General features: G+C 41.9%; 1 protein-coding gene across 2 annotated transcripts; it reads left to right on the top strand.

The window, feature by feature from the left end:
- The first annotated feature begins 23,021 nt into the window (after positions 1-23,021).
- On the top strand, positions 23,022-53,804 carry LOC147638628 (uncharacterized). Of its 2 annotated transcripts, none has more exons than XM_086798552.1 (6): positions 23,022-23,177; positions 23,246-23,374; positions 52,783-52,835; positions 52,930-53,121; positions 53,232-53,327; positions 53,457-53,804. In XM_086798552.1, the coding sequence occupies exons 1-6, from the start codon at positions 23,109-23,111 to the stop codon at positions 53,596-53,598; spliced, it is 681 nt and encodes a 226-aa protein (XP_086654678.1). In that variant the 5' UTR covers positions 23,022-23,108; the 3' UTR covers positions 53,599-53,804. The 2 variants fall into 2 exon arrangements, with proteins under 2 accessions (XP_086654678.1, XP_086654677.1); XM_086798551.1 differs by having other exon boundaries at positions 23,041-23,177; positions 23,243-23,374.
- The last annotated feature ends 18,285 nt before the right edge of the window (positions 53,805-72,089 follow it).

The following is a 72,089-nucleotide window of genomic DNA, read 5'->3' as shown; positions in this document are numbered from 1 at the left end:
TCTTCATAAGAGAGACTTGTCCATCAGAGGGGAGCATACTTTGTGAAAGAAAATGATGGCTTGGAAGATTTTGCCAATGTACTCCTTCAAAGCTACATCCTACACTCTTCCTCTTCCACCCCTTGTTCCACCAGCTCTTGATGCAAACTAATCGACATAGACAATTTCCTGAAGAAAATATTTGCATGCAAAAATAAAATATCAAAAATTATTCCAAAATACAATTGCATGAAAAAAATATTATCTGTGCGGGGCCTCAGGGGCCTGGGGACCCCACACATGTAATCTGGGATGCATGGGGGCCCTCCATACATGCCAACGGAAGGCTGGCTAGGATGCAGATTCCTCGCCAACCTTCGGTTGGCATGCCTGGAGGGCCTCGATGCATCCCAGATTACATGTGTGGGTCCCCTAGGCCCCTGAGGCCCTACACCAAAATTTTCAAGAAGATTTTTTTAAAAATCTTCTCATCCTCATCATTCTGTTTCCCGTCCGGTGCATCTAGGTCTGCCCCAGGGATCGCTCTATCACCATGTACAGGGTCCGAGAGGTCAATGCGTGGTTGAGGTCCAAAGAGCTCCTCCTGCAGCCTCTCAAATTCTACATCTGAGATATCATACTCAGGAGAAGCTTCTGCAGCACTTCTTTGGCTGTGGATGATTGCAGAGACATCATCCATGCTCGTGCCATCGTATCGGCCAATCTCAGTTACTTGTGAAGGGACATCCACAGTGTCCAAGTCAATGAGGTCTTCATTAACATCCCGGACAAGGTGGCAGTAGAGCTCTTCCTCCCTCAAATCCAAGACATCAAGGACATCCTACATGAGCAAGTACTCAACACCATCTATAGTGATGGCACTCAATGTTTCTACAGTAGTTTACATCATGAACAGGACTCCAACTGCAGCCATACATGATGTAACTCCCAGAGGAGAGGTTTACTGGCAGAAAACCTGATTTGTCTCATCTAAAAGTCTTTGGATGCATTGCATATGTGCATGTGCCAGATGAGCTGAGAACTAAGCTGGATCTAAAAGCTGAAAAATGTGTGTTTATTGGATATTCCCTTGAGAGCAAAAGGGATACAGATGTTATAACCCTGCTACACGTGAGTTGAGGATAAGTAGGGATGTTGTTTTTGATGAGATGAGCAGCTGATATGCTATTGAAAAAGAAGCTGTTGGGGGCTGATGTGAGTGGAAATGTGGTTTCACAGAATGCAAGTCAGCAATCACAGTCTTTGAGTGGACCAGGAGAGTCCTCATCTAGTGGTTCAATTGATAGACCATGGAGTGGCAGGCTGCGTCATAATACCAGTCCTGCAAATGTGATTAGTACATCACATAAAGGCAAAGAGAAAGTGGTTGAGCCCCTTAGTATGCCTGACATTTCTACAGGGCATTCTCATGTTGATGGAGAGTCTAGTGGCTCAAAGATGAGCCTTGATGAGGAGCTTGGGATACCAGCTATGAGAACACCTGGTGTAAAGAAGGCTATGGAAGCCATGAATGCAAAGCTGCAAAGATCTGGGAGAGTGAAGAATCCTGTGCAGAGGTTTACCTATGATGGTTATGTGGCACATCACTATGCATACATGGCAAAAGTTGTACAGGTTGTAGAGCCCACATACATTGATGAGGCTGTTGGAAATGTGTGTTGGGAGAAAGCTATGGATGAGGAGATAGATGCACTATATGGAAATGAGACTTGGGATTTAGTGCAATTTCCTGAAGGCAAGAAAGCCATTGGATGCAAGTGGGTGCACAAAGTAAAACATAACAGTGATGGAAGCATAAGCAGGTACAAGGCTAGATTGGTAGCCAAAGGATATGCGCAGACATATGGCATTGATTATGAGAAAACTTTTAGCCCAGTTGCCAAGATGGCAACAGTGAGAATTGTGATAGCAGTGGCTGCATCAAAGCAATGGTCTTTACATCAGATGGATGTAAAGAATGCATTCTTGCATGGGGATTTGCAGGAAGAGGTGTATAGCATTCTCAGTAGGATGGGCTGCCTCTTAGTGGATAGTCGACAAGTCCAAAGACAAGCTACGTGCCTCCTCTTCTTGCTTGTCTAGGACTGTCTCCTCTGGCTCCTTCTCTTCATAGGTGAGCAGAGGCACCATTGGCTTCTCATCATTCTCCTTTTCAAAATAAGAGCATAATATATAAATAGCAAAGGCAATATCGTGCTCAATGAGATCAATTGGGTTTGCCTCCTTAAAAGTGAGGGGCATAGAGGTAGATCGCAAGGGGGGGGAACATGTGCAAGTGCTCTTTGCACAACCTTTCTATGGTTGTCACCACTCTTCATGGAGAAGAGGAACTCTAGGGGTATCCACCGAGCAATGGAGTCAGGGATAAAAAATGTGATATCATCACATCCCGTGCAAAAAAAATACAAGCACTAAGCTATCGGGCTCTAGAGTCCTAAATATATTCTCGAGCTCAGCACTATAACAAAATCTAGGGTTAATCTAGTCCCACATCTGGCCGTAATGTGTTTCACTCATCCACTATATGCAAACGCATCATGATGATGAGAAGCCATGGTGAAGGCGTAAAGGGAGCAACAAGCAAGGTGGATAGAAAGTGAGAGATAGAGAATGCAATAGAAGTGAATGAAAATAACCCCTACTTATACTTATAAATATAAATTTATATATTAGTTCATTAAAACTTTAATAAAGTAATATATATTTTATTAAAATTTTAATGGAGTAATATTTATTTCATTAAAACTCCAAGAGCTCCAACACATCCTGCATGAGGAGGTACTCCACCCCTTCAATGGTGATGGCACTCAATGAAGCTAGTGGTGGGTCATGACTAGGTTTCGTGAGGCTGGATGGATGTAATTTATGTTGAAATATACAAGCGAATAGGGTGTGTGTGGGAACAAGCTCTTGGATAGAGGCTGTAAAAGAGAAGATGTAATTGTGAAAGAACCTGTGAAAAGGTGAGAAGAATCTACTGGGAGAGAATAAAGGGTAGCATGAGAGAATTTAGGAGTGTGGAGTTATTCTGGGAGATATTCAGGGAAAAGAGAAGAGGTGGAGAGAATCAGGCAAAAGGTGGAGATATTCTGGGAGTGAATCATGGAGAAATCAATGGGATTTGATGCTTGATGTAAACTCTATAAATTGAGGCATAGCCCTAATGAAAATTTGCTGGTTTTTGAGTATCCATGCCTACATTAATCTATTTGCTAATTATTCACTAATTACGTCTTAATCACTTGCTAATCACTTTGTTAATGATGTTGATTCTAGTGTATGATCCACCATAGCTCATCATTTTGCTCAAATTTCAACATGGTATCAGAGCCATGCCTAGAATCAATTAGGTTTATGAGCCCATTAGTTAATTAATGAGGATTAGTAGATAATTAGCAAAAAATCAAATTTTTAGTGAGTTTTCCACTTCCCCCTTCACCCCCAGCCAGTGGAGGATCTCTAGCACCTTGCACACATAGAACTAGGGCATGAGCTTCTAGAGTATGGTAGCTAACATCCTTGGCTTCATGCTCAGCAAGACAGCGCAGCAAACCGCATAGAAACGAAGGAGAAATCGACGATGAAGTCAGCGCGTTTTTTTTTAGTAAACTGCAGATTTCTCCTTGCTCAAATCAAATTGCTTCAATTCCTCCTAGCCCAAGGGGTAATCAAGCATGTTCTACAAGCTGGTGAAGACAGAAATCAATTTCATCAAGTCTACAGTGAGATCCAAGCTCTTCATCAAATCAACAGGTGACTTTGGTAAAACAGAGATTAAGCTTTCAATATTTGGTCAAATCTTGTGTTTCTTGGCTTAATCCTCTACTAGACTCATTGCTATTGATGCCTTTGAAAGCATTTGAGCTCATTTGAAGTGGAAGGCACCAGATCTGGACTCCCCGCATAATCTATTTTTTGCACACAAAATAGAGCATTAATTTGCTAATCAGTGATGATTAATCAGTGCTAATCACTGTATTTTGGTGCAATTGAGGGTTCAAATTAACCATTAGGTATCTGATACAGATCCCTATAACTTCAGATTGCAAATCGGAGTTGGTTTGATACTCCAACCATCCCGTACAAATTGGTTACCCTTGATTTAATGTAATTTCTGGAAAAAGTGTACTGATAAATTTGTGAAAATCATCATTTTGCATTTAACCTTTGGTTAATGCCTGTAAATCTCACTCAAATTCAAGATTATTCACAGCCAGAGTTGCATTTGGAATGTGCATGAGAATGAATGCTATACGCATTATGTATTGGGCACATTGCATCAGTGTAAAAATGGGAACAGACACTACCCTTGTCCGGAATAAGGCAAGAGGTAAGACCTCCCGCATAAATTTGGGTTTGCATTGCATAATGATACAAGATAAACATAAAAAGCCCAAAAGAACTATCAGCAAAACATTGAAACATGTTGCTCACATGGAGCAAAATGACCTGACGGACGAGCTCATGGCCCCAGCCATGGAAGAAGAAGAATATCTCTTCCCAAGGAGAGGATCCACACCAAGAAGATCTGAAGGAAGACATGGACACGAGAAGAGAAGCTGCCACAAGAAGAGAAGTTGCCCCAAGAAGACTGAAAGAAGAGACGGACGCGTGGAGAGAAGCTGCCACAACAAGAAGACTGAAGACAAGAGAAGATGTGAGGCTCCAAAGAGTGAGGAGCCATGTGAAAATCTCAGAGAGAGAGAGAGAGAGAGAGAGAGAGAGAGACCCCACAACCCAATGTAACCTGCCCCAATAAAGTAAAACCACCTCTGAGCCACCGATGATGTAGGCCACGTGGTAGATGTATGTGTGAGCACTTTAGTCAAGGTCGCGGACACATATAGTAGCCTTGGACACATAGAGAGAGAGAGAGTGTCAAGGACTATGGAGTTTAGGGACTTGAGGCACTGGTTGTGGACTGTCAAGTAAGAAAGAAACTTGATACAGGGTCCAGGTGTGCTGAGATAACTTGAGGGGAGGAGTAGACACTGGTCGCGGACTATCAAGTAAGGGGAGGCAAACTTGGTATAGGGTCTAGGTGTACTAGGAGTATTCACTTGAGGGGAGGTGTTGAAATATACAAGTGAATAGGGTGTATGTGGGAACAAGCTCTTGGATAGAGGCTGTAAAAGAGAAGATGTAATTGTGAAAGAACCTGTGAAAAGGTGAGAAGAATCTACTGGGAGAGAATAAAGGGTAGCATGAGAGAATTTAGGAGTGTGGAGTTATTCTGGGAGATATTCAGGGAAAAGAGAAGAGGTGGAGAGAATCAGGCAAAAGGTGGAGATATTCTGGGAGTGAATCATGGAGAAATTAATGGGATTTGATGCTTGATGTAAACTCTATAAATTGAGGCATAGCCCTAATGAGAATTTGCTGGTTTTTGAGTATCCATTCCTACATTAATCTATTTTCACTAATTACGTCTTAATCACTTACTAATCACTTTGTTAATGATGTTGATTCTAGTGTATGATCCACCATAGCTCATCATTTTGCTCAAATTTCAATAATTTATACTTATGTTTATTATTATACTTAAAATATCTATAAACTTATATTTATTTTAATACCTTATGTTTATACTTTAGTAAATAAAGGGCACTTCAATAAAATATAATAAATCATAAATCATACTTCTATTTCTTGTTACATATTATTATTATATTATATTATTTACAAAGTTACTTATATTATTATTTACACTTAAATATATACTTAAAGTTATATTCGAAACACAGTAGACTTAAAAAAACCACTACAGGTTATGAAAATGAAATAAAATTAAATTTACAACACTTTTAGAGAAACATTTTTTAATATTCACTTGGAAGAATAAGAATTACATGGACTCTACAATTTCAAGGATGTGTGGAGCAACACACTGCTTGCATGTTTTGCAATGTTCACTTCGACTCCCAACCTTTCTACCATCCAACTTGAAATAAAATTTACAAGGGGATCATTTTGACATGAGTTGGATTTCCTGCCTCAGAAAACTAAGGGGCCAATGACTTTCTACATTAACGCTAAAAGGGTCATGATCCTCCCAAAGAATATTCACATCAATGAGTGTTGAATGCGTGCCATCTTGCATGTCTTGGTCCAAGCTGAGCCACTCCCCTCGTAGAAGTCGCCACCTCCTATACTTGAAGCAAATGCACAAAGTTTGTCTTGCAACAATGAAGTACCTATCATAAAAAACAAACAACCAACATAAAAATATAAAAACATAAAAACAACAATCAACAATCAACAACAAACATAAAAACATAAAGACAACAACAACAATCAACGATCGGTGTCTTGCAATGAAGTACTTTTTATGAATAAAAACTATAAGCAATCAACAACACTATATTCTAAAGGTAACATCTGACACAGTGATTCTACACTCAATGATATCATCATGGTGAGTTCTCTTGAGATGCCATGACTCACCTAGTAACTAAGTCATCCAATCCTCAGATGGACACTTGCATTGAAAGTAATCTTAGTTTTCTTTACTACTTCACAAGATCCAAACAAATGTGCAAACAAACTAACTGAAACAAACCAACTTAGATGCACATCTCTAGAGCCTGTGGAGGGTTTTATGGCAGCATGAACATCAGTTTTTATCTTTACCCTACATGCTTCTGACATGTGTAAGCTAGGATTATACCATTCCTAGCTAGACAACGGTGGTAGTGAAATGTACTCCAAACTATGTCTCTCCACAATATATGTGGAATCATAAAAGTAAACATTATAAGATTCCAATTCGCTTGCACTCTTGTTGTCATAGATCAAGGCACCTATCTTTGCGTGTAAAACATTTAGATTTCCACTTGAGCACTCTACATTTTGCCATTCATGCATAGTTGGTGGATATAAAGCTACAAGCAACAAACATGCTTGTATTAAACATGCTTGTATTAAAACATACTTGGACTTAAAGCACAGAGATATAAACTTACTGTTAAGCTTATGTCTTACACTAAAGTTGTCATGATGCACTCGAATCTCTTTGTGCATATAAACATGCTGAATGAAAGCCTCTATTATTATACCATTGGTGCATCTACTGAACTCTATGATTCTACCTTTCCATTGTTTGTTGGGGTCTGTTACATCTTTGAGCTTGACCTTGAAATGCCCCACACTAAAACCCAATTTAACTTATTGTATTGATCAGGGATCCAATTACCTTCATCATCTCTCCTATTAAACACCTCCACTGTGTGAATATTACTAATATTCCTCCTCCTTGAAGACATCTACAATAAAAAACAAAGCACCAAATTAACAAAGTTAGACTGCATGATTAATAAATATCTATGTTAATATTGTAAGCAACAAATAAACATTATAACAACAAGAAATAAACAGCAACCTATTACTTTGATTCACACAACCTTGTTGCTTACAACCTATGAAAATGAACATAAACACATCAAGACAAAACATAAACAAACCCTAAACCTATGATTATTACTCACAAGTACTTTATGTCACTTAAAATCAAGATAGTTATCTGTGGTGCAGAGAAGATTATAAGCAACAAATAAAGATTAAAACAACACGAAATAAACAGCAACTTACTGCTTTGATTTGCACAATCTTGTTGGTGACAACCTTGCTCCTATGAAAATAAACAACACATTAAGACAAAACATAAACAAACCTATCTTACATCAAGACAAAACATAGACAAACCCTAAACATATGATCATTACATAAGAATTTGATGCCACTTTAGATCAAGATAGCTATTTGTGGCGCAAAGAAGAGAAAGTTCATGTGAGAAAACATACATAACTCATAGAGGTTTTGTCTAAATGAGATAAAATTTTATGAGGAGAGAGCCATGGTGGAGAACAACATACTTGTAAAATTTCATGAAGAAAGAACTAGAGTTGTAGAAGATATGGCAAAATTAAATTCTGCTAAAAAAAGGGGGGAAATGAAAAGGTAGTGAAATGCAAAAGGAGGGAAAGTAAAAAGTTAAACATAAAAAAAGGAAAAAAATAAAATTCGATTTTCAAACTTCCATGTACATCTAACATGATATGGAATCTGACATTTCTCTATTTTTTAAAGATATGGGCTCTATTATTTTATTGAATTAAGAGATTTGGGCAAAGATATGACAAAAAGATCCATGTTACATGGATCTAGAATCCCAGCTCTCTCATTGGTCAGGCCAATCTTTTTTTATTCACTCCTTAAGGGGCAAAATGGATAGTCCATATTTTTCCTAATGTTTAGTGCTTCCTCCATTGCTTTGACCCATTGTCCATGTAGATGTGGAGAAGCTAGCAACACCCCATACCTCAATGCCATAGAGTAGAACTAGCATGTAGATGTGGAGATCCTAGCACCTCCCCTTACCTCCCGATACCTCAAGATGCCATAGAGAACAATAAGCATGCCCAAAGTGATGTGGAGATGATGCACCACCCCATACCTCAGCACCTCCATGCCATAGAGAAGCAATACCATGCCCAAAGTACAAAAAATACACTTGTTAAGAGATTTGAAACCCATTAAAGTATAATAAAATGCATAGTATACTCTTGTAGCTCCTTCAACAGATGTGAAACCCATTAAAGTATAATAAAAATATTTCCCCCAATAACCTTCACCATTCTAAGCACCTGCTTTAAGAGATGTAAGACCTAGTAAAGTATAATAAAATATTTTTCCCAATAACCTTCACCATTCCAAGCCTTAGTGGTAACTTTAATCCTTATCCCTAAGCAATGATTAAGAACAAGTAATGCAAAGACATGATTTGTTAAAGAAAAAATACGATCATGAATATCCTTTGGCCTTGTAAAAAATGTAACTACTACTCTCTTAGTTTTCTAAGACTAATTAACTCCCAAGATTAAGAAATCATTTTTAATTAATAGTATCATACCATTTTTTTTAAATACATTTAGGCTTTTCATAAGAAATCTTTATGGGAAAAAATATGAAAACTTTCAAATAAATATATGATTTTTTCAAATGAATATAGTTAAAGATTCACACAAAATTTGTAAATGGTGAATACTGGTATGCTTTATTAAAAGGTATATCAATGGCATGAATGGAAATTAATGACACAAAGTTTAGATACGCATAGTATACAAGCTTGCAAAAGTGGTGAAGGTAGATGTGTGAACACTATGAATGGAAATTAATGACACAAAGGCTAGAAACACATAGTATACAAGCATGCACAAGTAGTAAAGACACACGAGTGAATACTATCAATGAGGGTTTGCACTATTACACAATGTGTAGTCTCCCAAGGGTACTATTTTCTTAGGTGTGTGCCACCTATGGTTGGATTTAACTTGATTAAACCTAGCATACTATGAAACTAATATAATACTAACCGATACATAGAAAATCTCCTCTTATTCATAGAAAATTAAGGGGAATCTCCTTATTGACAAAGGAGGAGGGGTGTTGCCTATGAAATGGACTACAAAGGGAGGTAGGGTAGGAGAATGAAATGGGGGGGCTAAGGTTCATATGTAAATAGAGATATATGTAGTGGAATGAATAGGGTGTATCAAAAGTCCTATAAGTGAAAATGGGTTGTAAAAGAAAAGGATTTTGATTTTGATTTTAGACATGGTATACAATGTAAGATATATATTTAAAGCTATTTATTCTACATGAATATAATATGCACATACAACTTTAATTAGATCCGACATAACATAATATATGGGTGTGTTATGAATCAAGAGAGCACATTGGAAATTTCAGACAATTACGGGGAAAGGAAGAGTGGTAGCTTAAACCTTTTATATTGATACAAGACATGTGTTTACATGTAGTTGATTAAAACATTATTACGTTCATGTGTTATGAATGATCAAATCATGTAGGTCCTTTCAAACCATTATGGGGAAACAAATCAAAGTGGTGTGTTAAACCTTTCATATTGATACAAGACACATGTTTTCTTGTAGTTGTTAATAACATTATTGACAACCTTTATTTCATTCCACCCACATGAAATGGGTGTTCGATGATGGACATCTTTGGAGTCACCATATTCCTAGGGTTAATGCTTTTAAGATTTCAGGTTCTTAATGCAAGTATTTAAATAAAAAAAGATGCTTATATTATTATAGTTTAGAATGTTAATAATTTAAACTTAAAAGAAAACCATGCCTCATATCCCCTTATCTTGCCCACTAGTATGATTTGCAACTTTACATGTGTATAGAGCTCTGAGAGAGAGAGAGAGAGAGAGAGCGAGAGAGAGAATCTTACCTTATGTTGAGGCTGAATACGGCCTATGAGACCCATACAAATGCATGGTGTGTAAATACATCAATGGAGAGCTACATAAAGTTTCTCTAGGTGGAGGTTTATCCCTACAATACAATCTCAACAATGCAATATATATGAAGAGAGCTAGGGAGAATGTACCTCTAGGTGGTGAAGTATCTCTACACTCCATATATAAAGGAGAGTTAGGAAAAAGTACCTCTAGGTCATGGAGTATCTACAAAGGAGACTTAGGGAGAGAGTAACTCTAGGTGTTGGAGTGTCTCTATAATGAAAAGCTAGCAAAAGCGATGATTTTCCCCTTTTGTGAGAGGAAGGTGTGAATGTTACATTCTTGCTCAAGTAGGTGAGGAAAAGTTTTACGAATGGTAGCATAGGTTGGGCATTCTAAGAGAGCATGTTGCTTTTCCCCTTCTATGAGAGGATGGCATGAATGTTGTGTTCTTCCCTAAATAAGTAAGGGAAATGTGTGCAGATGGTAGCATATTTTGGGAATTCTAAGAAACCATGTCACTAAGTGTCCCATCATACATCAACAAAACAATGTGTGCAAGTTCATTGGATTTCATGTCCCCTAGTCTACTGTCTAGTCTCACAATAAAAGTAGCGAGAGCTAAGTAGTTGAGAGGCAACAATGCTATGGATAGCAAACTATGGTACTAGATCTCACACATAGGGATTTGGGTAATCTCACATGGTAATCTCTCTCAAATAAGAAAGTAAGCTTGGATCAATTGTCAACATGCATCGGGTATACCTAGATTCACCTTCTGTTTCAAATTTAATAAGGTATTGTTTGCTCGAGGGGACAGATGGACTAGTAGATTCATCACTGGAGAAAGTGCAAGGCATCCCATCGAGAAAACATCGTTCCATACCCAAATTAGTAGGAGAAGTGGGTTGGGGGTTTTTTGTTTTCACATTATTGTTGTTTTTGTAAGGAATCTCTCTTAAACCCTTTTTACATGTTTCCATATAGATGTGGAGATGCTAATGCCACCCCTTACCTCCCCATACCATCCATGTAGATGTGGAGATGCTACTACCACCCCTTACCTCCCCATACCTCGATGCCATAGAGTAGAACTAGCATGTAGATGTGGAATTGCTAGCACCACCCCTTAACTCCCCATATTGTTCATGTATCTATCTGGAGATGCTAGCAACACCCCATACCTCGATGCCATAGAGTAGAAGTAGCATGTAGATGTGGAGATGCTAGCACCACCCCTTACCTCCCCCTACCTTGATGCCATAGAGAAGAATTAGCATGCCCAAAGTGATGTGAAGATGCTACACTACCCCATACCTTAGCACCTCCATGCCATAGAGCAGCACTATCATGCCCAAAGTATGAAAAATACACTTTTTAAGAGATGTGAAACACATTACAGTATAATAAAATACATGTATACTCTAGTACCTGTTTCAAGAGATGTGAAACCTATTAAAGAATAATAAAATATTTCCCCCCAATAACCTTCACCATTCCAAGCCTTAGTGGTAACTCTAATCCTTTTTCCTAAGCTATGATTAAAAACAAGTAATTCTAAGATATGATTTTTTAAAGAAAAAATACAATCATGTATATCCTTTGGCCAGGTTGTAAAGAATTTATCTACTACTTCTCTCTTAGTTCTCTAAGACTAACTAACTCTAAAGATTAGGGAATCACATTTAATTAATATTATCATATCATTTTATAAAATACATTTAGGCTTTTCGTGTTATTGGGAAGTGTTGAAATGTAGCTAAAATAGAATCAATTATGTTGGTGAATGGTGATTGTCAAATCTTCAAAGATTACACTAGCAGAGCGAGTTGTGGTATTCCTCTTGTTACCCAAAGGTTATCTTTGATGCCACGCAGAGATTATCACACATACCCACACAAATTCATGTGTGCACATGCATATACACACATGAATGCATGTGCACACACACACACACATGCGTGCATGCGCACACACACGCACATGGTGGCATGCACACACAGACACACACACACACCACACACACGCATGCCAAACACACACACACCACACACAGAGACAAGAGTAAAAAGTTTTTATGGGAAAAAATATCAACACTTACAAATGAATATATAATATTTTCAAATGAATATATAATATTTTCAAATGAATATAGTTAAAGATTCACACAGTATTTGTAAATGGTGAATTCTAAAAGATGTATTCACCTCGTCTGACTTGTATGCTTTATTAAAAGGCATATCAATGGCATGAATTGAAATTAATGAATATATAATATTTTCAAATGAATATAGTTAAATATTCACATAGTATTTGTAAATGGTGAATTCTAAAAGATGTATTCACCTCGTCTCACTTGTATGCTTTATTAAAAGGTATATCAATGGCATGAATGGAAATTAATGACACAAAGTTTAGGTACGCATAGTATACAAGCTTGCAAAAGTAGTGAAGGTAGATGAGTGAACATTGTGAATGGAAATTGATGACACAAAGTCTAGATACACATAGTATACAAGTTTGCAGAAGTAGTAAAGCTACATGAGTGAATACTATAAATGAGGGATTACACTCTTACACTATGTATAGTCTCCCAAGGGTAGTATTTTCTTAGTTGTGTGCCAGCTATGGATGGATTTAACTTGATTGAACCTAGCATACTATGAAACTAATATAATACTAGGTTATACATAGAAAACATCCCATAATTAAGTGGAATATCCTTATTGACAAAGGAGGAGGGGTATTTCCTGTGAATTGGACCACAAAGGGAGGTAGGGTAGGAGAATGAAATGGGGGGCTAAGGTTGATATGTAAATAGAGATATGTACAGTGGAATGAATAGGATGTATCAAAAGTAATATCAGTTAAAATGGGTTATAAAGGGAAAGGATTTGGATTTGGATTTTAGACATTGTATACAATGTAAGGTATATATTTAAAGCTATTAGTCCTACATAAATATAATATTTACATTTAACTTTAATTAGATCATACATAATATAATATATGGGTGTGTTATGAATGAACAGTGTGCAGGTAGGAAATTTTAAACAATTATGGGGAAGTGAAGAGTGGTGTCTTAGACCTTTCGTATTGATACAAGACACGTATTTGCATGTAGTTATTAAAAGCATTATTATGTTCATGTGCTATGAATGAACAAAGCAGGTAGGTCATTTCAATTATCGGGAAAGGAATTAGAGCGGTGTCTTAGATGTTTCATATTGATACAAGACACATGTTTGCTTGTAGTTGCTAATAACATTGTTAACAACCTTTATTTCATGCCACCCACACGAAATGGATGTTCATGATGGTGAGCTTTGGAGTCCACATATTCCTAGGGTTAATGCTTTTAGGATTTCAAGTTCTAAATGCATATATTTAAATAAACAAAGATGCTAATATTATTATAGCTTAGAATGTTAATAATTTAAAGTCAAAAGAAAACCATGCCTCATATTCCATACTATCGTATTCCTAAGGGGTGCACAGAGCAAAGCATCTATATTTTCAGTACATCAGTGTCAAGCTCATAAAACATTGTGATACTTGCTAATAAGTTTGTAATTAGGGTGCACTATGGTTTTTACTACATATGGGCAGCCATATATGTTAATGTGAGTACTACACTACAATGTGTGTGTGTGTGTGTGTGTGTGTGTGTGTGTGTGTGTGAGAGAGAGAGAGAGAGAGAGAGAGAGAGAGAGAGAGAGAAGAGAGAGAGAGAGAGAGAGAGAGAGAGAGTGAGTGAGTGAGTGAGGGGGGGAAGACTAGAGAACATCTTACCTTGTGTTGAGGATGGATACGGCCTATGAGACCCATACAAAAGCATTGTGTCCATTGAAAGGAGAGTTGAGTATACACAGACTTTAGGTGGTGTAGTATGTGTGCAATGCAATCTCTACAATGTATATACAAGGGAGAGTTAGGGAGAAAGTAGCTCTAGGAGGTGGAGTTGTAAGAATATGGCACAACGGAAATAGATAAAGCTAGAGAAAGTACACTAGACAATGCAATAGAGAGAATGGAGAGAATTTTAAAATTTTGATTATACCAAACAAGAGATAGGTACAATATGATGGTGTTGTCCACCTGTGTGCTCTATTGTGTAGAGCTTAGATGGCGATCTAGATAGACTCTAGATGGAGCGCGTAATGAGAATATAGGGAATATGTTCTCACAAGCATTGGATGCCTTTGCTTGTGCCAACTATGTCCATTTATAGTGCTACAAGGTAGTGCGGTGGACGTGTCCAAAACGTGGGCGACTACGCTGCATTGATGTGGTTCACCGCCCGCATATTCAAAATGCGTCCCAACCGACCACCACCCACTAATGTTGAAATTAGTTTTCGAGGAATATTCCCAAACCCCAGCTAACGCTTGTACCCCTCATCATCTCCTAACCATCAACGGTCACAACTATGACTCCTTCCAGCATCTAAGTTGGGTTTCCCACTAAACATATATGCACCAATGGCTTCTCCTCATAATGAGGGCCGTACAAATGTGCACCATACATCAATGTGAGATACATGCTAAGAGGCAAGCATTGAACATATACAAACAAGAGTATCTTCACACTCCATATACAAGGGAGAGTGGTACACTATGGGACATAAGGCACACCTAGAGACATATATATCATACAAGTAGATATAATTATGAAGGACTAGTTGACATGGATCATTCATTAGCTTCAAATAAGCCCAGCATATATAGGGTACACCAAGGTATACTATGTATGAATAGGTGACATTCATCATTTTAGAAAACTATAGGAAAATTAAGAGTGGTGTTCAAGAACATTGTATCGCTTCTACAAGTCACATTGTTCCCGAACTTAATTGCATCACCAGTCCCAATGTGAGTACATTGGTAGCGGGCCAACAATGTGGGGGGACATGATGACCCTTGGATTCTCATTTTCTATAGTAACTATTGTGGCATTTTCCTAGCATGGAACTTCCATAAGGCAAGCTTTCTTTGCACCTCTTTATACCTCACAATGTAGCTCATCTCTCTCCTTTCTCTAAATCTACTTAACCTCTTTCCTTTATGCAAGCCTTTGCTAGGATTCAGCTTTACTTTTCTAAGTATCTTACTTTATTTTCTTAGTAAGATGTGCATTTTATTCACTAAGTCTCTAGTTGACACATAGCTCATTTTATGCATCGCACTTTGCTTAAAGTTATTACACATCTATTTCATTTTCAAGATGTTTCGACCATTCTCCTTGTTTCTTCAAGAGGAGAAAGTTTTGTATGCTTTCTATGTTACTGCTTTTTATGTGAATGACCAAGAGCTTGCAGCACATGGTGGAACCTTCCTCTTACAAAATGAAGGTTTGTAAGTCTTGTTTTTTCTAGGGGATCACAAGGATATATGTTCCATTTTGTACTTAAGAATTCACATCTTATTTGTTTTTGGGGAAAATTTTCATTTGTAACGTAGCAACTATAACATTTTTGTAAGAATAAAGTGGTTTATTTGGTGTGTAATTAGAGTACCCATTGGCTTGTAAGCTTGAGTGCATTATCTTCAAAGATCATTACATGTATACATTCATAGAATAGAATCAAATCTTGCACACATGTTCTTGTGGCAGCCACGTGGAGTGTGCAATGCACTGAGCACTCCACGTGGCAACCATGTGTAATGCCTAAGTGAGGGCATTACACGTGGCTACCACGCGTGGCATGTGTCGCATGTGTGGAACATGGAACACACCATGCAGACCATGTATAATGCCGCACTCAGGCATCGTGAAAGTGGCTACGTTGTGTGGCATGTGCCATGTGAACGACACACGCCACATGACATGGCCTATGTGCCAACCACACAATGCGTGGCCTGTGGCATGAAGACCACATGGCCTACATAGGATAGGCCACGTTTGTGGCCTGCGGAGGACCCACAAAAGCCTTTATCAGCCCTCCGCCCAAGCAACCCCTCCCCTCCCTATCCTCTATCAAATCCCTCTGCCCAAGCTCCCCCTCCCCTCCCTATCCTCCATCAAAGCCTCACGCCCCACCTCTCCTCTATCAAAGCCTTGCGCCCCACCTCACCTCCATCAATGCACCCCCCCTATTCTTCATCAATGTGCAGGCAGCCCACCTCTCTTCCATCAACACGCCCTTCCTTTTTCTTGCTACGCATCATGGCCATGCCATCATTAGAGGACCTAACCATGGAGTGTATCATCTTGCAAGGATACATGATGCTTGATGAGATGTACAAGAAGGACTCAAACAATCCGGACTTGTACCAAGCTAGAGAGATTTTAGGGAGCTTATTATGGGAATTAAAACAAATAATCAAAGCAAAGGAGAACGACCTTGCAACGATAGATATGTTCGAGCTCAGAATATCAGGCGCAATTGCCAATGGGAGGACATACATAGTCATCAACGATGAGACTGAGCAAATAATTAGAAATTCAGCCCAATCAATGGGAGGACATACATAGTCATCAACGATGAGACTGAGCAAATAATTAGAAATTCGGCCTAATCAATGGTTGCACATCGCAAAGCCTAATGAGTGTGTTTCCTAAGTATTGAACGTAGTAATAATGTGGTGCTACTTCATAATGCCAACTTCTTCGATGTAGTAGTAATGTTGGCACTACTTCATAATGCCAACTTCTTTAATGTATTTGTTGAGGTTTTTTATAACCTAATGATGATTATGTTTTTCGATGTTTATCTTGTAAACCATGATGAGGGAGAGAGAGGAGAGAGATGAGGGAGAGAGAGATAGAGGAGTGATGGAGAGAGAAGAGGAGAGAGAATGTAGGGATGCTAATTTTCATAATATATATATATATATATAATATATATTTATATTACAAGACTATTTTTTAGAATTATTTTTTTTCAAAAGGTTTGTGTAAAAGAGTTATTAAAATATCGATAAGTAAATTGTGATATTTGAACAATTTGATTTTTAGGTTTCAAAGGTCATCACTACAGCCCGGTAAGGGCCTTCAAAGGAGAGCTTTGGTTTAGATGCACTTCTAAAGCTGAAGTGAGAGTGCACTTTGTGACTTCTTCCATGGAAGCAAGTTCTCGGGTCAAGGGTGCTATGTTTTCAAGATGTCCACCATTGGACCTGCTTCAAGGTTGGATTTGGTGAATTGAATGCAATGAACTGGCTCTGGCGACCTACGACATGCATGGATATAGTTCAACCACACCCGACGAACATCAAATTGGGTGACCATGGCTGTCATGTGTATGATCCAAGGTAGCATATTACCGATGTAGAGTATTTAGGTAGTTGGAGATAGCTAATTGTGTAACCTCTTAAATGACTATAGTTTTCACGCACGCATGTAGGATCTTCTGTGCGATTGCAACATGTGAAATGAAGGAGAAGGAGAAGGAGGCCCAATGTTTGTTATGGGAAGGCATTAATGAAGTGATGGCCGACCATGGTTGTGAGAGGGCAGATTTCTTTGGTTTCATGGGCAGATGAGGCTCAGGCTAACTAGAATTCAGTTCGGCATATGTTCAATGGTGGAAAAAATAACTTCCTAACAGACAGGGAGGAGAGTTCTTGCCCATTTCATTGGGCATGGTTGCCCACATAACAAAGTATGTGTGTGTTACGTCTCAAGGAGAGCACAAAGCAATGTGCAAGAAGTGGCGCATGGCACTTACCAGTGAAGCTACAACAGTGGAGGCTCGATTGATATGTCGATGGTGGTGCAATGGTGATGTAATGGATAGAAATTTGTCAATAATGGACTCTTAGTTGAGCTGGTGGGAGGTGCGCATAGCACATTGGGGTTCAGTCATGAGACAATAATAGATAGAAGTAATAATGGTCAAAATACCCCAAGAATAAACCTGGCAGAAAGCAAGCATGGAGGTTGGCTCTAGCAGGGGAAGGATATAGACGCAAGATTTCTCTTTACGATGCATGTACTATCGATATGGCAAATGAATTTTTTCAAATCACAAAGGAAGTCACTTACTCTCAAGGCAAGCACATAGGGAGAGGTTCTGGTGCTCTACAAACCCAGCCCAAGTTGTCCAAATAATTAATGATATAGTTGAAGGAACACCCATGTATAAGGCGCCTACCCCTCTCACCAGTGACAAAGAAAGTGCACATTACAAGAGACCCTCTGTTGTGGTCATTGATATTGATGAATGAGGCCACGCATCGACCAGAGTACAACACACATGTAAGAGACCACAAGTATGTTGGGAGGCCATGGAAGATCAATTTCAAAGAGCATGATACAAGCAGTACTCTAGAAAGAACAATAGAAGTTATAGAGGGCAATGCCATTGAGCACAAGGTGAATGAAACAATGTGGGAAATCCGAAGGACATGCATTGGTAGCAGCAAGGTCACATGCACCGCGGAACGCCTTGTGGGGGTAAGAGGTATGGACAACACATAGTCGAATCTTCTAAGGGTGTAACTGCACCTTCCTTTGAAGGCTATCACAAGCACCCTAATGGTCGCATTAGACAATGGATGTGGTTCTACCTTGACCACATGCTTCATTGCTATATTGCAGACACCAACATAGACCCAAAGCCCAATCCACCACCCAAGATATGGTCAATTTCTATAGGAACCAAGCTCACAGACGAGGAGGTATATTCATTATGGGAATGTGGATACCAGGTGGAGAGCAAGAATGCAGAAGGTGTTATGCCCACCCCATTGCGTAGTAGTGGGGCTTCAAGGTTCTTTACAACTACAACTTCAAAAGATTTGCCATATGGGTCCACTACTAACATAGAGGCTAGTGGCTTAAGCATGCGAAATGGCATAAGAGTCAAGTATCACATGTTGATATTATAGGAAGTGGGGCTTCAAGGTTCTTTACAACTACAACTTCAAAAGATTTGCCATATGGGTCCACTACTAACATAGAGGCTAGTGGCTTAAGCATGCGAAATGGCATAAGAGTCAAGTATCACACGTTGATATTATAGGAAGCGACCAAAAAAAAAAAGGTTGCTTTGAAAATGAAAGCTATAGTGGTAGAAGAAGTGTAGAGAGTGGAGCACAAGTATAAAGTTTTCAAGATCGAATCGCACGAGGATCATGCACACGTGGGAAAATATGATGTGCATGTGAAAGATGAACCATGTTGTCCATGTCCAGATTTTGTATATAGAGAACCCAAGAAGAAGTTGTATCTTACATGCGAGCACTTGTACTTCATTTATTTATGTGTGGTGCTAGGCATGAGCCAAGCGAGAATATGTTCATCCACCAACCTATCCTATCCGACCTTGAGCTTTATAATGCCTTGTCTCGTAGGAGAACGTACCCTAATTTTGACAATTGAATGCATGGATAATCTGTTGACCTTTAGTATTTTGGGACCTATGTAACCTTTATGGAAGTAACCTCATTGTAGAGGGTTCAATTGTGCAATGTCTATCTCCCCCCCGCCCTCCCTCCCTCTTCCCCCTCTCGCTATGGGTTGTGCATTTTCAAGAATGTCCAGTATTGTAATGATGTTGTCATGTATTGATAAATGGTATTCACGTTACGAGCATTCGTGGGTTTAAAACCCTGCAAGAGGAGACAAGAAAGAGGATGAATATGCTCCAATACATACTCGCTCTATCCCAAACAATTTCAAAAGATGCCTTTATTATCATGATGTATAAATTCAAGAAAAGATGCCTATATTATTAACATTAAAAAAGACAAATATTGTTTTTTATTTTGTTTATTGAAAAAGAAGAGTGCACCTCTCCCACTCCTATAAATATAGAGGTAAGCTCCAAAGCACTTTGTTATACACCAATGCTGCCAAGCCTTGTTAGTAGAGCACACCACCCTAAACCGTCCTTCGTTTTGTCCTCATCAAATATTAGCATTGAAGTTGTTGTAGCGTATATCCAAAGGGAGGCCACCAATGCGGAGGTCAAGCAAAAGACCATAGATGGTGCACAAACGTGGAAAGGTCTCACATATGTTCCACTTCCTGGAAATGATGATGCTATTTCTCAAGTTAAGGACAAAGTGTGGGCTTAATTGCGATATGGTGAGCCCATGGTTTTATTGAGAATCGTCTGAGTGTGCCTTGCTAGAGGAAGTGCAGAAGGGTATGAACATCGTTCTCTTACTTTGTGCCTGCACCTCGGAGAACAAGCGAGGCCCATAGTAGTAAAGATGATGGATTTCACATTTTTGTATTTGGAAGTTGTACGTGAATGAACTTGGTTTTATTTTCAATTTGAGCCAATAATCTCAATGTGGAGGATGTGATGATGACATGTTTTTCTGTGTTCACTCCCTCTGTCTCACTATCGCCCTCTCCCTCTCAAATTATATTGTCATGTTCCTCTCTCTCTCTCTCTCTCTCTCTCTCAACCCTCACTCTTTCCCTTCACACACTCTCTCTATAATCCATACCTAAATATGTCCTTTTCTCCCTCTTCTATCTCTCAAGCTCTATCTTTATGTGTTCTCACACACACCCCCTTTCTACTTCTCACTATCTTTCTATCCTTTAGAGAGACAAATACTCAAACCCTCTCATGACTAACTCTGTGCCTCATTGCCTCTCTTTCTCTCTCTCTCTCTCTCTCTCTCTCTCTCTCTCTCTCATAGACACACACTAATATCGCTATCTCTCTACTCTCTTGCCCATCCTCTCACTCATTGGCACTCCCTCTTCTCTCTTCCTCTCTCTCTCTCTCTCTCTCTCTCTCTCTCTCTCTCTCTCTCTCATGCATAAACACATTCACTTACTTCTACCTTTCTGTCATGCATAAAAACATTCTCTTACTTCTATATTTCTCTCTCTCAATGTGCATAAACACATTCTCTTACTTCTCTCTCTCTCTCTCTCTCTCTCTCTCTCTCTCTCTCTCTAGCTTGGCTCTCCCTCTCGATATACACTTGTATGGTTTTGATAGTAAATTGCACACCAAACCATATCTCTTCATGGAAACAAGTGTGGGCATCTAGCTTGAGGAATTAGCTGGCCTTGAGGTTACCCTTGGCACTAGCCGCTTAGCCATTGTTAGTCTAATCGATTGAGTAGATTTTCTGCCAACTTGTCCATGCTCATGTCCTTGCCTAATATTCTAGCTAATGTTAGCTGGGTACCCTTGGATCATGCGTCCCCTATGTCTCAGTTTGGATGGATGACTTCTTAGGCACCCTTATCTATTAAGGCTTTAGATGATGCATCCCCTATCTCTTGGTTCGGGTGGACAACTTCTACATCCCTATCTTAGAGATTGTCAACTAGGTCTATTGCATCATGGTAATGCTTATAAAAGACATAATGTCTAAACTTGTAGACTTATAGTGTCTAGACCTGTCCGAGATGGTCATGAAGCCTCTTGCTCTTGAGATATATCATAAATCAATCAATGAGCGATAAATCATCTAGCCTTTTGTGGGGGTTGCATCTTATATGGAGATATTTGGTTCTAGCTCTTGTTTAATGTTCCATATCTGTGCAATGGGGCTCTATGTGGAATCCATTGGGTGAGAATCCCACAATGAAAGTGTGTCTCAAGACCTCATAGTTGGCTTTTTCAAGTGGGTTTAGACGTCTAAACCATTGGCCTTTTCAAGTGGGTTTAGACACCTAAACCACTAGCATGATTTTCCTTTAAGGCAAAGTCTTGAACAGATCTTGGTGGGATTATGAATCCTTCCCATGGCCTCGTGAACTTTATTGAACTTCTCTGCATATTGAATGGATCTCTAACTCCATCAAATTTGATCGTCATCCTTGAGATGTGGATTGGCTTTGTTTTATGCAATTCTAAGTCTACATATTCACGTGGTGATGGAATGTAAGGGCACAAATCCCTCTATTTTAGGTTTGGAATTTCTTTACCCATGGGGTTGGGCTATATGGTTTCCAATGGCACTTCTCCTAGGCCGGCCTGACTTTGAGGGTGCATGCTTGGTAGTGTGATTGAGGACATATGTTGTGATTGTGGATCCCTTGGGCTTGAGGTAGTCCCAGTCATTGGCTCTTTAACCTTTTCCATGTTCCCTATTCCTCATTCGAATGGAGTGGAACTGGAACTTGGTTTTGTGGTGAAGAAGCTTTTATAATGAGCTCGAATAGAAGGTGGGACTCTTGCTTGCAATGTATGTGCTTACTGTTGGGTGTTTTGTAGCCCTAAGGATACAATAAAAGAGACATACCCCGATTGTTGTAACTATGGTTGTGAGGTTGCTTGGTCATGGCGAGCTTGGGACAAACTCAGCCAAATGTTTGAAACATTATGGAGTCCGAAATGGTTTGACCATTTCGTGAGGGAGAGTTAGGAGCTACATAAGGTGTGGTAGTTGGCTATTTAATGATATAAAGCATGTGATAGAGGTGTCTATAACCTTCATACATGTGGTATACCCCTACTATAACCTTCACACATGTGGTATACCCCTACTATAACCATGCTTATAAAATTGGTTGAACTATAATCTAATAAGTATTTGATAAATCTATACTACTATGCCAAAATATTGTAGAGCCCCGACTAGAGGGGAGAAGAAGTTAAGCAAAGGTCCAAGGTTCAATCATCCTATGCTGCTGCATGCGTGTGACTTTTAAATGGGTGGAGGAAGGGCCATGTCCTGTGGGGTGCGTAAAATCCTAAAAAACAAAATCTTTACTGCTATAGATCTATTGATAAAGGTCAAGTGTGAGATACTATACTATAATGGAATATTAAACCATCTATTTTTTTTGGTCTAAAATGAAATAGCCCTACAAAGTGCCCCATCCGTCCGCCCGTGATGTTTTAACCCAAGGAAGGGCCAATAATCCTCATGTGAACATCAAAACCCCAGCCCTGTAGAGTTTCGAGAAGACAATGAAGAAGAGGGCTACAGAGGAAGACCTAGCAGAAGCTGGCGGAGGAGAAGACGGGCAGTTTCAACCTGTAAGTTTTTTCTCATTGATGTAGAATTCTGAGCAAGCGGGAACCCACCATTGTATGGCAAAAAGCAGGACAAGAAGGCGGCGAAGAAACGGAAAAAGGGAGGCCTAGTTCGCAGCATCAAGCCGCAATCTGAGAAGGATGTTGATGATGCTGCAAACTCGGATGAAGACCTCCCCGAGGTCTTCACAATGACAGAGGTTGGCTCATGCTTCTTTTCTCTGATAAGTTTAAGATTAAAGCTGGATGCTAGATAGTTTACATTTAGATTAAAGTCTTTAAATCATCTGGTTCCAACGGTACGAGCCAGTTATTGAAAAAGCGTCCCCACGCTTGTGACTCCTTTTCCCGCGTGTAGGTAGATTGAAGTTAAGTTTTGAGATTTCAATTAAGATAGTTCAGATCAAAGCGCCCTTGTTCTATTTAGGTTTAAAGGTTAGTGTTAACTTTAATCCGCTTGAAAGACTGTTATAGCCATGATCTCTTTAAGAGTAATATTTCTCACTTTTTGTTGGGTATAGGAGCAATTTTTTGCATGAATGACCCTCATGATGGGCTGATTAAGGCAATGATTGGTCACAAAAGAACAGCAATGACAGCTCATCACCATGCTGTGTGGGCTTCTATCTGAGTGTTGATGTTTTGTAACTTCTAGACAGCTTCTATTGATTGTATATTGTGTATGATTGTGCTTATGCAAATCTTCTGTTGTACTCCTTTCTCTGTTAGCACTTTCATAGCACCAGCAGGTCTACTTTTGGTATCAGAGCTTAGGATTCTTGCAAATAGTGTCAAACTTGTTGTTACTGACCTAAAGCTTATGATATGGGGACAATCCCTGCATAAAAAAAACCAAGCAAAGTGACCGTGTCCATATGCGTTGCCTTGTCCTGCAACTCTCTAAACTTGTGCCAGTTGATATTGTGCTTATTCTTTCTATCTTAAGCGGTGCATTTACCCTATCAACTACTTATTTGCTACTTCCTTTATTGCTAGGCTTCATTATGGCTGAGTTTGCCTTGCATCTCCGGAGGTTTGACAGAAACTCAGTACGAAGGGCTTTGTGTGAATATATGCTCTTATGTGTGTGTGTGGTACACCCACTAGTGGGGATGTCGTAGTATCTAGTCCATACTATGCATAATAGAGTTGATAGTTATATAGTCTTGTGGGTTGAATACCACGAGTATATAACATGCACGTTCCTAAAAGGTGAATTTGGGCATGTTCCTGGATTCATCTAGGTATATAAATAGGTGTCAAGAGACATGGTCTTCATATCCAGCTCTATAAATGTGGATACCACGTCTTACTCATCCTCCGCCTGGAGGAACTCATCCCTGAAGATCTACTCGAAACTAGCCCAAGCAGTAGGCTTTTGCAGAAGCTCTCTCCACCATGACAAGGCTTTCCTACAGGAGGCCCTATACCATCTGAATCTTCCGAGCGTCTTGGAGAGGATGGAATTTGAAATGAACATTCCACCTATTCAGCCATGTATCAACCGCTTCTTGGGTTCTCTCCTTCCTCTCCCTTGAAAAGACCTCTGGGGTGACGAACATAGCTGTTGAAATATGCCCTGCAAGTGCGGTAGTACTCGCCACCGCCTTTTGCAGAATAGTGATATGCTGATGCACTACATTGTACATTAATGTCATGTGATTAGCCAAAAGGAAGATTGATATGTGCTGATTCTGAAAACAAGGGAAAAAACTACTAAAACTGTAGATAAAATCTAAGACGATCGCGTAAACCACTTACCTGAGCCTTCTCGAGCTCCGTGTACAAGAAGAGAGGTGCGAATTCTACTCCTCTCTGTTTTGTCCCATGCCAAGATCACTGTTTGATGGTTTAGTAGGTACGATGTGCTCTATTATATAGGCTGCCCCTAGCTTATTGGGTTATTATTTGGTAATTAGTTGCAATGGGTCTGTGCCTGGACTAGAGTTTCTACTTCTGTTGTGGACATGGCAGATTGTAGATAGTCTTACCAAGGGCTCGTGTGGGTAGGCATTGGTGGTATGGGACGCTAGTGCCGACTAGCATGTATTTGCGGAGTGGAACCTTAGCCCCTGGCTCGGGAGTTGATCGAAGTATTGATCCTACGGTTGGGTGGTGAGCTTGCCTGTACCCCTTTTATTTGGTTTTCTCTGATCTTGCATTGGATTGTCTTAAGGAGATCTTGGTTAGACAGGCATGGGAGGCCTCACGATAATAGTCCACATGTTAAATTGTTTCAAGACCACCATGGGCAATCATCCCGGCAAGTTATGAAGTGGTGCCTAAGGTGGTCTTCCCACCACAAGAGGGCAACACCACCTGTCAATGCGGAACGCACTAGATGGAGCTGAAAAATATCGGAACCACCTATTGATGCCAACAAGGCAACCATCTTGACTTCTCTGTCCAATCTTCTGTTGAACCTGGAGCGGATCTCGTCTAGTACATGTGTACTTGTATCCAAAGTGAAAAATCTCTTTTACAAAGTTTTATCACTTCATTGTCGGAATTGTCATGTCCTTGTTGAAGAGCATGAGCCTCGGTAGAATCCAAATCTGAACACTAGGCGCTGAGGGTGCCGAGTCCATAGTGGTTGCATACTTTAGGAATGGTGTGGTACGATACGGTATGCGTACGAGATACCAAGTTCTACACCCACTATTGGGCGTTGATGACGTTAGTGGGGATGTCATAGTATCTAGTCCATAGTATGCATGATGGAGTTGATGGTTTATTGTCTTGTGGATGACTACCATGAGGTTATAAATTGCACTTTCTTATAAGGTGAATTTGGGCATGTTCCTGGATTCATCTCGTCCAAGTTGCAGCCAGTTGATATTGTGTTAATTCTTTCTATCTTTAGTGGTGCATATGCCCTATCAACTACCTTTTTGTTTTAATAATTCTTTCTATTTGTTTTGATCCTTGGTGCTGGATGTCGTAGTATCTAGTCCATACTATGCATGATGGAGTTGATGGTTTATTGTCTTGTGGATGACTACCATGAGGTTATAAATTGCACTTTCTTATAAGGTGAATTTGGACGTGTTCGTGGAATCTGGATTCATCTAAGTATATCTTTATGGACATGCAATTTTCACATTGTGAAGTTTTCGTCCAAGTTGCAGCTAGTTGATATTGTGTTAATTCGTTCTATCTTTAGTGGTGCAGATGCCCTATCAACTACCTTTTTGTTGTAATAATTCTTTCTATTTGTTTTGATCCTTGGTGCTAGACTTCATTATGTCTAAGTCTGCAGTGTATCTCCGGAGCGCTGACAGAAACTCAGTACATAGACCTTTGTATGAATGTATGCTGTGTGTGTGTGCCTTGGGGGGGGGTGTGGTAGCATATATTGAAATTTGATACCAAGTTCACACCCGCTATTGGGCATATCTTTATGCTGTGTTAGCGGACATGCAAATTTCACATTGTGAAGTTTTCGTCCAAGTTGCAGCCAGTTGATATTGTGTTAATTTTTTCTATCTTTAGTGGTGCATATGCCCTATCAACTACCTTTTTGTTGTAATAACTCTTTCTATTTGTTTTGATCCTTGGTGCTAGGCTTCATTATGGCTGAGTCTGTCGTGTATCTCCTGAGCTCTGACAGAAACTCAGTACACAGACCTTTGTATAAATGTATGTTTTGTGCGTGCATGGGTTTGTGTGTGTGTGTGTGTGGTAGCATATGTCATCACTTCTCTGGCAGACGTCTGAAATGATGTCATGATTGAATACATGTGGAAGGGCTCCATGGAAGGATTGGTATCCTGGTGTGAGTTCCTGGCATGATTTATGAACTCATGGAAGGGTGGTAACCCTGGTGAGTGACTCTGGACTCATGGAAGGGTAGTTACCTTGGTGAGTACTTTTTGGTCCTTTGTGGACGGCGCCTGTGAACGGGCTAGTTGGATGTACAAGATGTAAGTTGGGAGATGTCATCCACTATGTTTGTGCACCAGCATATGTATGTGAGTTGCACATGCATGGATGACTTGTTTTTGATGCTTGGACATTGCTTGGTATTTTGCCTGTGAATGTCCACGGGCACCGAGGACGCCTGGACAACCTGTGGATACGCGCCTGCACACTTGTTTGGGACTCATATGGTTTCCTTATGTGTTTTGCAGGTGGTAAGTGTGCACACTTAACCCAATTTATTCATTATTTCATGTTACTAAGGTTTATTGGGTGCAAGGTTCACATTCACTTAAAGTGTGGGCGGACACACTTATAATTTTATAAGTGAGTTCACATCAGGGTGGACTATTTTTAATGAACCAAGGTCAAATATGAGAGATGGGCACCCGGGCACTCCCAAAAAGCTCCACGAGTTGCTATTCTGGGGTTGGGAGGGCCAAAGTGGGCAAGCCGTGACTTGTAGAGCACTCAGTTGCAAATCGTGGGCTGTTAGGAGCTGTGTGGACAGGAAAAACGGCAAGTTTACTCATATGCATGAGCTACAGGTGGAATACATGCGAAGTACAAGGGTCCCAAGGCTGGCTGGCTGCTATTTCTCTCTCTACAGGGCAGGTCGACTTCATCTACAGAGGCTGCAGGCTGATCGATTTGGCTCCAAGAGCTTGTACATGGCTGTTGGGACTGTTTTTGGGCTTCTTTGCTGAGAATAGGGCTTGGATGGAGTGAGTAGAGCCTCTACAGGAGCTGGCCGACTGTTATAAGGGCCATTATTGGCTGTTTTTTTTTTAACAGGTTTACAGGAGGTTTCTCGGACGAAACGTGAGGAAACATGTCCCTTACGCATGTGGGTATGCATCTCATAGAGACAGCTAGTGATTGGTGGATGGCCAAGCTTTTGGATGCAAGTGCTGCCCACATATGGGATGACTTTAAAATTCAGTTTTATGCTCAATTCTTGCCTCCAAACTTTGCCAAGAATGTACGCAAAGAGTGGGATTGGTTGAAGCAGGATGAAGGGGAGACAGTGCAGACATATATAGCTAAGTACTGGAAGGTATTGCTGAAAGTTACTCCCTTTATGTCTCTTTCTAATGGGGAGAAGAAACAGAAGTTTGAATCAGGTTTGCACCCCATCATTCAAGAGAGCTTACAGGTGTTCCCAAATCAGACTCTTCACAAACTCGGCACTCATAGCTGAAAATTTGCATATGAAGGGGGTTAAAAACAAGTCAAATTCAGATTCATTTAAGGGCAAAAGACGGGCTGGGCTGGTTATGACCAGAAAAAGGGTGGACAGCAAAAAGATGCCTCAGATACAAAGGGAAACTCGTCTAAGTAGCCGGGGGTAAACGCAATGATTTTGGGCTGTCAAAACAGCATAGGCTTGATTATGTACGTGATGGGAAATGTTTTGGTTGCGGTAGTAAGGATCACATATATCCTAAATGCCCGCAGAACCCCAAGAATGCAGATTCTAATGCAGAAAAGCCTCATGTGAATGTTGTGCCCGATGTGCAGGGTAACAAGGGGCAACCCCCAGATCATAGAACAATATGTAAAGCATGGGGACAGTTGAGGGATCAGCCCGCACTCTTTTTGTTTGATGATGCATCCATAGATAATTTCATTTCGGTACAGATGGCTGCTGCCATAGGCTTGGATGTATCAGATTTTGGGATTCAAATGAATGCAGATGTTGCCTTTGAGGGTAAAGGAGTTGATGTAACGCCGATCATTGGCAAACTCCGAATTCATATACAGGGATATCTTGATCATGAGAGTTTCTTGGTTGCTCCTCTCATAGGATGTGATGTTTTGTTGGGGATGCCTTGGCATGCTCATATGGAGGCCAAGAAAGACTATAAGTCCAAGAAAATCAGCTTTGTTCATAGAGGTAGAGAGCTTGTTATAGAAGCTGGTACTCCAGGTAGTACCATACCTATTGTAAGTTATGTTCAGGTTTCCAAAATAATGAAGAAGTCAGCTTGTTCTTACTTGTTTTTTGTATGAGAACAATCTGAACATGAGAATGTAAATGTAGATCATCTAACTCGAGAGCGCATAGAATTTTTGCATGGTTATGGTGATTGTTTCAGGGATGCATTACTAGGAGAGTTGCCACCTGAGTGTCCCGAGGATCATCGTATTGATGTGATACCTGGGAGTACGCCCCTGAATAGACCTCCTTACAGGGTGAGTGCAAGTCAGCAAGAAGAGATTATGTCGCAGGTTGATGACTTGCTTGAGAAAGGGTTGATACGCCCTAGTTCATCTCCTTATTGCTCACCTGTGTTGCTGGTGCAAAAGAAAGACGGGACGTACATGATGTGTGTGGATTATTGTGCCCTTAACAAGGTGACGATAAAGAACAGGTTTCCGATACCACGTATCGATGATATTTTGGATAGGTTGGAGGGTGCAGCATGTTTTAGCCGCATCGATCTTAAGAGTGGATATCATTAGATATGGGTGGCTCCTCAGGATATTCACAAAATCGCTTTTCGTATGTAGTTTGGGCTTTATGAGTTCTTGGTGGTCCCGTTTGGACTTACCAATGCTCCTGCCACATTTAATTGTATGATGGATTGTATCTTCAGAGCACACAGAAAGTTCTCAGGTACTTTCTTTGATGACATCATTGTCTTCTGTAAAGATGAAGAGCAGCATAAGGAGCATTTGGCCATAGTGTTTGAAGAGCTTCGTCGCTATAAGCTCTACATTAATGGCAAGAAGAGTGAATTTTTCTTGGCTGAAATTCATTACCTTGGTCATATTGTATCCAAGGATGGGGTACGTATGGATCCCGCCAAGTTGTAGGCTATAAAAGATTGGCCAGAATTGAAGAATGTACATGAGATCAGGAGCTTTCTGGGATTATGCTCATATTATCGCCAGTTTATTAAGCTCTTCGTCGAGATTGCTTCGCCTTTGCATGATTTAACAAAGAAGAAAGCTACTTTTCACGGAGGTGACAAGTAAAGGAATGCCTTTCTTAAGTTAAAGGAAGCAATCATGACTGGACTGGTGTTGATCATTCCAGATTCGCATAAACCTTTCTCGGTGGAATGTGATGCATGTGGGAGTTGTATTGGTGAAGTGTTGAACCAGGAAGGCCATGCAGTGGCCTTCCTGGTTGAATGTGGGAGTTGTATTGGTGCAGTGTTGAACCAGGAAGGCCATGCAGTGGCATGTGAGAGCCGTCGGTCGCAACATGCCGAACTCTACTTGCAGGTTTATGAGAAAGAGTTATTGGCAGTGATTCATGCTCTCACGATGTGGAAGCATTATTTTTGGGAGCTGAATTTACAGTTAAGACTGATCATCAAAGTTTACGCTATTTTCTTACACAGATTAAGCTATCTGAGAAACATATGAGATGGTCAAACTTCTATCTATGTTTCATTTTCAGATTTTACATACTCCTGGTAAGAAGAATGTAGTGGCCGATGCGCACTATCCCGAAGGCCTCAAGTAAGTGCTATTATAGTAGCCTATCATCAGGATTTATCAGATATGCGAAATTCTTATCATACAGATGATGATTTTCAGCATATATGGACTAGTTTTCAGTAGGATATAGCAGCCCCGAATTACTCCATACGTGATGGGCATTTGATGTTTCATAGTCGCTTATGTGTACATAAGGATTTGAGGCAGAAAGTGATGGATGAATGCTGTCACCATTTGGCCACCCAATTGGTCCACCCGTACTTTCTTATCATGTATGTACATTGGATTGGTGTCCATGGCAGTTGTTTATGCCGGGGATTGATGCCACTCATGTGATATTGTAGACTTGGCTTTCCGTTGGGACTTGTGCCTCCGTGTACATGCCTGGAAATGCTTGGTGGATTGGTGTTCCATTGGGTCTGGTACCTCGTGTACTTGCGTGGAGCACGTCTATTTTAGTATAGTCTCATGAACGGGGATTGTCCATACCAATGCTGAATTGCATAGCATCTTTATGTGCTTGCTTGCAATTGAAATTGCATGCTGTATTCATGCTTGCTTGACCAATGTGTAGTTCCGGGTAAGGGGACGCTGCCCGTGAACTGTGCGTGTGAAACTGTCTGCTAAACATGGCTGTGTGGCATGTGAACAGGTGGTAAGTATTACCCAATCTAGGCTCAAATAGCCCTTAGGACTTAGCCAATATTTATAAGTGAGTGCGTTCCCACTTCATTAAAGTTTGGGTGCCCAAAAGTCACTTATAAATTATGACCGCTTCCAAGTTCACACTCACTGAAGTCCCGAGGCGGACAAGACTCAATGTCGAGGACCTGATCCTCCCCTTTTACTCATAAATGGGCATCTCCCCATGTCCCTTCACTTGATTGGACCCCAATTCACTTACTTATTAAGAGAAAATTCGTGTTTTCTCTTCATGAAGATTTTTGGAGGCTGAAAACTCTGTTTTTCCACCATTTCTCTCCATTTCCAAGCTCTCCACAACCATACCCAGGGGGAGGGCCAAAGTGGGCAAGCCTTGACTTGTAGAGCACTCAATTGGAAATCGTGGGCTGTTAGGAGCTGTGTGGACAGGAAAACCGGCAAGTTTACTCATATGCATGAGCTACAGGTGGAATACATGCGAAGTACAAGGGTCCCAGGGCTGGCTGGCTGCTATTTCTCTCTCTACAGGGTAGGTCGACTTCATCTACAAGGGCTGCAGGCTGATCGATTTGGCTCCAGGAGCTTGTACATGGCTGTTGGGATTGTTTTTGGGCTTCTCTGCTGAGAATAGGGCTTGGATGAAGTGAGCAGAGCCTCTACAGGAGCTGGCTTATTGGCTTTTTTTTAAAAAACAGGTTTGTAGGAGGTTTCTCGCGATGAAACTTGAGCAAACATATCCGTAGACAAGTACCAGGCGTGGGGATGTGATATGGTGGAACCTGTGGGTGGCCAGTGAGCCAAAACCATGGCTGGTTACTATTTTGCAGGTCTGGGACATCACTTTGTTAGAGGGTTGGTGACCGCTCTATCAAAGTACAGGAGTGGTTGGCAATCACTCTACCCTGGTTGGTAACCGAGGGTGTTCTACAGGAGCGGTTGGTGATTGCAACCTTGGTTGGTGACCGAGGGTGTTGCAACAGGAGTGGTTGGTGACCGAGGAGATGCAGGTAATGTGTTTACCTATGTTTCCACAGTTGGATAAATCTGGTGTCGGCTGGATGAGTGTGTACTCTTCGGGCACCCGCATCTTGTACATATAATTTATCTTTGGTAATAAAGATACCTCGAGGGGGGGGGGGGGTGGGGGGGCTGGCCCAACTTTAGTCCCTAGTGCTGTGTCATGTGCAAGTTGGTTTATGTTTGCAGGATGTATATGTTCATGTAATGTTTCACAATGATGGTAATTATGTATATGCCAGGAATGGTTGATGTATGTATGCTGTTTTGGTAGTGAATTGGTTCCGTATACACGTGCCCGTGTGTGACAGCATGTATTGATACCAAGTTCTACACCCACTATGGGCATTGATGACGTTAGTGGGGATGTTGTAGTATCTAGTCCATACTATGCATGATGGAGTTGATGGTTTATTGTCTTATGGATGACTACCACGAGGTTATAAATTGCACTTTCGTATAAGGTGAATTTGGGCATGTTCTTGGATTCATCTAGGTATATCTTTATGCATGTATTAGCGGACATGCAAATTTCACATTGTGAAGTTTTTGACCAAGTTGCAGCCAGTTGATATTGTGTTAATTCTTTCTATCTTTAGTGGTGCATATGTCCTATCAACTACCTTTTTATTGTAATAATTCTTTCTATTTGTTTCGATCCTTGGTGCTAGGCTTCATTATGACTGAGTCTGCCATGTATCTCCAGAGCTCTGACAGAAACTCAGTACACAGACCTTTGTATGAGTGTATGCTGTGTGTGTGTATGCTGTGTGTGTGTGGTAGCATATATTGATACCAAGTTCTACACCCACTATTGGGCATAGATGACGTTAGTGGGGATGTCGTAGTATCTAGTCCATACTATGCATGATGGAGTTGATGGTTTATTGTTGTGGATGACTACGATAAGGTTATAAATTGCACTTTCTTATAAGGTAAATTTGGACATGTTCCTGGATTCATCTAGGTATATATATCCAAGGCATAGAATTTGTGTGAGGTTTCATGGTTGTCTTGTTATAGAAGCTCTTAGGCATTCGGTGGTTTCACAAATTTCACCCCAACATTGAATGGGAATGACACTCTTTTCGAATTTTCCGGAACGTGTCCAAGCCCCCTGTCATCATCAAGTGTGAACCAAGTCCTAACTTTCCTCTCATCAGCCACATGCATGCTAAACGAGAACTGAGGAAAGGCACATAGAGCACGGTGATTTATTTTTAGACCGCCCAGACTGTCACCAATGCTTCAGAGAAGTACCATGCCCTACATGACCGATTCCATAAGATTTTCCTTGGGGACAATCGCCCTCCCAAGCTCCACCTGTCTAGACCGGAGGATCACAAAATTGTTCTCCTCTATGGCACAAATTTCTTGAGGAGGTTTCCATATCGGGTGAGCAAGGCTATGGAATTAGAGTTGGACGGCCAACTCCAAGAATTGTTGCAATCAAGGTTCTACGTTCCAATGTGTCTCCTTTTGTAGCACTGATCCTCTTTGTGAAGAAAAAGGATGGATCTTCCAGTTGAAGGGGACATCCTGAGGCAATAGACCTAGTTGACAATCTCTACCATTAGGTATGGATTGTTGAAGGGAACATCTCGAATATAGCCTTCCGCACTGAACAAGCCCACTACGAGTTAGGTACAGTTGAGCAACACGACATTGACATTGAAATAGTGATGAAGTTAGTGGAAAGCAACAAGCTTTATGTCAATGAAAAGAAATCAGAGATTTAATTGTTTGAGGTTGATTACCTTGGATACATAATTAGTGTTGAAGGCATTCGATTAGATCTCGCCAAAGTTGGAGAAATTTTGAATTGGGAGATTCTAGTAACAATGTACAATGTACGGTCGTTTTAGTCGGCTGGGAAAGACAGCGGTGCTTATCACGTGTGGGAAAAGGCACCCTTGCTACTGGCTGACCGAGTTCTAGGCTGGCTGACAAGGTTCCCTGGGCCTTGGAAATGCTGTCCCATGTTCTATGGGCTGGCTTAAGGCCTAGGTGGCTCTAGGACAGCCTTTCTGTGGCCGTCCTTGAGATAGACTCCTACAAAGTCCATCTTGTGACCTAACCTTGTTGCCCGTGCATTTGGTTGGAAGCCTGATAATTGCCTGGTACACCTCTACATCATCTAGAGGGTGATAGACGTGTGGGACATGCACTGATCTCATGTGCAGGACATTCACACCTGACCGTGACCCTCTACAGTGGAGCCCTGGTTGACTTGTCCCAGACGTAAGAGATGAAAAGACGAAAGGATTAGATGTACGAGAGATCAGAGCAAAACCACACAGCATGAAATATGTGAGTGAATATATATGTAAGGGTGAGTGCGAATATGTACAAGAGCCCTCTGATGTGAGGTGACTCTGAGTAGAAAGACCAATGCAGAAGCAGAGATGATGTCGGAGCTGAAGCACGGTCGATGATGATGGCTCGCGTCGATGTGAGGAAAAGCACTCCGAGAGGTGGTCGGTGTTGAAGGCTTGCGTCGGTGGATGCAGAGGCACTCCGAGGTGGTAGTGGCAGCGGAAGATGAGGTGATGCAGGCTCCTTGATGACAAGGGTGCTGCTGTACTTGAGGTGGTAGATGAAGAGCAGAGAGGGCTGCCTCCCCGAGTGGTGGTGGTGGTGCAAGCTCTAGTGTGACAAGGGTGTTGCGTACCTGAAGGGTGCAGGCTTTGATGACAAGGGCAGGTGCTGCGTACCTGAAGGGTGCAAGCTCTGGTGACAAGGGTGCTGCGTATCTGAAGGGTGGTGAGGAGCGGAGAGGGCTGCTGTCCCAAGTGGTGCAAGCTCTGGTGACATGGGTGCTGCGTACGTGAAGTGGTAAGGAGCAGAGAGGGCTGCCGTCCCGAGCGGTGCAAGCTTTGGTGACACGAGTGCTGCGTACCTGATATGATGTCAATGGTGAAGCTAAGCAGAAAGTGGGCTGCTGTCCCAATGGTATGATGTAGTAGAGAGTGGGCTGCTGTCCTGATGGTGAGAGCTGAGGCAAAAACGCTGATATGCTCTATGTATAGTAGAGGGGGCTGCTGTCCCATGGGTTGTGGTAAAACGCAGATGATATGCTGATGTAAGCACTGATGTGAGCCCTGATGAAAGCGCTGATGTAAGGCTGAAGATAAACGCTGATGTCAGCCCAGATGTAAGCGCTGATGACAGGCTGATGTGAAACGCTGATGTAAAAGGATGTAAACGCTGAAGTCAACCCTGATGCAGGCGGCCTGTACCGGCAGATGTAAATGCTGATGATAGCTGTAACTTGGTTGAACACAATGCTAATCAATACACTTAAATACACTAAGATTTGAAGGACACTTGCTCAAATACAAGAAGTAAATTGCTGAATTGACAAGAGGCACACAATGAGCCGGAACGGCCGACCCCTCCCTTGAGTAAATTGTATTACTATTGGAGAAATTCAATACATAGCTTCACGGGCATTCATTGCCAAATCCTCCATGCCAATGCATATGAAATTCAGCATTTAGAAAACAATGGTATGTCGATGTAGATCACCAAGGAGCTGCCTTGATGCCCGGCCCGACTTCAGTGCCCATATTCTCTACCATTGGCTCTATGTTCTACCAAGCAAGGTAGCAACATCTTCAAGAGCACATAGGACAAGAGAAATACTACACAGGGCGGCTAATCAAGGAGTCCTGCCCTTCTACTGAGTAAGTAATGACAACACATTGTCCAATTAGCTTACCAGTCTTCATAGAAGTTGTTGCAAGCGGAAGCCTTCGCGTTGGAAGCTTTAGAAGTGTTGATATCTTCGATTTGCCGCAATCCTTCGCGACAAAAGTCTTCAAGAGGATGAAGGGAACCTTGGGAAAGCTTCCCCTATGGTTCAACTTGAGAAAGGAAGGCTGAAATTAGGGTTTTCAGCAAAAAGACCAGAAATTACAGCAAAAATGAGAGCTGTTTTGCTGAATTTCAGTCATTGGGAGTGAGTAGGAGAGTGATTAGCACTTGGAAACACTCTTGGAAGCTTGGAAAACACCCTAGCAAGTTGGGTATGGCTATGGAGAGCTTGGAAATGGAGAGAAATGGTGGAAAAACAGAGTTTTCAGCCTCCAAAAATCCTCATGAAGAGAAAACACGAATTTCTCTTAATAAGTAAGTGAATTGGGGTCCAATCAGGTGAAGGGACATGGGGAGATGCCCATTTATGAGTAAAAAGGGAGGATCAGGTCCTGGACATTGAGTCTTGTCCGCCTCGGGACTTCAGTGAGTGTGAACTTGGAAGCGGTCATAATTTATAAGTGACTTTTGGGCGCCCAAACTTTAATGAAATGGGAACGCACTCACTTATAAATATTGGCTAAGTCCTAAGGGCTATTTGAGCCTAGATTGGGTAATACTTACCACCTGTTCACATGCCACACAACCATGTCAGCAGACAGTTTCACACGCACGGTTCACGGGCGGGCGTCCCCTAGCCCGGAACTACACATAGGTCATGCAGGCATGAAAACAGTATGCAATTTCATTTGCAGGCAAGCACATAAAGATGCTATGCAATGCAGCATTGGCATGAGCAATTCCCGTTCATGAAACCATATAAGACCAGGCGTTTCCAGGCAAGTATATGCGATACCAGACCCAGTGGAAAGCCAATCCTCCAGGCGTTTCCGGGCATGTACACAAAGGCACAAGTCCCAGCGGAAAGCCAAGTCCTCCAGGCGTTTCCGGGCATGTACACAAAGGCACAAGTCCCAGCGGAAAGCCAAGTCCTCCAGATATTCCGGGCATGATAACATCAAGTCCCAGCGGAATATCATATCCAACTATACAGCATGACACGTGTCAATCACCTGCATAGGCATATTCCATAAGCCATGGACACCAATCCAATATGTACATAGTGTGAAAGCAAGAGTGAACCATTTGGGTGGCCAAATGGTGACATTCCCCCCCGCTTCTAAGCAGTTGTCCGCAACTGAAATGCATCCAAATATGTCTGAAGCACATGCGGGCAATCTTTGAAGAACTCTTCATCTACCCATTTAGCATCAATGGGAAGATAGTTCTTAAACTTCACAAGGTAACGCCTCACAACTTTGCCTGCAGCAAGCTTGCGTTCCTTGTGATACACAATCTGCTCTGGCTGCAAGATCTCTTCAAGCTCATCCACTTCTGGTGGATCCTCAATGACCATTTCACTGGGCTCCGGCCCTACATACTTGCGAAGGAGACTCACATGAAAAGCATTGTGTATGTGCCAATGACTAGGTAATGCCAATCTGAAAGCCACTTCATTGATCTTCTCGATCACTCGAAAAGGTCCATAGTACCTGGTTGCAAGCTTAGGATATGCACCCTCTTTGCCAGGCCTCTTTGCAAGTCTTGCTTTCTCAAATTTCAGCAATACCCAATCATTCTCTTTAACATCCAATTGCCTTCTATGCTTGTCGGCAGCCTTTTTATGCTTGTCTTGTGACCTTGCAATGGCTGTCCGCACTTGAGCAAAAGCAATATCCAAGTCTCTTACATACTCATCAGCTGCAAATATCTCATCCTTTGTGCGAAGGATGGGTGGCAAAACCACCTTACCATAAACAATCTCAAACGGGGCCTTTCCCGTAGATGCATGCACCGTGTTGTTGTATGCAAATTCCACAAGCGGTAAGTACTTCTCCCAAGAAGACTTCTGATCCGCCACATAACATTTCAAGAGATCCAACACGGCTGAATTTGCAGCCTCACTTTGCCCATCCGTTTGAGGGTGATAAGCTGATGAGAAGTCCAATTTGGTGCCCATATTATCAAATAAGGCCCGCCAAAAGAGACTTGTAGTCCTGGGATCTCTATCCCCCACAATGGACTTCGGCATTCCATGATGTTTGAACACTTGTGCAAGATATATTTTAACCATATGCTCAGCTTTGATGGTCTTTTTGACCGGCAAGAAATGAGCTTGCTTGCTAAACCTGTCCACAATTGTCCAAATTGCATCATTACCCTGTTGGGTACGTGGCAAGTCCATAATGAAATCCATTGTAATACTTTCCCATGGCTGCGTGGGAATAGGCAATGGCTGAAGCAAACCTGGTGCCTTTTGCCTGTCAAATTTTGATGGGAGAAGGAACCAGAATTAGGGTTAGGTTAGAGTTCATTCATGGGAGACATACACAGAGAAGCAAGGGAGAGAGAGTTGTGGGGATAAGTCAACTCATGAAAAGCATGAGTGTGTGACTCCCCTATCACACATGTATATTGCACTAGTACACATAGTGCACTTAGTACATTAAAAGTACTAAGTGTACTATGTACTATAACTTATGGGCTTGTACACACTATAAGGGTGGGCATAACGCCTTTACCCCAACAACCTCCCACTTAAAGGCAAAGTGCCCTTAAGTAAAGGAAAAGAAAAAATCAGCATGTACATGATAATATACAAGGCCATATCAAGGCTGAAAATGGCCTCATCCAATGCCCATCAAGTGTCTGCAATGAGCAAACCGCTCCGGAGGCAAACTCTTCGTCAACAGATCAGCCGGGTTGTCATCCGTATGAATTTTAACAAGCTGAATTTGCTTGTTCTCTATCACCTCTCTGATGAAGTGATACTTCACATCCACATGCTTCGTCTTTGCATGAAAGACAGGGTTCTTTGCCAACTGAATGGCACTCTGACTGTCACAATGCAACAATGGAATATCCCCTGTATAACCCAAATCAACCACTAACCGAGATAGCCATAATGCCTCCTTGCAAGCCTCTGTGGCTGCAATATACTCGGCCTCTGTAGTAGATAAGGCAGTGCACTTCTGCATCCTGGATATCCATGACACAGCACCTCCTGTGAATGTAAATACATAACCGGTAGTAGACTTCCGGTTATCTGGATGACCGGCATAATCCGAATCCGTGTAACCATGCACTAATGCATCCTGTTTGCCAAAGCAAATGCACAAATCCTGTGTGCCCTTCAGGTATCTCATGACACCTTTCACTGCTTCCCAATGCTTCTTGCCAGGGTTGGCCATGTATCTAGAAACCACTCCCACTGCAAATGCAATGTCCGGCCTAGTAGCAACCATGGCATACATGAAACTGCCACAAGCTGAAGCATACGGAATCTTGGCCATATCAGCCCTGTCACTATCCGACTGTGGGCTGTCCATAGCACTGAGTTTCACATATGGAGGCAAAGGAGTACTAGCTTTCTTCCCCCCGTCCATATTGAACCTCTGCAAGACTTTGCCAATGTATTCCTTCTGAGACAAATACAACACATGCTGATTTCTGTCCCGAAGTATCCGCATACCCAAAATGTGATTTGCATCACCCAGATCCTTCATGTCAAAGGTCTCATGCAGCCTCTTCTTCAAAGCATCAATCTCTTTACGAGATTTCCCGGCAATCAACATATCATCAACATACAAAATGAGAATCAATAGACTGCCATCCAAAGCTTTCTTGGTGTACAAGCAGTGATCTATGTCACTTCTCCTGAATTTCTGAGATTTCATGAATGTATCAAATTTATGATACCATTCTCTTGGTGCCTGTTTGAGCCCATAAAGACTCTTTTTCAGCTTGCATACAAGCTTCTCCTTTCCACTTACTGCATAACCCTCTGGCTGCTGCATATATATCTCCTCATGGAGATCACCGTGAAGAAAAGCAGTCTTCACATCCATCTGAATCAAGTCCAGATCATCATGTGCAACCAAAGCCAACACAGCTCTAAGTGTGGTCATTTTGACCACTGGAGAGAAGATCTCATCAAAGTCCACACCATATTCCTGCTTGAAGCCCTTAGCCACTAACCTGGCTTTGTATCTTGGCTTTGCATCTGATGCAACTTTGAGCCTGTAAACCCACTTGCATGGCAAAACCTTCTTGCCTGCAGGCAAAGGCACCAACTTCCAAGTTCCATTTTTATGCAGAGAATCCATCTCTGACTTCATGGCACGCTCCCATAGAGCCTTGTCTGCCCTCTGTAAAGCCTCTTTATAACATGAGGGCTCCCCACAGTCAGTGAGCATCAAGTAGTCAACCCCTGGAACAAACCTGTCAGGGGCTCTGGAGGGTCTAGTGGACCTCCGTACCCAATGACCATCATTTGCAGGTTGCTGTCCAGCCTGCATATCACCCATTGGTGGCTCCTGTTCCATGCCATAAGGCTGAAAAATCATGCCCGGTATCTCCTCTAACTGTGGTATATCCATAGGGATATCTTCTGCCATCTCTGGCTGTCCATTTGGACCATTTTCAGCACCATTTAAGGGCTGGTTTTCCTGCTGTAATGGCTGATTTACAGCCCTTTGTTGTTGTCCATGATGTCCATCATCATCAAAGATGACTCTGCCAGGCTCCTGTTGCCTTGCAGGCTCCTTATACATGCATGTTTCATCAAAAATGACATCATTGCTGCGTATGATCTTTCTATTCATGGGATCCCAAAGTCTATACCCCATTTCACCTCTGTCACCATATCCTAGGAATATGCATTTGTGAGACTTAGGATCAAGTTTGGTGCGCATTTCCCTGCGTATGTGCACGTACGCAACGCAACCAAACACTCTCAAGTGCTTGTATGACGGAGGCTTCCCTGTCCATACTTCTTCTGGCACTTTCCCACCAAGCCTCGTGTTAGGTGACCTGTTTATAAGGTGAACGGCTGTCATAACAGCTTCAGCCCAAAAACCATGAGGTAATGCAGCATGTGACAACATAGAACGGACCTTCTCCTGAATGGTCCTGTTCATCCTCTCTGCTGTCCCGTTTTGTGGAGGATCATAAGGAGTAGAGAGCTCCCTCTTGATGCCTTTAGCATCACAAAAGTCCTGAAACTGTTTGGACGTATACTCTCCACCATTGTCGGAACGCAAAGCCTTCAATGTTTTGCCAGTTTGATTCTCAACAAGAGCAACAAACTTCTCAAACACTGAGAATGTATCACTCTTCAAACGAAGAGGATAAACCCACACCTTGCGTGTGGCATCATCAATGAAAGACACAAAATATTTTGCCCCTCCCAAAGAAAGCTGAGGCATCTCACATACATCTGTATGCACAAGCTCTAACTGAGCATCTTTCTGTCCAAGAGCTTTCTTGTGGGGGCACTGTAGTTGCCTACCATATATACAATGCTCACAAAACTGAAAACTTGAAAACTTTAGAGAAGGCAAGTAACCCAAACGAGACAATTGCTCCATTCCTTTGACACTCATGTGTCCCAACCGGCTATGCCACATAGAAATTTCCGGCAGCTCGGTTGCATTTACATTAGCATGGTGACAAACACCTGCATGCATGAAATAAAGAGTGTCCACCTTAGAGCCTCTGGCAACAACCAGTGAGCCCTTACTAATCTTCCACTTTCCACTACCAAATGTGGTAACATAATCAGCATCATCAAGCTGTCCAGTAGAAAGCAGATTCTTCTTGATCTCAGGCACATGCCTGACATCATGGAGCATAAGCTGTGAGCCATCTGAAAATACAAGCCTTACATCACCTCTGCCAAGTATCTTGCATGCATGGTTATCACCCAAATAAACCACTCCTTCATTGCCAGCAGTGTACCTGACAAACAAGTCTCTGCAACCTGTGGCATGAAAGGAGGCACCTGAATCAATGATCCATGAGTGCATACCATGACCACCTGTAAGAAGTGAATGGGCATCAAGTGAAGAAGTAAATAGGACCTCATCCTCACTGCCACCTGCATGTGACACATTGATTTCTTCGATCTTGACTCCACTTTTGCCCTTTGGCTTTACATCTTTGGCTTCATCCTTCTCTTTGTCTTTGCCTTTTCCCTTTTCCTTTTGATCATTTTTCCATTTGTAGCATTGCTTTTTAATGTGTCCCTTCTTGCCACAATAATGGCATTCCAAATCCTTTTTGGAGCGAGACTTGCTCCTTCCCCTTTCTTGGCTTTTCCCCCTTTGCTGGGATCTCCCACGTGCATTCATTGCATTAGACTTGCCAACAGAGTTGTTTTTCCTGTTCATCTCTTCTTGAAGAAGAGCACCCTCAACATCTGCATATGACAGCATAGCATTCGAATTGCTAGTGGCTGTCCTGAATGTGTCCCAACTCTCTGGCAAAGTGCATAACAAAAAGGTGGCTTTGAACTCATCGTCCATTGCCAACTTTTGATTGATGACCTGGCTGACAATACCATTAAACTCATTTAAATGGGCTGTCATAGACGCCCCTTCCTTCATCTGAAGACCTATGAGTTTCTTCAACCAATACACTTTGCTTGAGGCACTTTGTTGGGCATACAAGTCCTGCAATCTCTGCCACATTCCCCAAGCTGTCTTCTCTTCACGAATGCTGAAAAGTAATGAGTCTGACACAGACAACATGATAGTAGATCTTGCCAGCTCATCCATATCTTCCCACTCTTCAGCTGTAAGAGAAGCGGGCATCACACCCCTTTCTTTGATAGGCTTGTGCTGCTTTTTCTGGAGCAACACATTGTAGCACTGGGTTTGCCAAATATCATAATTCTGCGAGCCTTCAAGCTTCTTGATGTGAAGCAATGAAGAGCTCTCACCTGTGGTTGCCATAGCAAAATGCAACCTGTAATGCCTGACTCCCTGCAAATGTGCAAACACTGCACCAAAAGATGTGCAAACACTGCACCCAAAGCACACAAAGTGCTCACAAATGTTCTCCCAAGCTTTATCTCCCACTGCGGAAGCAAGAATGCAACTTTTCTCCCACTTTTTGTGATGAAAACACCAAAATCTGGTTGCTGCAGATTTTGGACAGCACCTTCAATGTGCTCTTTTGCCCTTCCAAAGTACTGTACAGCAGTACCAAGTGCTCACCAATGATGTACCAAACCTGTACCGGCAATTTCAGCAGCTGAATTTGAACCTTTTGATCACTCAAAACAGTGTACAGCCATGCCAAAACATGTACAAATCTGTACCAAATCTGTACCAGCAGGTACAGTAGCAATAAATGCTCTCCTGGCTGTCCAAATGAGTGAAAATCAGACTTTTACAGTCCTGTATACTGCATACAACAGTTCCGAACAGAAATTGGGCAAAAGCCCCTTGACTGCAAGCTGATTTTTGAGGATTCAAGGCATAAATGGCTTGCCTGCTGCTTTGCCAAGCTCAACAAGCATACGAACTTGAAAAGCCCCTTGATTTGAGATCAATTTCTGATCATACATGGTACATTGACGCACATGAAGGCATCCAGAGTGTTCACGATGCTTCCCCCTGGCCACATATACATCAAATACATGAAAGCCCCTTGATTTACAGGCACATTGAGTGCTTGTAAGGCATCAGCACATTATCCACAGCATCAAATGCGATTGCCTGCATGCAAATCAACTCAATCGGCACAAAAGCCCCTTGATTTGCACTGCGATTTGCTGCAATTTGCTGCAATTTTGCCCAAATGTGCGATTTTTCACATCATACAGCATGTATGAGTGCTTAATTGCACAATTACATCAAAAGCCCCAAATTTCGACATCCAATTTCCTGCAAATTGATCCTGATTTGACCAATTTCCTGCAAATTGATCCTGATTGTGACCAATGTCACCCAATTTTGCCAATTTTGCTCAAAATTGAGCAATTTGGGCACCTGTACCTGCTCAATTGCTTGAATTGATAAGAAATTCGCAAAATTGAAGCAAAAATACCTCTGAAATTTCTGATTTTTTTGATTTGCAGGTTGATTTCTGTTGATTGCAGATGCTGTTGCAGGAGATTTGATGCTGTTGCAGAAAAGGGAGGGAGGCTTCTTGCTGATGTTGCTGCTGTGCAGGTGGGCAGCCACGTGGGCTGGTTATGGAATAGGGCTTTCTTCGTTTCCACACTTCCCAACGTCCCTGGCGATGCCCGAGTAGTCGACAAGCATACACGTCGACGGGCTCCTCCTGGCCTTGGCTGCTGTTCGCTTCACTCGCCTAGCGCCTATACGCCCAGCGCTAATGCGCTTTGCTCACACGCTTCGCTCGTTGCCTTCGCTTCACGCTTACGCAGCCTGTGTTCGCCTTGTTGACGTATTCGCATTCTTCGCCAATGTTCGGCTGGCTGCTCACGCTCGACGCCCAGCGCTACAAGCCTTAGCTAATGCTTCGCCGTGCGCTTCTATTCGCTTGAAGTCGACGGGCTTGCTGCTTTGTAGAGCTACCCGCTTAGCGCCAGTGGGCAGCCCGCCTGGCTGCTGGGCAGCTGGGGCAGTCCACGCTGCTGGCTGCTCTCTCAACCCACCTGTCTGCAGTAGGCTTTGGGGCAGTGGAGCTCACACAGAAGAAAACGCAGGATGATAATGGTGATGCGACCCAAGCTCTGATACCAGTTGATGGGAGAAGGAACCAGAATTAGGGTTAGGTTAGAGTTCATTCATGGGAGACATACACAGAGAAGCAAGGGAGAGAGAGTTGTGGGGATAAGTCAACTCATGAAAAGCATGAGTGTGTGACTCCCCTATCACACATGTATATTGCACTAGTACACATAGTGCACTTAGTACATTAAAAGTACTAAGTGTACTATGTACTATAACTTATGGGCTTGTACACACTATAAGGGTGGGCATAACGCCTTTACCCCAACAAATTTGACCTTTTGACAGGTGATACATGCACGTACATGTGCCTCTATGTCCTTCTGCATACCTGGCCAAAAGAAATACCGCTCAATCATGTGCGTAGTAGGCATTATGCCTCTATGACCAGCATATGGAGGAGCATGGCACTCATCCAAAACCTTTTGCCTCATGTTAGACACTACACATAGGCAATTATCTTTCATGAGATAACCCTCTTTGATCACATATGAGGCATGTGCATGACCAGCCATCAAATCAGCCCAAATAGTGGCAAAATCAGCATCCGTATGATACAAATCACGCATGGTAGACAAGTCCCCATGAGAGGCAACCGAGATAGCTGCTACATACGGCTTTCGTGACAATGCATCGGCCACTACATTCTTCTTTCCCGGGGTGTGCAAGATCTGAAAATGAAACATAGAGAGGAAATTGGCCATCCTCATATGCTTCTCTGACAATTTAGTTTGAGTAAGAAAATATCTCAAACTCTGGTGATCTGTCTTCACAGTGAAATCAGCCCCAAGAAGGTAATGTTTCCATATAGTAAGTGCATGAATTACAGCCAAGAGCTCTTTCTCATAAATGCCAAGAGATAGCTCTGCATCATGCAATCTACGACTCTCATAAGCCACGGCATGTCCCTCTTGATTAAGGACAGCCCCTATGCAATTTCCAGATGCATCACATTCCACACAAAAAGGCTTTTGCAAATCCGGAACGATCAACACTGGACCATGAGTAGTTGCATCTTTCAATGCGAGGAATGCATCTCTCTCTACATTAGTCCATTTGAACACGGCCTTCTTCTTTGTCAAATCATGCAAAGGAGAAGCAATCCATGCAAAGTGCCGAATGAACCTGCGGTAGTAAGAGCATAATCCAAGAAAACTGCGGATCTCATGCACTGAACTCAATTCGGGCCAATTCCGAATTGCATCAATCTTTGCAGGATCCATCCGCACTCCATCTTTGGACACAATATGCCCAAGATAATGTATCTCTGACAAGAAAAACTCACTCTTCTTTGCATTTATGAAGAGTTTATGCTTATGGAGCTCTTCAAAAACAATAGCCAAATGAGCTTTATGCTCTTGTTCGGTCTTCGAGAAGACTAGGATGTCATCAAAGAAGACACCTGTAAATTTCCTGTATCCACGGAATATGCGATCCATCATTCTATTGAATGTAGCCGGGGCATTTGTAAGACCAAAAGGCATAACAAGATACTCATAAAGCCCAAATGCTGTCCTGAAAGCAGTTTTGTGTACATCCTGAGGCACTACACGCACTTGATGATATCCACTCTTGAGATCAATTCGGCTAAAGCATGCCGATCCATCCAACTTGTCAAGGATGTCGTCTATGCGTGGAATCGGAAACCGATTCTTGATGGTAAGCTTATTCAAAGCTCTATAATCCACACACATACGAAAGGATCCATCCTTCTTTTGAACCAAGAGGACGGGTGAACAATATGGAGAAGAGCTTGGCTGAACCAAACCCTTCTCAAGAAGCTCATTCACTTGCCTCATGATCTCCTCTTTTTGGGATGCACTTACACGATAGGCTGGCCTAGTAGGTGGTGAGCTACCCGGCACAAGATCAATGCGATGATCTTCCGGTCGTACAGGTGGTAACTCATTTGGTAACTCATCAGCAAAACAATCATTGTGCTCTTGCAAAAATTTCAGCCTATCATTACAAAGAGTGTTTACATGTACATTAGTTTTCTCAATAGGATCTCGTACAAAAATCAAGTACGCAAAAACACTCTTTTTCATTACTTTCTTAATTTGTACATGAGATATAAGGGGAATGGTATCACCCTCTTCACCAGCATCAATTACATGTTCTCGGCCTTTATGCATGAAGGTGATCCTGTTAGTCTTGTAAGCCTTGCACGGATCAATACGTGTATGCCAAGGCTTTCCAAGCAATACATCACAGCCATTCAAAGGCGCCACAAGAAAATCCTCATGATCCACATAGCCTTGAATGTGTATGCGCAACTTGCCAAAAATAGGCATGACCTGCACTTCTCTACCAACAAAGGCAGCCCCTGCTTCAATTTGAGGACCCATGTCCTCCACTTCAATACCCAAAGCAGCTGCCATCTGCGTGGATATGAAATTCTCCGATGCACAATCATCAAACATGAACAAAGCAGGTTGATCTTTGAGCTGTCCCCAAGCTTTACATACAACCCTATCTTTGCTATCATGTGAAGTGTTGCCCTGCACATCCGGAACCATATGCACATTAGGCTTCGGTACATTAGCATTCTCAGCTTTGTTCTTCTTATTTGGGCATGCTCTTGCCATGTGCTCAGTGCTGCCACAAGTAAAGCATTTGCCTTCACGCATATATTGCTCCTTCTTCTCAGCACTAAGACCAAAGTTTGCCGGCTTATAAGGGCGCTTGTTAGCAAACTTATTTTCAGCTTTTGGACCTGATTTGGCTTGGTTTTGGTCCCTTTTAGGTGGCTGTCCATCATTTTGCAGGTTTTGGACAGCCCTCTCTTTGCCTTGAAATGAGGGTTTAGCCTTATTGGATCGACTCAATTTGAGTTCCAATTGCTCGGTGGCGGTGGCGGCTGCGATTAATTGGTGTAAGGTATGACCAGGATACATTTGTAATCCCGCTTTGTACACGGGTTGCAATCCCGATTGAAACCTTCTCTTCCTTTCCGCCTTGGTGACATGCATAAATGGAGACACCTCCAAGAGCACTTTCCAAAACTTTTGTACATATGCATTTACCGATTCCCCCTCATTTTGCTTTACCCAATCCCACTTCATTGTTATCTCATTCAATGCATTGGGAGGCAAGAATTGAGCATAGAACCTCTCCTTGAACTCTTCCCATGATCTAACAGGATTCGGTGAGAGCTTCTCCGTGAGCCACCAATGGGCAGCAGTGCCTTTCATGAACATGCTTACATGCCGGATCATGGATTTCTGAGTGAAATCCTCATCACTGAAAGCAATATCAAACTGGGCAATAAAAGCAAGTGCCTTTGATGCATCATACTCTCCATGATATGTGTCAAACTTCACAGATTTGTCTCCGGCTTTGAAGTCACGAGACTTTGATGCATGTGTGTGCATCTCAACATGTTTTCCCCCATGTTTGTCCATTGGGACAACTCCTGTGACTGGCATCATTTTTGGACCAAAAGGTGATGCATAAGGCATAGATACATGTGCCCTGTAAGCATGAGGCATGGCTGGCCCCTCAACATGCATTGATACATTTTCAGCCATAGCTTCTCCCTCACGAGCACACTCGAAGGCATGAGTGGCATGAGAGATACGCGGAATACCTGCACCAACAGAAAATTGCAGCCCATGTTGCATGTGTTGTGCATGTACATTTTCAGCCGGCAATGGCATTTGACATACATTTTGACCACTGCCATAAACATTGTATCCTTCACGGGCTACATGAGATATTCCTGCATGGCGTGAAGTCACTGATTGTTCCTCTCCCATCGCATGGAGGTTCATCCTCTTAGACATAACTTCTTGTTCGGGCACTTGTGGGGATTCCAAGACATGTGGGATGGTTGCCTTTTCTGCATAGGCATCCTCGGTACGAGCCAAGTATGCACGTGCTGCATCCCTCGGTTGCATGTGCAACTCTTGAGCAATCATTGCCATTGCATGATCCATATAAGATTCAGCTTTCTTGGCCTTCAAACGATCATGTACCAATGGATCCTCGCGGCGATAGAGATTCAATTCTTCTTGTTGTGCATGGAGAAGAGCCTGCATACGAGTAAGTTCAGCTCTCAAGACTATGGACTCTTCTTCTTGCATCTTCTCTTTGCCACGAGACGGCTGTCCCACATATTCATGTTCCCTATTGTGCACCACATGAGTTTGCTCATCTTGTAAAGCATTGGAGGCATGCATTTCATTGTCCCTGCCACTTGTATTAGCATCTCCAACATTCATTGTATGGCTGTCCATAATGTTCTAAGTGTAGAGATAGCTAGTGTTCACGGTGATCGTCTCTCACGATAGAAGTGAAAGAGAACCGTATGCTCTGATACCAATGTAACTTGGTTGAACACAATGCTAATCAATACACTTAAATACACTAAGATTTGAAGGACACTTGCTCAAATACAAGAAGTAAATTGCTGAATTGACAAGAGGCACACAATGAGCCGGAACGGCCGACCCCTCCCTTGAGTAAATTGTATTACTATTGGAGAAATTCAATACATAGCTTCACGGGCATTCATTGCCAAATCCTCCATGCCAATGCATATGAAATTCAGCATTTAGAAAACAATGGTATGTCGATGTAGATCACCAAGGAGCTGCCTTGATGCCCGGCCCGACTTCAGTGCCCATATTCTCTACCATTGGCTCTATGTTCTACCAAGCAAGGTAGCAACATCTTCAAGAGCACATAGGACAAGAGAAATACTACACAGGGCGGCTAATCAAGGAGTCCTGCCCTTCTACTGAGTAAGTAATGACAACACATTGTCCAATTAGCTTACCAGTCTTCATAGAAGTTGTTGCAAGCGGAAGCCTTCGCGTTGGAAGCTTTAGAAGTGTTGATATCTTCGATTTGCCGCAATCCTTCGCGACAAAAGTCTTCAAGAGGATGAAGGGAACCTTGGGAAAGCTTCCCCTATGGTTCAACTTGAGAAAGGAAGGCTGAAATTAGGGTTTTCAGCAAAAAGACCAGAAATTACAGCAAAAATGAGAGCTGTTTTGCTGAATTTCAGTCATTGGGAGTGAGTAGGAGAGTGATTAGCACTTGGAAACACTCTTGGAAGCTTGGAAAACACCCTAGCAAGTTGGGTATGGCTATGGAGAGCTTGGAAATGGAGAGAAATGGTGGAAAAACAGAGTTTTCAGCCTCCAAAAATCCTCATGAAGAGAAAACACGAATTTCTCTTAATAAGTAAGTGAATTGGGGTCCAATCAGGTGAAGGGACATGGGGAGATGCCCATTTATGAGTAAAAAGGGAGGATCAGGTCCTGGACATTGAGTCTTGTCCGCCTCGGGACTTCAGTGAGTGTGAACTTGGAAGCGGTCATAATTTATAAGTGACTTTTGGGCGCCCAAACTTTAATGAAATGGGAACGCACTCACTTATAAATATTAGCCAAGTCCTAAGGGCTATTTGAGCCTAGATTGGGTAATACTTACCACCTGTTCACATGCCACACAACCATGTCAGCAGACAGTTTCACACGCACGGTTCACGGGCGGGCGTCCCCTAGCCCGGAACTACACATAGGTCATGCAGGCATGAAAACAGCATGCAATTTCATTTGCAGGCAAGCACATAAAGATGCTATGCAATGCAGCATTGGCATGAGCAATTCCCGTTCATGAAACCATATAAGACCAGGCGTTTCCAGGCAAGTATATGCGATACCAGACCCAGTGGAAAGCCAATCCTCCAGGCGTTTCCGGGCATGTACACAAAGGCACAAGTCCCAGCGGAAAGCCAAGTCCTCCAGGCGTTTCCGGGCATGTACACAAAGGCACAAGTCCCAGCGGAAAGCCAAGTCCTCCAGATATTCCGGGCATGATAACATCAAGTCCCAGCGGAATATCATATCCAACTATACAGCATGACACGTGTCAATCACCTGCAGAGGCATATTCCATAAGCCATGGACACCAATCCAATATGTACATAGTGTGAAAGCAAGAGTGAACCATTTGGGTGGCCAAATGGTGACAATAGCAGAGAGGGCTGCTGTCCCACGGTGGCCTGTAGCAGAGAGTGGGTTGCTGTCCCGTGTATTGGCCATATGGTACTGTATATGACAATGAAGTGGTACACCAATGATGAAGGATAGGCAAGGCTATATATACTAAGGGGGGGGGGGTGCTGGTCGGTCAACCTGAAAGGTGGAGGCCAGCAGCCAAGACAAAAAAATCCCAAATAAAGCATAAAATACCCAGAAAAATCTCTTTTAGGGCTGAAAAAATACTGTTTTCTCACACCCCCTCTCAGGCCAAAAAGGGGACCATGAGAGAAGATGATGGATGCTAGGGTCCCACACTGACCCAATGGTAGAAGGAATGTATCCCCCTCTGGAAACAAAATTTGATAAAGTCAGAGAGGGCGATCATGATGGCAAAGGTGGTGTAGATGAGTGGATGTACATGGGTTGATCGTCTCCCAAAGAAGGATCTTGAATGGGACTCTCCACTGAGTAAGAAGTCCCATTCCCTGTGTGGTCGAGATCCGAGTTTTGAGAATCAACTTCCATGTGAGGGCAAAAGGACGAAAGGATCAGATGTACGAGAGATCAGAAAAAACCACATAGCATGAAATATGTGAGTGAATATATATAAGGGTGAGTGCAAAGATATGTACAAGAGCCCTTTGATGTGAGGTGACTCTGAGTAGAAAGACTAGTGCAAAAGCAGAGATGATGTCGGAGCTGAAGCACGGTCAATGATGAATGCTTGCGTTGATGTGAGGCAAAGCACTCCGAGAGGTGGTCGGTGTCGAAGGCTCGCATCGGTGGATGCAGAGGCACTCCGAGGTGGTAGTGGCAGTGGAAGATGAGGTGATGAAGGTTCTGATGACAAGGGTGTTGTTGTACTTGAGGTGGTACATGAAGAGCAAAGAGGGCCGCTGTCCCGAGTGGTGGTGGTGCAAGCTTTGGTGACAAGGGTGCTGCGTACCTGAAGGGTGCAGGCTTTGATGACAAGGGTGCTGCGTACCTAAAGGGTGGTGAGGAGAAGAGAGGGCTGCCGTCCTGAGTGGTGCAAGCTCTGGTGACACGGGCGCTGCGTACCTGAAGTGGTAAGGAGCAGAGAGGGCTGCCGTCCAGAGTGGTGCAAGCTCTGGTGACACGGGTGCTGCGTACCTGATGTGATGTCGATGGTGAAGCCAAGCAAAGAGTGGGCTGCTGTCCCAATGGTGAGAGGTGAGGCAAAAACGCTGATGATAGTGGGCTGCTGTTCCATGGGCTGCGGTAAAACGCAGATGATATGCTGATGTAAGCACTGATGCGAGCCCTGATGAAAGTGCTGATGTAAGGCTGAAGATAAATGCTGACGTCAGCCCAGATGTAAGCGCTGATGACAGGCTGATGTAAACCTGATTTGAAACGCTGATGTAAAAGGATGTAAACACTGAAGTCAACCCTGATGTAGGCGGCCTGTACCAGCAGATGTAAACGCTGATGATAGCAGAGAGGACTGCTGTCCCACGGTGGCTTGTAGCAGAGAGTGGGCTGCTGTCCCGTGTAGTGGCCATATGGTACTGGATATGACAATGAAGTTGTACACCAATGATGAATGATAGGCAAGGCTATATATACTAAGGGGGGGGGGTGCTGGTCGGTCAACCTAAAAGGTGTAGGCCAGCAGCCAAGACAAAAAAAACCCCAAATAAAACAAAATACCCAGAAAAATCCTTTTTTAGGGCTAGAAAAATACTGTTTTCTCACAGATAGTGGACAATGCAAGATTGCGTAAAAAGTGTGTTTGTTTGACTAAATCAACTTCTTTAAGTATTACTGTGTTGTGCCAGATTTGATTAGAGTTTACCAATGCCAACCATTTTGCTCATCTTTGACCAGCTTTGAACCAGAGTTTGGCCACATTGACCATAATATGACCAGTCTTTGGCTAACCTTGGAACAGTGTTTCACTTTCATTAGTATTTCATCAATATTTGAGGACTTGTTTTTGGATGAAGAGCACAGTTTTTGAAGGGCACACAATAAGAGCTTATATGTACTGAAGTAATGTATTTTTATAAATGCACCAGAGAGAAAGAGCAAGGTTTCTGAGTGCTCATGTATGGCAGACCCTAGAATTGTGAGGGACCTTAATGACTCTATTGTTGTTTGGGAGTCTGGGATTTAACCTGAACTTTTCCATGACATATAATGACACATCTTACCAGTAGGTGAGTTAAAAGTTTTAAATCCTTTACGTGCTATGCTCTCCTTAGTGTTGACCAATGGAAGGTCTGTTGTCTATTGATGGTACAGGGCAAAAGCATGGCCCAGCAGCTTAGAAGCGAGGAGAGAGCAAGTGGCAGAAGGTAACTCAGTTTTCAAAAGAAGGATCAATTACTTGAATTCATAAGTAGACTGTAGTTTGTAAACCACATGAAAAATACTAGGATATGTATTCAGGATTGCAGCTGAAGTAAAAAAGAGGAGGCAAGAAAGGGCAGCAAGCAGAAAAGATGATAAAGCATCAAGCAAGTCAGGTGTGCCAGCTTCGGAGGAGCTTACCGTGGGCAAGGTTGACACAGATCCAGAACAGTCAAATGTGAAAGGCCTGCTCGATGATACCATAGTGCAATTCTTAAGTGCGGGTGAAAAGTAAGAGTTCTGTTTATCTGAGGCCCTTGAATATGGCAAGACTTTTTGTGTTGAATTTTGAAGAACATTCATGCATGGCAGTCTTCTGATCACAGGACGATGTCTTGCAGGGCCGAGTTGGATGAAAGAAATACAGAATCCTCTCCTCCTGTAGAAGTAAATAGGAAAAAGCCTTTAAAGTCTAAAATGGAGAAGGGTAATGGCAGGTACTGGCACTGTTATTCTAGGCGGTCTTCTCCACCTTGTGTGTGGCATAGTGTAGTGCCTGATTTAATGTATGCTTGTGAAGGTGCTTGCAAATGAGATGACATTGTGTGTGTGACTCAAACTTACAGGGTTCAGCTGATAGTTTTGAGCCGTGATTCATCATACGCTGAAGAGCGCAATGCTATGGAGTTTAAGCATGACCATCTTTATGGGAATCGAATCAAAAGGGACCCCTCTGTGCTGCGAAAAACCAGGGTATCTTATGTATGAAAGAAATCATATGATTTTATGAGGTTTTCATTGGCTTGCTTATAGCAAAGGTTACAAGTACAGTGACTGTGAGGGAGCCAATTTTGCCTTTCAGATGTTTGACAAGATAGTGGTCTGGTCGAACTGAACTTGTTGTGTTCATCGTTAGAAGTGCCGTGTACTATGTATTTTCCTAACTGTGAGCATAAACTGAGTTGTTGCGACCATATTGTGCAGTTATAATGTGTGACAGGCCTTTGTGTGGGCCCAAGGAAGAAAGGAAGTATGATTAATATTCACAAAAAAGTGTGATTAATGTTCACGAAAGGTCAAAACCACCCATGAGACCAAAATCATTCATTTTGTACACAATCTATAATAGAAGCTGGAAAAGTACTGTGAGCTTCTGGTCAGATATTCCTTTCATAAGGATTCAATGCTATGGGTTTAGAAAGGTGATTGAGGATCTTGCCTTTTGAGGGTTTAGATTGTGAGAACCCTACACGAATCATGTGCCATAGTGGGTGCCTCCTTTGGGCTCTTTGTGATCTCCTACTTTCAACTTAGTTTTCCAGACCTTGGGGCTATGGGTCGCTGTCATTATTCTAGATGTCTCAAGACAGGGTCACTCTTTCTTTTTTCTTTTTCAAAAATTTTTTTTTTTTTTGGGGGGGGGGGGGGGGGGGGGGGGCAAGTATGTCTGGGGACTCAATCCCAGGTCTTGACATGGTGGTCTTTTGGGGGCTATCACATGTCTCGGCACTTTGCAATGGCCAATTCTTGGTAAAAGAGGCAAGGATAGTGATAGTGCCTTCAAATTTGAGTATGCTAAACAATGAATGCTATGAGCTGTGCGCTCTTTGGTCTTTATTCATGGCTTGTTTTTATTGGATATCAATGCTTCACCCTCATATTGTATTGTCCAGGCATCGGCTAGCTCATGTTTATACGCCCCCCAATATGAGGAGCCGCCAGCCCTGGCGGCGCCTGACATCCTTGTATTCACATGGGAAGATGGCCTAAGAGGCGAGCACCGTGTCTTGGCATTGCAGGGCCTGAATGGGGTCCAAGATGAGCCTGGATGGCCGTAGGAGGTGGGACAAGTGCTATGCAATTTCTAGCACATCTTTATGTGCCGAGTCTACACCACGGATGGTGGCACTGACAATGACTGCGGACCTACGCGGTTACGTCATGGCCGCCCCTCGTATATAAGATACATGGCCAGCTCCTTCTCCACAGAGTTCATCAATCATCACTGCGAGTTTACTCCCTAGCTTCTACTAGCATTTAGCCTCTGTCTTAGTAGTTCTAGATGAGCCATTGAAGCTCCCTTCACAGGAGCACACGGGGGTGGGGATTTTCCATCTATTGTATCACTTCAGTAATATAGTATTCTTCTATCTCTGTTATTGTGCAATTTAAGTTTTGTGCTATGAAAGATCTTGCTTCTTGTGTGTTCTCACTTGTATACGGTTTCTCCATGCATTCTATGTGGTAAGGCATGAAGCTGTGCAGTAGATATTTTCCATGCATGTGAATATGTGCAAATCCTTTAAGTATGAAAGCATGCCAAGTTTGGACCTTGTATTCTGTAACTGTGTATTTCTCTTACTTGCTTACCCGGCTGGCCTCCTTGCTAGAAGTGTGGTGACACATCCATAGAAAGTCCATGCCATGCCATGCCATGCCATTCAATGTGTGGTCCATGCATACAAGTGGTTATTGTTTCCTTGATCAGCTTTTAGCTTATGGTAGCCTCTGTTTTCTATTCGGTGATTTATCCCATGTGATGAACTCTTTGAATGTACATGGTTGGCTGAAACAATGCAGCAATGTGCATTGGCCAATAAGAAGCTTGGGGGAGGTAGCATTTGCAAAGGGAAAGGACAAATTGGAGGACGAAGAAGGGGAGTTGGTGTGAAAGTCTTAGCACCTAAGATCTCAATTTCTGAATCAAAATTAAACGCGATGCAGTATAGAATGCATGCATAGATATGTGCAACCGCCAAAAACATAGTAGGGAAGGGGATGGTCCTTGAGTGCATGGCTTGAAAATTAGTATAAAACCATAGCGAACATAATTCATGATGTGGCTGGCAATGAGAATAATTTAATATGCCGATATACAGGCAGCCTTATGGGGCAAGTCCAGTGGCAATGTGGCGAGCCTGATGGACGGGAGGACGGGTGTTAAAACAATTTGGTGGGCATCCAGATATTATTTGTTGCGATCCACATAGATGGCATCACAAAGCAAGAGAGGATTCACTAGGGGTGTTCAAAAAAAGGGTAGGCCGGGCTGGACATGGTAAACGTGGGGTGTGTTTCTGGACAAAGTTTTGTGCAGGACAAAAATACCAACCCAAGATTTTTTAAGGGTTTGGCTGTCACTCATTGCAACTAAAATACAATCTCGTGCACATCAACTGAGAAATTATATAGAATTCAAAACATGTAATGTACTGACTACAAATCAACAATGAGGGCGAATCATGTGGAACTATCTGAATTGCATCTGTACATTACTTAACCAATTATTTATTGAGGAATGGATTTGCTAAATAACAATCTAACCAAAATCGAAGATAAATTATTCAGATTTTGGGAGGAATAAAATTAATTTGAACGGATCGAACACATCTATCTAGGGAAAAGTTGATTTTTTTTAAATTGATAAAGGAGGCTTGTAATATGTGTGATATATATGTATACTTTAGATGAGAAAGGGGCATGAAGTAAGGCATTGATAGATGCTGGGCTATGTGTAACTTGGACAGTTGTTAATACATAAAATTACATCCTTGTTAATACCCATTTGCGTTAAGAGAGAGTGGATTGAAGACCCATTTGCCTTAACCTTGCAGATTGCAGCTTGATTAATTCACCACAGCGGCCCAACACTAACTACACAAGCGACAGTAGCTAGTACAAAATGCGAGGAAAAGGAAGAATGAAGAAAGATTGATGGAGCGTGACAATTATCTCAAATTCTTTCAAGGAATTGCAGAAACCAACTATAAAAAATGGCTTCAAAAAACATTAAATGTTTTCTGAGTTTGCAAACATTAATTGTTTTTTCAGTTTGCGCTCATTTTGATCCGTTTGCTTGCCAATGGAATTTTGTGCGTTTTGTTTGATACCATCTACTACAAAACCAGATTTTTTAAAATTAATGATGAGAAAATCGTTAATCACACTTGCTTCATCTATGCACTTTGCAAGCACTGGGACGAGGCGGCATTATAGAACTAGTAGACGGCTCCTCTCTCAAGGCAATATCTAAACAGATAAATTACCACCTTCCGAGTATTATAGGCTTAAATGCTCCCAACCTTTATCCATCCGGTTTATATCTCTAGCATGTCACTATATTTATTATCTTAAAGAAGAGTTTCACAAACCTTCAAAGTGGTAAGAATTTGGAGGTTTGGGTAGAATTTGATTTTGGAAGCCACAAAAGACTTGCGAAGCATGGGTTCCCAACTAGTTTCATCAAAGATGAAGTTTTACAAGGACAACAATTTCCTCTCATTGATGGTTCCATTCAAATATAAATAAATAAATATAGATAAAAAAATAAAAATAAAGAACTAAGTAAGTTCATTCAGAAGTAGACTAGAAATCCTTCATAACGGCGGATACCAGATCGAGATCCTGAGACATTAGCCCAATTCAACGTCCAAACACAGAAATGGACGGAATGAGAGCGTGGAACGTTTATAGGAGTGTCCTCGAAAGGCCTTAAGCCGTAAGACTAACGGGTGAGAGAAGAGCCATGAGTGAACAAGTTAGAGGCTATGCCAATAACACATATGGGCAAATTGAAGCGTACGTTTTACAATGCTATGGCTTCCATATAACTAACCAAGTTTCAATCTTCATTGATGCAAACATGATACTCTTAGAGAGATGGCCAATATCGTCATTGGACAGAATTGACCCAAACCTCTTGGACAACCCATGACTAGTGGTATTGACGGTTAATGGGAACAAGGAGTTCTATCTGGATTCTGACAGGACTGACGGGATGATGTACATCCCGACATGGAACATTGAAGGGGTTAGACCTTTAGCCATGGCCGCTGAGATAGAAAGGTCTATGAGAGTGTAAGAAGCTTCAAACAGGGACCTAGCTTCCAAATGTTATTAAGAGATTCTTCATAAGGAGGCTTAGAGTCGATGAGGGGAATAACGCAAAATGAGGATGCCTCAGGCAACCTCTACACTATCACAAATATTTCTAGGGACTTTCATTATGATTCCTGAAGCACCCCTAGTGAGAAAGGGTTACCAACAAGCCCACAGATTAAATGACTTAGGTCGAGATGAAGAAGGTAACACATATATCCCAAGACTTTCTTAGGAGGCAAGGAATACTGAAAGGTCTAGGCAGGACCCGTAGCCTCTACCAAAGTGTAAGGACAGTAAGAGGAAGATAAGGAAGAACCTCCCAAGGAAGTCACTTCAACAAAAGGCAGTACCAGCGAGAAGAGCAAGAATTCTAGTTCTACGGTTGTAGACAGGACATCAAAATTTGGATTCCTCTTTATTAGACATGATTAAGGAAGGGAAAATAGTGCCGTTTGAAGAGAGGGAGTACCCTCGAGAGAGCAAGGGTAGCCACTCCCTTAGAGCCCATAGTACCAGCTCCAAGAGCATGGGAAATTCAAAGACCAGATAGTCACCAACAGAGAGCTATAAGCCTACCAGTAGTAGCTAGTGGGAGACCAATGGTGGGATACCCAATGACACATATGGCTAATATGCTCCCAGAACCTTTACTAGATGATGGGTACACAAGACAAGCCTATGCACCAGTACCCTCCAAAACTGAACCAAGATATGTAGCCCCAATGGCTCCAGCAACGCTAAGTGTCGAGCCTCCAAAACCTAGAGCATGAGCTTGTATTCCCAGAGCAAAATGACAAGAGTGCTAGATGCCATTCAGATGGTGGTTAGGCCACCTAGAGGAATGAGAGACGAGTAGGATCATGACCATCCGAGGATTAGATCCTTTTATATATCCAAGTTAGTGTTTAAGTTTGACGAATCAGGGGATCCCTACAACCACCTACATTTAGACAAATTTTTACGGTTGAGAGTGATTGATTCCAGAACTAAGATTGAATCTTTGGATTGACCTTAGAAGGAAATACTTTATTGTGGTTCCAAATGTTGAAAGATTCACAAAGAGGGACCATGGAGGACTTCAAGCTAGCATTTACTATAGGCTTTTTGAAGACTGGTGTTAAGCACAACCGTATTACATGGTTGTATCAATTCAAGCAGCTTGAATATGAGTCAATAAGAGATTGTATAAACTGCCTTAAGAACTTGAACTTTAGATGCCCTGCTAAGGAAAAACAGAGCGAAACTAGGCTTGTCTCATTATTCTTTAGATGGCAAACAATTACATGATGCATTGTACACGTCCGAAGGCACATGATGTTAGTGAAGTGTTGCCTAGGTATGATAGATTTTGATGATAATGTTACAAGCATCCCTTTCCAAAGTAGAAGAATAGACCCATTGGTCAAGATGGAACCAGTATCAAAAAAGCTAGGACACTAGAAAAACTGAAGATCCCAAGAGTGCAGTATAGACATTACAAAGGCCGTGATCAAAGGGCTAGAAGAAGTGTGGAAAGCCACTCCCTCCTAGTAGGGAGATAGGCCATCCACATTTAGCTCCCAGATGGGAAATGACGGTGTGTAGTTTGCAGAATTAATCACATGGTGCATGAGTGTCAAGTCTTGAAAGCGAGAGGAAACCAATGGTGCATGTATTATAGGGGTTATGGAAATCATGAATCATCTCACTGCTACCATGCACAACGAATGGCAAGAATGACAGGAGAACCCACATTATCGAGACAACTCTTAGCTATTAGCTATTAGCTTTAGCCACCCCATCTAATGTTTATCTCTTAGCTATTAGCTTTAGCCACCCCATCTAATGTGCTAGATCAAACATTACTCGTGTAGCAATGAGCTAAACACTTGTGAGAAACCCATATAGAACATCAGATGTTCCAACTTCAGTGTTACCCATATAGCCAACCCCGCCAAGAACCATGCCAATGAGGCTGGTTAATATTGACACATTCTAGATGAATCCCCTAGAACATCAGAATTCTATGTAGACTATCCAGATTTAGGCATTGAGAGCCCACCTAGAAGTGAATGCCATTCAAGAAAACCAGGACCAATGATGTGGGATATGCAAATAGCGTAACTTAAAGGCCACGGGATATTAATGGCCCGAGGAGAGCTCCTCTTGCTTGTTTTAGATGTCAAGGATCCCAAAGAGTGGTAGACTGCCTATAATAAAGGCAAATCCAAAAGCAATAACACAAACCCATCCTCTTTGGATAGATGGTGTATCAAGTGTGTGGTGGCATAGATTAGTTGATTAGTGAGATGACTCCCACATAAGCCTCCAACTCCAAGTCCATCTACCATCACACCCAGCCACACCACTAACGAATTTTTGCATAGTCAGTGTCGTATGAAAGTCTTCCTCATAAGAATAACATGAAGTAGCACCAAGGGTTATGGCGTAGGCCCAACAAAAGTAGGGCTAGGCTAGAACATTCTAGATGAATCCCCTAGAACATCGGAATTCTATGTAGACTATCCAGATTTAGGCATTGAGAGCCCACCTAGAAGTGAATGCCATTCAAGAAAACGAGGACCAATGATGTGGGATATGCAAATAGCGTAGCTTAAAGGCCACGGGATATTAATGGCCCGAGGAGATCTCCTCTTGCTTGTTTTAGATGTCAAGGATCCCAAAGACTGGTAGACTGCCTATAATAAAGGCAAATCCAAAAGCAGTAACACAAACCCATCCTCTTTGGATAGATGGTGTATCAAGTGTGTGGTGGCATAAATCAGTTGATCAGTGAGATGACTCCCACATAAGCCTCCAACTCCAAGTCCATCTACCATCACAACCAGCCACCACTAACAAATTTTTGCATAGTCAGTGTCGTTCCTCATAAGAATAACATGAAGTAGCACCAAGGGTTATGGCGTAGGCCCAACAAAAGTAGGGCTAGGCTAGAACATTCTAGATGAATCCCCTAGAACATCGGAATTCTATGTAGACTATCCAGATTTAGGCATTGAGAGCCCACCTAGAAGTGAATGATGTCAAGGATCCCAAAGAGTGGTAGACTGCCTATAATAAAGGCAAATCCAAAAGCAGTAACACAAACCCATCCTCTTTGGATAGATGGTGTATCAAGTGTGGCATAGATCAATTGATTAGTGAGATGACTCCCACATAAGCCTCCAACTCCAAGTCCATCTACCATCACACCAGCCACACCACTAACGAATTTTTGCATAGTCAGTGTCGTATGAAAGTCTTCCTCATAAGAATAACATGAAGTAGCACCAAGGGTTATGGCGTAGGCCCAACAAAAGTAGGGCTAGGCTAGAACATTCTAGATGAATCCCCTAGAACGTCGGAATTCTATGTAGACTATCCAGATTTAGGCATTGAGAGCCCACCTAGAAGTGAATGCCATTCAAGAAAACTAGGACCAATGATGTGGGATATGCAAATAGCGTAGCTTAAAGGCCACGGGACATTAATGGCCCAAGGAGAGCTCCTCTTGCTTGTTTTAGATGTCAAGGATCCCAAAGAGTGGTAGACTGCCTATAATAAAGGCAAATCCAAAAGCAGTAACACAAACCCATCCTCTTTGGATAGATGGTGCATCAAGTGTGGCATAGATCAGTTGATTAGTGAGATGACTCCCACATAAGCCTCCAACTCCAAGTCCATCTACCATCACACCAGCCACACCACTAACGAATTTTTGCATAGTCAGTGTCGTATGAAAGTCTTCCTCATAAGAATAACATGAAGTAGCACCAAGGGTTATGGCGTAGGCCCAACAAAAGTAGGGCTAGGCTAGAACATTCTAGATGAATCCCCTAGAACATCGGAATTCTATGTAGACTATCCAGATTTAGGCATTGAGAGCCCACCTAGAAGTGAATGCCATTCAAGAAAACGAGGACCAATGATGTGGGATATGCAAATAGCGTAGCTTAAAGCCCACGAGACATTAATGGCCCGAGGAGAGCTCCTCTTGCTTGTTTTAGATGTCAAGGATCCCAAAGAGTGGTAGACTGCCTATAATAAAGGCAAATCCAAAAGCAATAACACAAACCCATCCTCTTTGGATCAAGTGTGTTTAAAATTTTGAAACTCTTTGGTGCAGAATTTAAATTTTTTAGCAAAAAGGGGTTTTTGTAGCCTTTATTTCACTTGAAAAAGCATGGGCTTTGAAGCTTGATTTATGAAGAGTTGAAAGGTTAAAAGCTCAATCGTAAAGCTTGAAAGAAAAGCTATTTAATATAGCTTATATCTTGGGTACTTAGCCTAGGCTTTATTAAGCCTAATCTTAAGCATAAGGTAGCACAAACCGTTAGGCTGAATTTTCGTAGCGTGGATTTGCAAGATTTTGTGAGCCTTTGAATATGTGATTTGAGCAGATAAAGAGCTTAGTAATTGTAATATTGGACCAATGATCTCCTTGATAAACTAAATTCATCCATACGGATGGATTATGGAAAGGAATTGAATTCATGAAGGTGGCTTTGGGAGAAAAAGGGTGGTTTCACTTCAAGAAAGGTGATTTTATGCATAAAGGTGGCTTTAAACCTCAACACTTGATTCAAATCTTGATCCGATAGCCCAAAAATTTCCAATAAACCATTGAATACATGTTAACTTAAAGGGCCTGTGTTATTGAACTCACAACTTAGCTGGTAGTGGTAGTTTTAGTGGAGGAAAGAGGTTTTTGTGTGTTTTGTTATGGTGTGGGAATCAGAAGAAGTCCCTAGAAGCTTTGCAGAGAGTTTTGGGATCCTAATCATGTAGTAATCAGCCTATGTAAGAGAGATTAAACCAAAACAAAGAGAATCTCTTTATACATCCCATCAATTTTGATAAGGTCTTGGGATGCTAATTATGTGGTAATCAATCTCTCCTCTACTTAACGTAATGAATTAGGAAATCTGCATATAGAGAAGTTGAAAGATATAGAATGAGATGTAGATAGAAAGCGAGAGACAGAGAGATTAAGCATAAGGAAGAGGGAGAGATCGAAGGGGGGGGGATAAGAAAGCGGGGGAGAGGGGGGCTAGTTACAAGAAAGCGTGAGAGAGATTGGCAGGATCGATCCTTATTTTCCCTCTCCCACTCTCTCTACATACATAAATATAGAGAGGGAGAGAGGGAGGGAATAGAGAGAGAGAGGGAGAGGGAATGAGAGAGAGAGGGAGAGGGAAAGAGAGAGGGCATTATGAGTTTGTGAATGATTGATTTGGTATTCCTACCCCCCCCCCCTCTCTCTCTCTCATGATACACTTCACAACTCTTTCTCTCTCTCTCTCTCTCTCTCTCTCTCATGATACACTTCACAACACGATAGATGTGTAGATAAGGATTTCTTTTTTTTTTCTCTTAAAATATACATAATTCCTAATAATTTCTTTTTTCTCCCTCTATTTACTTAAAAATTAAAACAGTACATTATTTTCCTCTTTAGGAACTCACAAAAACATTAAAAATGTCATCTAATGTTTCTTCTCTCTATCTGTCACAACTCTCTCTTCCTCTCTCTCTCTCTCTCTCTCTCTCTCTCTCTCTCTCTCTCATGATACACTTCACAATTCTCTCTCTCTCTCTCTCTCTCTCTCTCTCTCTCTCTCTCTCTCTCTCTCATGATACACTTCACATCTCTCTCTCTCTATCACGATAGGTGTGTAGATGAGGAGTGCTTTAGGATTACAAAACATTATTTTCCTCTCTTTAGGAACTCACAAAACTATTAAAAATGTCATCTAATGTTCCCTCTCTCTCTATCTGTCACACCTCTCTCTCTTCCTCCCCATCTCTCTCTCTCTCTCTCGTTCGATAATGTATACACTTGATAAGTAATAATGCACTTGTTGCGGTTGTCTCACGTTCGATAATGTATTGCATGATGTTGAGTTCAGTAATATTGTTTGATATTCCGTTTTTGTTTGATCATTGATAAGTAATGATACACTTGTTGCTGTTCTCTCACGTTTGATGATGTATTGGATGATGTTGAGTTCATTAAAATTATTTGATTTGAACATTGATAAGTAATGATACACTTGTTGCTGTTCTCTCACGTTTGCTTGATGTTGATTTCAGTAATGTTTGATATTCTATTTTTTTGTGTTTAGTGATATTTGCTAGATTTACAAAGACGACCAACATGCTTTTCCCTGAAGAGCGTAAAATCGTTCTACGAGCAATTCGCATTGAAGCAGTCATCACAGTGTCACAATGTGCTGATGATGTCGTCAAAAAGATCAATGAGTCTGAGATACTCATGCGAGATCTAATAGACCAGATATGGGAAAATGCACAGCGTCGGCTTCGAAGCGGAGGCAACGCTGAGTTGCTTGATAGACAGAAGATAGCAGATTTCAACCATCAACATATAACACGAACCATTTTGGGGAGCATGCGTGTAGCATGCAGTGATCTTAGAGATGCTGCCCCGCCTGAAGCTAATATGCAACGTCTACAGTTATGGGACGTTGTATGGAGCGAGCAAAGAGCCAAGAGCAAGCGCATGAAGGCGTTGGATGCAGAGTCCCTCCCCAAAAGAGTGCGCATTGCCCAGGACGTCACTGCAACGTCCAGCCAGGCAGATGCAAGTGGTACAGGTGTCATTTATCGTACCATCTACAATTCTTTGTGCACACACCTCATTGGCATCCCGCACGAGGCTCTGTTCGAAGGGCGAACAATAGGCTCTGGTGTTTTTGGCACAGTAAAAGAGTATACAGTTAAAGGTATATCATTTTTGTCGGAGCACATTACTTTTTGCGGAAAGCACTACAAAGGAGAAGGCAGCGCCAAGTTCGAGAGCTTCCAAGCAGAGCAGGGCATGCAGGTTCTACACCCATCGATTGTCAGGTGTATTGCCTTCACAAAAGAATCTCCTTGGATCACTATTTTCCCGTACTATAATGGCGGCTTGCTTGGTGATACTCTTCTGAAGGTTCCCTTCAGATTCAGTGAGTTCACCAGAGCAATTTTTCGTTTGGATCGAGGATGGAGACAACCCCCGCCCGATAATATTCCTTTAAGTCATCTAGAACTTTCTAAAATAAAACAAATAGTAATAACCATGCCACATATTTTGCATGCCCTGGTGGAAGGCCTAGCGGCAGCACATCTGGCAAGAATTGTACATACCGACCTACATCCATTCAATGTAGTGTTGGATTTTACAGAAGAGTTGAAGCCACGCATAGGTATTATCGATTGGGGGTTACTGCTGAGAGCGCCCAAAAAATGGGTGTCTCTCAATTTTGTATTTGAAGCAGACAAGAACCCTGAGAAGGTGGCACTGGCGGTCTCCTACGCAGATAGAGAGCGAAATAAACGGCCGTGGATAGCCCCGGAGCTTTATGATCCGTTTTTGGCAGATGCATACACTCCTGCATCTGATGTTTTTGCCTTGGGATATTTATTACAAACTTTATATGACTTTTGGCAGAAAGTACAAGAGTTGTGGATGGATAATAGTTCTTATGACAAAGTTACCATGGATACTATTATTCATAGAGTCAAAAATTGGATGTTTCTGCCTAATCGCGATGAGCGAAAATCAATTTTGCAAGTAGTTGAATTTTTTAGATCACTAAATACTGACCCAACGAGGGCACAACGTCCTCTTGTAGAGCTATCGGTGTCATTCACCCCAATTTTGTAATGATACAGTATCAGGAGATTAAGTTTCAAGAATGGCACTTTGTTTCTCTCTTCAAAATTTGATGTGTCCATTGTTTGAAATATTATCTCATTGAGTCTTTGCAATATCTCTCTCCTCTTGTGGTGTTTAAGTTTATGTTTTCTCTTCAAAATTTGATGTGCGCGCATTGCTTGAAGTATTTTTGGAGTCAAGTGGATATTTCTCATTGAGTCTTTGCAATACATATCTCCTCTCGTGGTGTTAAACTTTAAGTTTTTGAGGGTAATGGTCAATTTATCTTACGTTGATCTTTACAGTTCATTAAAATCCTAAAGTCATTTATGTTCATGTAGATATGGCAGAGGCGCAAGCAAACGAGCATCAAGAGTTAGCCAAGAAGGCATATGAGCGAATGAAGGCCCTTGCACATGGCCTGACAGCCCGCGAAGCTACAAGAACAGCATGTAGGTTGTCGAAATGGACAAATCTTACTTATGCCCAATGGAAAGACATAAACAAACGCGTAACCACAGAGATGATAAAGGAAATATGGCCATGTCCAGATGGCGAGATTAAGAAGGGAAGATGGAAGATTTCACGTTGCACTCACAATGATATCAAAACTAATGCCGAGTGCATTTTCTTGGAGGTGTACGGTCGTCGTCTCCATAACGCCGACGCTCCACTCTATTTTGCTAAGATGCTATATGCACAATTTATCCTAGAAACTCCAGTGGACTTCGTCTCCAGAGAGGCCACTGTCAACACCCACGACATACGTGAAGAGACAGTGACATTCACAAGGGAAGAACTTGCTCTTATGGTGGAGGGCACTCTCAACATGAGCTGACATTCACGAGTCGCCTGCATGACCGTTCGACATTTATATCACTGGCGGGTTTAGTACTTTGCATCAACATATCTTCGCCAAAGATTCTACAGCTAGACTACACCAGCTAGTCCACATCTACCCACTCCTCTTAGCGTGTTCACATTATGGACCGCCTGTATATACTCTATTATGTGTGTTAGTTACTTTATCTTCTTTGTAGACCTCTTTTTTTTTGTGAAGAAGAAGAAGATTTTTTAGCCGCTCACCTTGTGTGTTCTCTTCTATGGTTTGTGTGAGTGTGTGTGCTTGCAAGAGCTCAAGCTCTCTTCTTCCTTGCATCTTTTCATTAAAGAGATTGGAGTTAAACAAGGTCAAAGAAAGCTTAGGGGCACACCTGGTAGAGAAGGAGAAAGAAGCTGAGCGATTATCTCAAGCGTCAACTCCTCCCCCGGCCAATAGAGGGATTAAAGAGCAGCTCACAAAGATCAGCCAAGATGTACAGACCATCTCTTCACGTATTGCTCCTGTGCGCCAAGGAAACCACATCTCTCATTTTTTGATACATCCTGATCTTGTGGGAGTTTCTGCTGAGGCTACTAGTTCCTCCACCCCCCAATGTCCTGTATGTTACAAAGTATTCGATGGGTGGAGCGGCCAGTATATACTACCCTGTGGACACTACTACCACTTAATATGTTTAGTGAGGCAAATGCAAAATACTTCCACATGTGCATTGTGCAATGTCCTAATAAATCAAGGTATTTATACAGTGTTCGGTATGGCTAGCGAATATAAACCACCAGGACCTTTAGATGCAACTCCTAGTGCAATTTGTAATTTATTTCAAGATGAAAGCTAAGAAAGACAAATCCTACTTTTGTATTGATATTTTCTCCAAATACGATCATTTGTACAAGTACTTTTTATGAAATTAATGAAATGACTTCTTCCTCTATGTCAGTATCTTGCTCCAAAATTCTTTCACCGTTTACTCTCTCGTCTGCTAAATTAAGCTCATCTAAGTCAATGTCTAAATTGTCTTCTATCTCAAGGGTGGTGCACAACGTGCGTCCAACATCAAAGTTCTCGTCTACTACATCATCACAATTGTACATCCATATGGGCATATCTTCTTTATACTCTTCGCTTTCAATGTCTCGCAAGATCTTTTCATTGCAATACATGTAAACAAGTTTATCTGCTCGATCTGCAAGAAGTCGATTGCAAATAGTACTGTGAATATATTTGTACATGCTCCAGTTTCTTTCTGAGCATGAGTTTGAAGAGCACTGACTTAGAATCTTCATCGCAAGGTTGCGCAATAAAGCATAATGCTCACCACCATTCATCATCCACAACTTTCATGCAGGTTGCTCTTTAGCCATTTGTTGAACAAGGGAGTTGGAAAATAAACCCTCTTTCAATCGAAATGAGGTCATCTCCTTTATGCACTTTACACGATCATCAACATTATTATAGAAAGTGTTTACCACTTTATAAAAATCTTGCACCACCTCAACGTTGGACATCAAATCCATATTCCAATATTCATGATCTAACATGTAAGCAGCACTGTGTAGTGGTGAATGCGCTCCAATCCATCTAGCATGAAAGTACTTCAATAGAACTTTTCTTTGTCTACTGGAGAATGGTACACGCCATTGCTTTTCCACCACTGAATGCTCTAATTTCTCAGGACATTCCAAACTCCGCTGGACAGTCCACCATTGCATCCATGCTTTCCCGAGATTAGGCGCTCTTTGATCAAGACTTCGTACGGCATACATAACAGGCATCATTACATGGTATGCATCCATCACACTGTTCCACCAACTTCTTCTCGTAAGCGCTGCCTTCAAGACTTTGATTTTCTCTTTCACTTTTTCAAGTTGAGTGTTCTCCCAGTCATGAAATGCCATGCATGTAAATGTTTCGCAAACTGCATCTTTATTTCTAAGAAGAGACTCAAAAGTGTAAAAGTGAGTGCAAAACCTAGTCTCCGCTGGAAGCTTTAACATAACTGACATGCGAGGTCGAAAAATATCTAACACTCTCTGGCTCTTGAGCATGAATCTCACAAGCTGGCGCGAGCAGTGTCGACGATTTAGGCAAACCATTTGGTATCATCACTTTTATACCAATCTTTTAATACAAGATTCAAACTATGAGTATTACAGCCTACCGGAAAAACATGTGGATATTGTCGCTGTAGGATTTTGGATGCATTTTTGTAATTTTTTGCATTGTCCATGACGACTTGGACTACATTTTTGGCACCCACTTCCTCTATCACAGAGCTAATGACTTGAGCAATGTAAGCCCCAGTTTTGATTGAACCAGCTGAATCCACGGCACGGATGAAAGTCTCACCTCTAGGTGAAATAACCATTATATTTATTAATGGTTTTCTTTGTACATTAGACCATCCATCACTTACTATACTACATCCAGAAAGCTCTATATTGCTAAGAATTATTCTTTGTACACGTTATTTTACTTGCGCATAACATTTCTCTAATAGATCATTTCGCATAGCATGGTACGTAGGCGGTGAAAACCCTGGTCCAAACTCACCAATTTTCTTCCATGCTCTCTTCCAATGCTCACTGTCCACCATCATCATAGCACTCCCAGAAAAGTAAATCGCTTCAGCAAGGGCGAGTTATGCATCATCGAGTCGACCTTGACGTAGGCTTTCTTGCAATGAAGTTTGACGCATGGGTATATTTCCTACGTCAAAGTTTCGCTTGCAGGAAGATGCACTGGGTAGATTACTTTTTGGTTGCACATTGCCGTTCGGGGTACAAGTAGGCGATGTAGCGGGAGTTTGATGATTAGAACAACAGTGTTCTTGCTGCCTTGATACATTAACGGTAGGAGTGTCATGTTTTCTTGAATCTTTCTTTTGAATTTCTTCTCTTATGCGTTTGGCCACTACAGGTGCAGAGGGGTGGGTACATGACTTTTTCTTCGGTCTGCCTAAAAAGTGTTCTCTTAGTTGAGGCGCCCCACCTGATTTTACTACATGGCATAGCTTACACTCCCAATCTATGAATCGATCACCAACGTTAATTGCATATTGCCACTCTATCCCAGGTGCCTTTTTTTTCCTACTATTTGAAATTTGGACTCTATTGGAGGTATCACTGGATCCAACATTGTCCTCCATCTGAACAAATAACCTATTCAACCAAGCATATAACAATGAATACACAAATGAAAAAACAACAGTTCCTCACGTATTACAAAACATACATTAGCAGACAAAGTACTTCGAAACTATCTTGATAAATACAAAAGATCATCACATAACACAAAACTACTTCAAACTATCTTGCAAGGTCTTACTACAAAACTACTTCGAAACTATCATGCACATTGCACCCCCAATGAAGGATGCCTTTTGTACCCAATTAAGGATACTTTACACAATCAAAGATCTATGCTTGCCCAATACTCTAGTATAGGACAATAGACCTTCTCTAACATTCACAAAGAAAATCAAAGATCTATGCTTGCCCAATACTCTAGTATAGGACAATAGACCCTTGTCTACTCTAAACTATATCAAGTATCAAGAACCAATACAAGCCCCTAAGCAGGACTCTTGGCTCCATCCAACCATTCATAAAGCAGAATGAGGTAGATTACCTACATAGCTCAAATGCAAAGCTGAATGACTCCAAATTTGTCCCTAAATCTCCGCAAGTATTAGCTACGAACCACACCCTGCCCCCAATTCAAAGAACTAAGGACAAGTGGCTCAATAGCCTTAGGAGTGCCTACTAGGAAAGACGACAGCCCCTAAGATAAGGACGTTCTTCCCAAGAGGACACTTCTAGCAACTCGAGAGCTCTACAAGTACTTTGAGGAGAGATATCACGCCCCCAAAACAAGGACTATCTCCCCAAAGGTTCCACGATGGGTGTCGGGCAGTGTTTATATACAGAGCATAACCCCGCCGGGGTTCTTTTGTTTTCCCGGCGGGCCCGCTGGGATATATGGTATCCCGGCGGGCCCGCCGGGAAAGCTAAAAGCCCGGAGGTGTTACGGGACTAGTGGGTTCTGACAAGTCATTGCTCAGGTCATGTGAATATACAATGTGATCACAAGTTTTAATATGTTAACAATAGGTTTTGTTAACGTGATCACGAAATTGTGAAGACGTTAATGAAATCCCTGGATAGGAGATCTGCTTAAATTTATCATCAAGATTGATGAATGTGAGATTATCAAACAAAAAAAGGTGCAAATAGTAACAATAACACTAATGAATAGAGCACTTGATATACAAGTACCAAGGATGATAAACCTCAATATTTTAGTGTGCAGCAGTCTGAAGCAAATATATGAGATAAATCACATTATATCATTAACTTCACATTTTTTTTCTACATAGCCTGTTAATATTATCTATTGAGATGTGTAGATGTCAAGAAAGAACATCATGAAACATTGTTTTAGGTGTTTTATCATACATCAATTCCTGAGTTGATCAGCCAACAAATGAATGGAACAAGAAAACTTGCATACAATGGAAAGCCCCCAAGATGTCTAGACAAAGTCTTGATTACAAACAATGGAAAAATTGCATTCTCTCAAAACTTTTGGTGATATATAACAAAGTGTGGCAGTTTGAAGGATTTTATGTATTCTCCAAGGGCTGAATCCTTTCCCAATCCTCCAATGCATGAGCCTTTGCCTCAACAAATGAAACCGTCTTCATAGACGATGAGCTGTAAACAAGAAACATGTTTTTAAGGAAAAAAACATAAACATAGAAGCTATCAAAAAGTGTGGATGATCCATTCATTCATACAAACATAGAAGCTATCAAAAAGTGTGGATGATCCATTCATTCATACAGACCTTCAGATTTTCATCGTAAACAAGTCATTCATCCGTCCAACGATCAGTTAAGGACTCCCCTTCGATGAACATTCTTTCTCATATTAGAAATGTTGATCTTTCTCTCAATATTCTAGAATTCCTTCTCAGATGGGAGCCCAGCCTGTTCATATAATGAAGCATCTCTAAACATAATTTGTAAGGCTTCCCCAGTAGTAAGGAGTTTTATATCTTAACATTGGGATCGAGAAGAAGGTACTTATCTACTTCCTCCGTGTTTACAAAATTATCATCCTCCTCGAGATTTTGTGCAATGATTGTGAGGCCGTAGTCCTTCCTAAGGTTAAAGAGTGCATGTAGATCCAATATCAAAAAATACTGGAGATCTTTGATATGGAAATATGGCAAAACAAATGTAGGGATGTAATAAATATCTTCTAGCACGGGCACTATTATGTCCTCTTGAGGCCGAATCAAAGTCTCCTCACATGAATATGCTCAACATCAAGAGACTAAGCTAAATCCATCTCCTCAGAAAAGTCAAGAATCTTTAATCCTTGATGAAAGTCTTCTTCCTCCTCCTCAACTTCGACTTTGACATCTTGTCGCTCTTCATGGTCATCATCTTCAAGAAGGATTAGATTTAGATAACATACCAAATTGTGATCATACCTCACAAAGTGGCATGTGTAACAATAAACAGGGCACTCCTTCTAAATCCTCTTCATACTCTCTAGAACCCTTTGAAGGATTCTATTAAGCTTTTTCTTCAAACTGTTATCAGAAGACAACCTCATGTCATTGACATGCACGAACTTGTCAGCTCCAACGATAATTTTGTCCCTGGAAGTTAATCGTGAGAATTTTGCCTCATGCTCTGAAATCTCAATGCGGGAGTCCTTGAGGAAGTCCCTTAGATCAAATTCACAATTAAACATCTTTGATATTTCCTCGAAGCGACCGTGCAACTCCAGTTTGTGTAGAAAATCGTACAACATCACTGTTGCTGGTGTTTGTGACATAGATGTGGTTGAATCCATCTACAAAGAGATAATATGTAGTAATTTTTAA

The sequence above is a fragment of the Cibotium barometz genome, chromosome 5 (assembly GCF_041138505.1).
Source record: "Cibotium barometz isolate CiBa-2024 chromosome 5, ASM4113850v1, whole genome shotgun sequence".
Lineage (NCBI taxonomy): Eukaryota > Viridiplantae > Streptophyta > Polypodiopsida > Cyatheales > Cibotiaceae > Cibotium > Cibotium barometz.
The sequence above is the reverse complement of the archived record's forward strand: the minus strand, read 5'-3'. Positions and strand labels throughout refer to the sequence as shown.

Excerpts from the sequence above, each read along its gene's own strand:
- LOC147638628 (XM_086798551.1), top strand. The coding sequence starts at position 23,109 with ATGAAGAAGAGGGCTACAGAGGAAGACCTAGCAGAAGCTGGCGGAGGA. Across the intron at positions 23,375-52,782 it reads AGGTCTTCACAATGACAGAG|GGCAAAAGCATGGCCCAGCA; the intron begins GTTGGCTCATGC and ends TTGATGGTACAG. Across the intron at positions 53,328-53,456 it reads ATGGAGAAGGGTAATGGCAG|GGTTCAGCTGATAGTTTTGA; the intron begins GTACTGGCACTG and ends TCAAACTTACAG.